This window comes from Schistocerca piceifrons, chromosome 2 (assembly GCF_021461385.2).
Source record: "Schistocerca piceifrons isolate TAMUIC-IGC-003096 chromosome 2, iqSchPice1.1, whole genome shotgun sequence".
Lineage (NCBI taxonomy): Eukaryota > Metazoa > Arthropoda > Insecta > Orthoptera > Acrididae > Schistocerca > Schistocerca piceifrons.
The window spans coordinates 508435465-508507553 of record NC_060139.1 but is presented as its reverse complement, the minus strand read 5'-3'; the positions used below and the strand labels follow the sequence as shown (position 1 = coordinate 508507553).

Here is a 72089-nt window from a genome sequence, read left to right as displayed (position 1 = left end):
TTGCATGTTTTCAGAACGAAGAACCATGACGTAACGTTTTGTCTGACTAGAAAACGGCACCTATCGTTACTGTCGACAACGTACGAAGAGACTTTAAAAATGAAAATTATTTATCACTAGTTGTTCAGTGTGTTCATGCTACGGCTTCAAATAAAACCATGAATATTTCTGTGCTAGTCTATTTTCCTTTCGTGGAGACCTAGAAGAATCTGCAAACTTCGGATAAACAATGAAATGATCGAACTACACTACTGGCCATTAAAATTGCTACACCACGAAGATGACGTGCTACAGACGCGAAATTTAACCGACAGGAAGAAGATGCTGTGATATGCTAATGATTAGCCTTTCAGAGCATTCACACAAGGTTGGCGCCGGTGGCGACACCTACAACGTGCTGACATGAGGAAAGGTTGCAGCCGATTTCTCATACACATACAGCAGTTGACCGGCGTTGCCTGGTGAACCGTTGTTGTGATGCCTCGTGTAAGGAAGAGAAATGCGTACCATCACGTTTCCGACTTTGATAAAGGTCGGATTGCAGCCTTTCGCGATTGCCGTTGATCGTATCTCGACATTGCTGCTCGCGTTGGTAGAAATGCAATGACTGTTAGCAGAATATGGAATCGGTGGGATCAGGAGTGTAATACGGAACGCCGTGCAATATCCCAACGGCCTCGTATCACTAGCAGTCGAGATGACAGGCATCTTATCCGCATGGCTGTAACGGATCCTGGAGCCACGTCTCGATCCCTGAGTCAACAGATGGGGACGTTTGCAAGACAACAACCATCTGCACGAACAGTTCGACGACGTTTGCAGCAGCCTGGACTATCAGCTCGGAGACCATAGCTGCGGTTACCCTCGACGCTGCATCACAGACAGGAGCACCTGCGATGGTGTACTCAACGATGAAACCTGGGTGCACGAATGGCAAAACGTCATTTTTTCGGATGAATCCAGGTTCTGTTTACAGGATCATGATGGTCGCATCCGTGTTTGGCGACATCGCGGTGAACGCACATTGAAAGGGTGTATTTGTCATGGCCATACTGGCGTATCACCCGGCGTGATGGTGTGGGGCGCCATTGGTTACACGTCTCGGTAACCTCTTGTTCTCACTGACGTCACTTTGAACAGTGGACGTTACATTTCAGATGTGTTACGACCCGTGGCTCTACCCTTCATTCGATCCCTGCGAAACCCTACATTTCAGCAGGATAATGCACGACCGCATGTTACAGGTCCTGTACGGGCCTTTCTGGATACAGAAAATGTTCGACTGTTGCCTGGCCAGCAGATTCTCCAGATTTCTCAGCAATTGAAAACGTCTGGTCAACGTCCGTGCAACTGGCTCGTCACAATACGCGTCACTATTCTTGATGAACTATGGTATCGTGTTGAAGCTGCATTGGCAGCTGCACCTGTACACGCCATCCAAGCTGTGTTTGACTCAATGCCCAGGCGTATCAAGGCCAGAGGTGGTTGTTCTGGGTACTGATTTCGCAGGATCTAGGCACCCAAATTGCGTGAAAATGTAATCACATGTCAGTTCTAGTATAATATATTTGTCCAATGAATACCCGTTTATCATCTGCATTTCTTCTTGGTGTAGCAATTTTAATGGCCAGTAGTGTATATTGTTCCGTGTGGCCCAGATACCACGCAAGAGAAGATCTGAATTAGAATCGCAGTCCAGCACCAAATTTTTCAATATCTCAAGTGCAAACAAAATAAGAGGCCTGTGACCCATTGGCTCATTCCATAAAATAAAATTTATAGCGTAAGGAAGCTCACTGGCGACAGAGCTTCTGTTTTCCCCGACTCGCTCTTCTGCTATGGGCCAACCTAAACCGGCTCTGCCCCTATTGGTAGCGGAGGGATATGATGTTTATAAACGAGGATTCTGAACTACGGTGCAATCTTTCTTCACTTGGCGTTACAAGACGAGAAGGAGATCTGTTCCTGTTTGTTTAAAATACAGGTCGGAAGTGGTAATCGAACCCATATCTTGCAAGGATCAATCCACGAGACCACTGAAGCCCACATTTGCTACAGTCATGACTACTTCGTAACGTGTGATGCGCTTAGCTTACAAATTAGACATGGTGAAAAAAATTCGCTTCTCTATTAACTGGGGTTAATTATCGGCAGGCTTCTGACACTAAAATCATGTTACTGTCATGTCAGTGGGATGTAAAGACTCTTTTAGCCATCACAGCCTCGATTCAAAGCCATTTTGAAATTTTCACGATTTCAAGAAATTTCTTAGATCGACACATTTTATTGCAGAGTATGAAGTTACCAAATACTTCGATTATTACTGTCATTATCGCTGTTAACTTCCTCACTCTGGTGCAGCTGCTACACGCGTCCTTGAAGAAAGCATTTAACGCTTCTTGAAATATAGGTAAATATTTCGTTCGCTGCAAATGTTTGCGGCGTGCTGTGGCAAGTGGGCTACAACAAGTAGTTATTTAACTCTTTCCATGTCTAGGGAGTACTTTTCAAGTTAATATCGGACACTTCTAATTATTCGTAGATTTCATTAAAACTAAATTAAATGAAGAAGAAATTGCGTTGCACTACTTCATTTACTTGCGCTTAGCCAGACGATGGTAATGTTTTCTGTTAAATATCACGATCATTCTCTCTAGATGACTTGGTCAGAGTCACCTGTTTCATATAGTACAAGTAAGAAAATATTGCTGAAGATAAATTATTTTCCGTTGCAATAAATTAATTTTGTGTGTTCCAACTTCACATTTTTGCGGAATTACTCTAATTATAGTATCCACTTAAATAATGTAGAATTATTTCAATGTTGCAAAACTGACATCCGACGGAGAGGCCTAACACTTAGTCGCCAACCAGAAATTCAACTATGGGACACCAGTAGTAAACTGATATAGTGAAGACTGTTTACCACTACTGTTTCTCACGGGAAAATCTGCAGTTGACTTATTGGGCTCTAAACTGTCCTGCACCAATAATTTAGTGAGCAAGCAATGCAAGCTAATTGCAGAATTTAACAGTACCGTGGCTTCCAGTTCAGTATATTCTATCTAAACTGCAGCATTCCAGGCCACAGGTAGCGCAAAGTCGTACTGACACCAATAGTCTGCTCGGACTGCCACCTTCATTGTTCGTTTCACTTGATTTTGTAATCACTGAAATAAAAGTCACATGGCTTCCCAAAATGAGAGATTTCAATTCGTTCCTTCTTTCTTTCTAGGAGATTAGTTTCTTGATCTGTCAATTTTCTCCCTTATAACCAGCGAAATGCGGCAATATGCGGCCAATAATCGCTTCACAAACCGCTATTTACTGCTGCTAAGAAGATTTCTTTTAACGCAGTCGCAGGTGAAGGAATCGTAAAACATCGTAAGTAGCAACGTTCACAAATTTACCGAATAAGATATTCTTATTGTTCAGGTAGGAAAAGGTTTCAAAACAAAGTCTGCACAGTCTGGGCCAGTTCGACTTTTTCGTCGGATAGCGCTGCAGTGTAGTTTTCCTAAGATGTATCACACGTTGTGTTCTTGTAGCTCTGCAAATTATTAGTTGTAAGCGAGTTTAAGATCTAAAGGTATGGCACTGATAAGAATAGAAAACGATTAAAAACCGATGGCTGAATTCTCCCTCAAACTGAGGTGTATTTATGACAGGGAAACCAGAGGAGACCGTTTGTCCTCGCCTTCCTCCAACGAGTACTGTAAGCTCAAAATGGTTCAAATGGCTCTAAGCACTATGAGACTTAACATCTGAGTTCATCAGTCCCCTAGACTTAGAACTACTTAAACCTAACTAACCTAAGGACGTCACACACATCCATGCCCGAGGCAGGATTCGAATCTGCGACCGTAGCAGCAGCGCGGTTCCGGGCTGAAACGCCTAGAACCGCTCGGCCACAGCGGCCGGCCATTGGAAGCCACATACACAAATGTCTACAGTACTGCGAGTACTTTGAACATTACAATTGACTTTTGTAACACTATTATCGATATTACCGTAACGATCCTATCTAACTTCTTTGTTTTTTATTTAATGTGACTTCTGTATAACCATGCTCTTTGATGTAACATCGATGTAAATGTTTTATTCATTATTTATGGTAATTTATGTAATTTTAATTAATATATGGACGTAATTTAAAAATTAACGTGATGTAAAATAATGTAAAAGTTAAAACTTTATTTATAATGCTAATTCATGCAAAGGGAAAGTAGGTTTTGTAATCATGTAAAATTTGGGGGGAAGTCCCTCCGCAACGGAACTAGCTAGGAGGGAATGGAAATGGTGCATCTAGCGGTCGAACTGCAAAGTCGGTCTGGCATGAGTCAACCGACGGCTAGGATGCAAAGGGTGCGCATATTGTGAACAAAGAGGCGAGAAGAACTGCAATATCATGTCTTATAGCCTCGGATGCGGAAGTAATTCGGCTTATTACTCATGGCATACTTTGGTTAGCTCTGTACTATGAAAATCCGACACTAAGAAGAGAATTTTCGGAGAATGTTACACGGAAATAGCCATGGAAAATTTTTGTCGCCTATTTTGAATAGCGCAGGAGATCGACGGTGCCACCACTTTCATCCCAAATATCAGTAGAGTACTGTATAATTGCAAGGACCAGTTACGTTATTTCGTTTATAATAAGAAGTTTGTGTTCTGTAGACTTTGTTTTGAGCCACCGTATTTTATCCTTAGTCATTTACCTAGACGAGGTCCTATCCCAAGTGCTACGAAGAAACCGAGTATCCTATTTTACTAAACTGAAAAGCAATCGTCTTCCTTAGCGTAATGTAGTAAACTTTGTGGAGTGGTAAAGTAAATAATTATTTAGTGAGCATAAGTTTTGAAATACTCCACGTAGTTCTCATGAATGGACAGTTATAGTTTCATCAAAGTACAGTTACTAAGAGAAGATTTGAAGTATTCAGTTCAAAGACTTTTCTCATTGAATTAATGGTGTTTACAATTCCATATGTTTTGTAGTTACCAGCGTTTCCCATAATTTGTTGTGACATCAGTGTTTAGCCTCGATCTGAGCCTACCGATAGTCGCCATGCTAACAATTGAGCCAGAATTAAATATCATATTACAATAACAGCATTCAAGAATAAGCAACTGGCTACAAATCTTCAAACTGTTCTAGATCCAGGTATCATTTGCCACTTGAGATAAATAACATAAGGAAGTGAATGTTCCTTGAGGATGAAAATAATAATCAGTACAAAAGATGCAATTACTTCGTAACTATTTCCGTGGTAGTAATTTCCTATGATTAAACTGACGAAATAACCTCTTGCCCATGTCAGTAGTGCTCCGCCATTGGTAATCATTTACTTATAATTATCATTATCTTCCCACTGTAATGTACAGGTAATAAGTATTATTGAGAGCCAGTTGTTGCACGTACTAATACTCCTCCTGTGTAGTTCAAGCCAAATGACTAGTGCATTACTTGCTAAATTGTGTTACTGCCTTGTATCTCATCAGCAGAACAGAAGTTCAGCATCAAGTAAAGTCCACCCCAAATATTTAACTTTCTTTTGGATCGATACCTTACCATTACACATCGCCATGGTTACAAAATTCTTTCACAGAAATAACGTTATTGGCATGTCACTAATTTCCGGTAGTGTGTATACGTTGTCCTCCTAAACTAACAATTCCTTGTTTACAATGAATTAAAATTCGTAGAATTGGCAGAATACGAACCCGAGAATAAGAGATTACAAACACACCTCTTTACCTACTCCACTGTCCTCCCACTTGGATGAAGCGTTGTTACGGATTTCTGTGGTGTAATATGTGAGGTTACACAGTTGAGTCAGATACACTACCTGGAGCAACAGGAGATACATCACAACGTGAATCTAAATTTTACCTTTAATAATAAATGAAAAGCACCAGTTTGCTTTTGTTCTACAATATTATTTTTATTGCTAACCGGTTTTCGGCTTACAAGGCCATCTTCAGGCATTTACTGAGTATTATCACCAAAGAAGTTAAATGTTAGCAGACAACACTGGAAGAGAAGTAACACATCTAGAGTGAAGTAGAAACATACAGTGAGTAACATCTTTGCAATGAAATAGTAAAAACTGAACAGTACATAAATAACAATGGAGTTGACAGGAAAACATTTAGCACAATATAAGAATAACATGCCTACATAACGGTATCTATTGATAAACAAAACTATTGAAATAAGATAAACTTAGTACTAGGCAAGGCTGCATCAAGAGGTATGAAACATGGAGAGTGATACACAACCAATTAAAAAAGAAGAGACAGTTGTCAATGTAAATGCAGAATACACGAAGAACTTAAGCTATATCAATACGATAAACAGAAAATTAATAAATGCAGGAAAATTGAGGTGTTGGAGGGAACCTACAGTTTGAGAGTGTGGTGGGACTGCATTTTAACATTAACTTTATAATCAAAGCAGTGGCTGTATACCAGTTTACATTAAATAAATGAGCAAAGTAAAATATGAACAGTATTTGATGAGACAACTACAAGGGGAGTTAAACATGGACAGTAATAAAAGTACAAGTTAAAAGCAAACCCTTAACTATTGAAACTACAGCATATGTGGAATACAAAGACAACTGCAACAAATCAAACAACTTAATGACTACAGGAAAATGGGAATATGTAGGAAGAGAGGGTGTGGGAAGTAATGAACAACAAAGATGATTATATGAAGTTTAGGAGAGGGGAAGTGTTGAGTTGTGTCTGGTCATTTAGGATGAGATCTGGACTGTGAGCAAGATGTTTGTTAATTTCCAGGGCTTCCAGCAGGTTGAGTTTATGGCCTTTGTTTGCTAAGTGAAGTACATGGGACACTGGCTGGTAGTTGTGACCCTCACTCAGTACATGCTCAGCAAATGCAGAGTCTGAATTCTGCAACCTCCAGCTGCGTTCATGTTCAGCCAGCCTAGTTGATATGTCTCTGCCTGACTGACCTTTAATCTCTGAAGACGGTGCCATTATTATTACTACGTATGATGTTTAGAGACAAAATACATCTACACGTAACTCTAAACAATACTCACAGGAATTAATTTATTAAATCTCTTTTCAAAGCATGTAATCTGGAATGAACTTTACTTCTGAGGCAGAGGAAGCGCTCTCCACATTGTATCGCATTTCGTTTCCTCCTGCTATGTCAATATGCCCTTACTTGAGAAATGTCACAGCTCAAGGAATTTGACGAAGGTCGCATTCTTGTGCTTTGTGTAGATTGATACTGTACCAGCGCCATTTCCTGTGCCCTTGGATACAGAAAACCTAGGATACATCTCTAGGTGAAGAGGATGGCGGGGGAAGGCGACATTAAGCGTCGTTGTTTCCCTGGGTGTGCTACCACGGAGGATCAAAACAATAGCATACTCCACTGCAGCGACAAAAACCCTTTGAGGACTAGTACAGAAATTAGGAACTTCCTCGAGACAAGTGTTAGCAGATCGACCATTCGTCGTCGTCTCAAAGAGAAAGGAAGGTATAGACGAAAATCAGCGGTTAAGCAAATGTTGAAGGAGCAACTTAAGGCTGCCAAATTAAACCGTTTTCGTACTGGGAGCAAGTTTTCTACTGCACCAAATACTTCAGATCACGTATATGGACCAATTGGAGCGAAATTCGACAGCAAATATGTCCATCAGAGGCAAAGAGGTAGCCCACCCGCTGTGACAGTTTCGGGGTGGCAAATGGATCGTCCGTTTTCTAGTCATTACTACAGCGAGATACTGGATAACGTAATGCTTCCTTCTGTTCGTCTGAGATTTCCAGAAGGCAGAATAATCTTCCAATATGACCGTTCTCCTGTCCACACAGCGAACTGTATAAAAAACTTGTTTCAGATGAACGAAGACGTTGAGTTGTTGCAGTGGCCTCCCAAAGGTGCTGGCCGCAGTCCCATGGAGCACTTATGGGCAGAGATGGAGAAAATTATTAGTTGTAGAAGACCAGCACCGACAACCAAGCTAGCGCTGTCCGAAGCGGTTCACGACGCATGGAAAGAGCTGTCACAAAATAACAGATTCATCCAGAAATGTTGCCTCGGTTCCACGGCGGCTCATTGCAGTTCTAGAGGAGGACGAAAACTGGACACGTTACTGAATTATTGTGTTGTTAGGGAGAAAATTTTGTTCATTGCAAATGAATGTTTTTTTCCCTCGCAGAAGACGAAAATTCGTTTGTTTCATCTCTTTACTTTTTTAAGAGGAGCAGATTATGCATAGGAACTAAGCTGGCTATTTCGCTCTTTTCAGTCGTAAAGTGGACTCAAATCACATGGCGCATGACGTCAATGCCAATGAAGGCATCAAAGAGAAAGTATTTTGTTTCTTTAAATAGAGAGAAAGCGTAATATTAATTTGTGTTCTCTTTATTTACATGCGTGCAGGACGCCAACGCCGAAGAAAGAACAAAGAAGATATTATTTTCTTCTAATGCCAAGCAAGAATCGCAATACATAAAGAGAAAAAGTGGTGCAAGACGGGCGGCGTTTGAGTCCACTACATCCTCAGTTATATACTTACGAATTCCTTAAAATTATGAATACTTAATAATTCTCGCGGTCCTCCTAAACTAATAGCTCTTACCATGAACTAAAATTCATGGAAGTGACAGGACTCGAACCCCCTACCTAATAATTGGAACCTAATTGCCTTCTTTCTTGTTTTCTTTGTTCGTTACGGCTCGTTGCATTTGTTCGGGACGAACAACATATAACATCCATTCAAGGTCATCGTTGATCTGTTCACTCAGTTTTTTTATTTATTTTTTATTACGGAGGGCAGCTAACCCTCTGGACGAACACGCTGAGCTAGCGCGGCTGCGTCGCCTTAATCATTACACCACTCTTCGACAAAAATACAGACACTCCATCTGACGCTGAGTTCCATGAACGGAGTTACGGAGAACTAAGCTAGCTGAAAGAGACACAGTAGATATTCTGGTAGGTTTTATCAGATCTGTTTGTTTTGTAGATGCTGTGTTTAGAAGAGTGTGAGGTCCTAATAGCAGCTAACGTAAGTGTCATAAAATGTCGACCAGTAATAACAATTACTCGCGTGGCAATTGCTCATGCAGAAGCATATATTCTGTCACCATGATTGAAATGTATCAGACAATACAGTTGGATGATACTCTTATCATATCTTACGACGGAAGTTGGATGTAAAGAATGGAAACAGTGTATCTCAGTCACAGTAATAAAAATGTATACTTACAAAGAAAATGTATCACTTATGATGTACACACAAAAAATAAAAAAGTGAAAAAGTGTGCAATTTTGCTACTTAATACTTTTTTCACCTCTGGGTTTACCACAGTATTTTCATTTCCTTTAGTATCGTTCGTCTCTTATGATGATTCCCTAGATGACAAGCAACTGACAAATTCTTGAGTATTTTTTGTGAAGTAACTCAGTATTTCCAAAACAGACACTTCTGTTCCCTCCTACAGTCTATTGGATGGAGATTGTGAGATGCCTTACAATGCAAAGCTTGTCTTATGATTTAGTCACTGAATTTCGTTCTAGCAGTTTTCAGGTCGAATAAAGGAAACGAGAGAGAGTCTTTGGAACCGCAGCGTTTCTACAGTGAGACCCGTGCCGACTTGTATATCAACCAACAAACTGGAAATCGAGCATGTTACCGCTGAGCAAACATGACACGGCTGTGGTATATCTTTTTTAATTACGTCCGTGTACTCTGTGTGGGGCGAGTGCTTCTAGGCAAAACATTTCAGAAACAGATTTTTTGTTTCAATAAAGATCGTTCTGGCATGAATAATTTTGCACATTCAGAGAGCCTAGAGAACAGACCTGTTGCGACCATTTAAGAGTAGTGCGACATTTGCTTTCGGTAGGCAATGTTCAGAAGACGGGAGCAGTAGTACTGCATGCTCTAATTTAAAACAAAAAATCAAAGGGTGCTTCTATTAATAATTTTTTCTTGATCGGCAGCAGTTGCCTCACCGAGAATTCTGTTGCAGTGTTCCTATTGCTGAGTAGTTATGATGTCTCTATATTAACTTCTTAAGAAGAATTAATGACTGATCCATAACAAAAGGCAATGTAAATATAATATTTTGTCTCTGGTGGCTCAAAAAGGGTTTTGCGCATTATGGAAACCTCCCAGTGGGAAAGTATACCGCAGCAAGTATTTTTTGCCAACAACTGAGACACGTATCGGTCGCAGTGTAAGAAAAACGACCTACAAAACTTCATCACGTGATGACACTACATGATAATGCACTCTGCCGATTTCACTAATGAAACTATCCAAGCACTTATTCCTCTGATCTTATGCCCTCAAATGTTTACCTTCAAGTTCCTTATCGAAAAACAGTCAATAAAATTCCTCTCTGGACGAAAATGCACTTCAAACCTGGTTCGACAACATCTTTAACGCTGATCCAGTAGGTTTCTGCAGCCGTGGAATCGGTAAACTACCTGAGCGTTGTCAGACTTTTAAGATAAAGTGAGAGATATAATGTTGATTAATTTCTCTGTAACGTTTTTTGTGTTCTATAAAATAATGGACAACGATATTAAAATATGCACTGTCCTAATTCAGATGAAATAGGAATTACCATGATATCCTTACGACGAAAGTATATTTTAATAAAACATGAAGTACCTGTAACAGGAGCGTGCCTAGATCAACGCGAATTAGTAAGATAACACTCGTTATGGACTTCGGAACGGTCTGTTTTTACTTGCCGTTCTGTGTCGTAATGAAGTAGTATGGAAATACGGCATTTCATAAATAAAATTTCCTTGTTGATATTTGATCTGACTTAGTCCGAAACGACTAAAACTCTACCCTCAGCGGGGACTAAAGCAGCCCCCACTTTAAAAGCAACCATGTTACTTCACAGCTAGCATAACACCGCAGCGTACGGCTCTCACTCATTACTCCAGTGCTGGCTAAGATAGATAAACTCGCAACATTAAAGACGGGATTAAGTGCAGTTTCCATGTCGAATGACTTTTATGCTTCAGTGGTTGTTCCTGTCATATTCCCAAATATTGTCCAGACCTCCTGGAACACCCTGTTTATAGTCCACTGAAGAGCGCAGACAGATCACAAAAACCACGTGGGTTCTCAATCAACGTATCATTAAGTGAAATTATAGAAACAGGCCACGAAATTACACGTTTCCGAGATATGTCTTCCAGAAAAATTATAAACCGCTTGTAATGCAGGAGAGAATGATAAGTTTGAATTTATAATGCAATTGATTGGAAAAAATATTTCACAGTATTGTAAATCAGCTTCTATTTCGCGAAAAACGAACACTGTATGAGCCATCATGTCACCACGCGCAAGAAAGAGTAGTTGACTGTGCACTGGGTATGTATGTACCCAGTAGAACAATTCATAATGGGACGGACTCTCAAGGTATACAGACACTGTAAAGAAATTTCTAAAGAAATAGACTACTGCATAATAGTTGTAAAGCAAAGCATAAGGATATAGATAGAGAGATGCTGAGTCAAACGTGTTTGGCTGTCAAGAGAGCAACACGTGAAGCCTTCAATGACAACTGCGGCAAATTATTGTCAAATGATCTTTCACAAAACCCAAAGAAATTCTGCTCGTATACAAAGGCTGTTAGTGGTACCAAAGTTAGTGTCCTGACACTCGGGGAAGAGGCAGGAACTGAAATTGTGGGTATCAAAGCAACAGCAGAAACGCGTAACTCCGTTTTCAAATTTCCTTTATACAGGTAAATTCAATAGTAAAGCCCTGGTTTAATTCTCGTAACACTGAAAAGATGAATAAAATAATCGTTAAAACGGAACAAAGCTCCCGAGCCTGATGGAGTCCCTATTAGATTCTATACTGAATTTGCAGGTGAGGTAACCCCCATTTTAACTACAATCTGTCGTACATCCCCCGAACAAATAAACGTGCCCAGCAGTAGAAAAAAAACACAGGTCATACCGGTTTACAAGAAAAACTACCATCCAGCACCCTTGACATCTATTTGTTGTTGTATCTTAGAACATACACTATGTGATCAAAAGTATCCGGACACCCCAAAAACATACGTTTTTCATATTAGGTGCATTTTGCTGCCACCTACTGCCAGGTACTCCATATCAGCGAACTCAGTAGTCATTAGACATAGAGAGAGAGCAGAATGGGGCACTCCGCGTAACTCACGCACTTCGAACGTGGTCATGTGACTGGGTGTCACTTGTGTTATACGTCTGTACGCGAGATTTCCACACTCCTAAACATCCCTAGTTCCACTGTTTCCGACGTGATTGTGATGTGGAAACGTGAAGAGACACGTACACCACAAAAGTTTACAGGCCGACCTCGTCCGTTGACTGACGGAGGCCGCCGACAGTTGACGAAGGTCATAATATGTAACAGGCACACATCTATCCAGACCATCACACAGGAATTCTAAACAGCACCAGGATCCACTGCAAGTACTACGACAGTTAGGCGGGAGTTGAGAAAACTTGGATTTCATGGTCGAGCGGCTGCTCATGAGGCACACATCACGTCGGTAAATGCCCAACAACGCCTCGCTTGGTGTAAGGAGCGTAAACATTGGACGATTGAACAGCGGAATAACGTTGTGTGGAGTGATGAATCACGGTACACAACGTGGCGATCCGATGACAGGGTGTGGGTATGGCGAATGCCGGGTGAACGTCTTCTGCCAGCATGTGTAGTGCCAACAGTAACATTCGGAGGCGGTGGTGTTATGGTTTGGTCGTGTTATTCATCGAGGCAGCTTGCACCCCTTGTTGTTTTTCACGGAAATATCACAGCACGGGCCTAAATTTATGTTTTAACCACCTTCTTGCTTCCCACTGTTGAAGAGCAATTCGGTGATGGCGATTGCATCTTTCAACACGATCGAGCACCTGTTCATAATGCACGGCCTGTGGCAGAATGGTTACACAACAATAACATCCTGTAATGGACTGGCCTGCACAGAGTCCTGACCTGAATCCTACAGAACACCTTTGGGAAGTTTTGGAACGCCTACTTCGTGCCAGGCCTCACCGACCGACATCGATACCTCTCCTCAGTGCAGCATTCCATTAAGAATGGACTGCCATTCCCCAAGAAACCTTCCAGCAACTGACTGAACGTTTGCCTGCGAGAGTGGAAGCTGTCATCAAGGCTAAGGGTGGGCCAACAACTTATTGAATTCCAGCATTACCGATGGAGGGCGCCACGAACTTGTATGTCATATTCAGCAAGGTGTTCGGATACTTTTGATCTCATAGTGTATACCGACTTCAAACATAATGACATATCTCGAAAAAAATGACCTCCTCCACGCCTACCAGCATGGATTCCGAAAACGTCGATCTAGTGAAACCCATCCCGCACTTTTCTCACATGACATACTAAAAGCTTTGGATCAAGGCAGTCAAGTAGATGCAGTATTTCTTGATTCACGAAAAGCATTTTACTCAATCCCACAATCACACTTTACTGTCAAAAGTACGATCGTTCGGGTTATCTATGGAAATTTTTGATGGATTGCGGGTTTTTTGGTAGGAATGATGCAGCATGTTGTCTTGGATAAACAATCATCAACAGATGTAGAAGTAACTGAGGGCGTCCCCTAGGGAAGCGTGTTGAGACTCTTCCTTCTCATGTTGTATATTAACAACGTTGTGGACAATGTTTGTAGTATCCTCAGACTTTCTGCAGATGATGCAGTTATCTATAATGAAGTACTGTCTGGAAGAATCTCCACAAACATTCACCAGGTCCTGATAAGATTTCAAAATGGTGCAAAGATTGGCAACTTGTTTGAAATGCTCAGAAGTATAAAATTATGCACTTTGTAAAACGAAAAAACATCGTATTCTACGACTGTAATATCAGTGAGTCACAGTTGGAATCAGTTAAGTCATACACATACCTGGGCGTAACACTTTGTAGGGATGTAAACAGGATGATCATATAGGCTCAGTCGTGAAAAGCTGGTGGCAGGCTTCGCTTTATTGGCAAACACTGGAGAAACCTACACAGGAAATTGCTTATGAATCACTCGTGTGACATATCCTAAAATATTACTCAAGGGTGTGGGACCTGTATCAAATAAGGCTAACAGAGGATATTGAACGTATACAGAGGAGGGCTGGAGGAATGGTCAAAGTTTTGTTAGTCCGTGCGAGATTTTCACTGAGATTCTGAAGAAACTGAATTGGCAGGCTCTTGAAGAAAGATGTAAACCAACAATGAAAAGCCTACGTACGAAGTTTCAAGAACGGGCTTCAACTGATGACTCTAGGGATATATTACAACCCCCTGGCATCGTAGGGATCTTGTGGACAAGATTAGATTAATTGCAGCAGACACAGAAGCATTTAAATATTGCTCTCCATACGTGAATGGAGGCGGAAAAACCCTGATAGTAGTTACAACTGGACATACCTTCTGCCATACACTTTACAGTGGTTTGCATAGTATAGATATAAGATGTAGATGGAAAAAATCAGATTATCAAGAAAGAGTTGTGCGACATAAAGTTGGTAGGCGTGTTTCTACTACTGAAAGCTGATGTCTATTCAAATTTCGCGCCTGTCGCGTAAGAGAGGCACTACTAGCGCCCTATGAGGTTTGCTTTAAATAGACGCCGTAAGCTTTAGTTACCTTTGAGGATGGACGTGGTGGCTTGATGTCAGTTAAGAATGTCTTTAATAAGGCGACAGACAACTTTGTCAGTACCTCACTTAGTTTGAACGTGGTCGTGTAATATGGCTACGAGAAGTTGGATGTCCCTTCTGGGATACTGCAGTAAGACTTGGCCGTAGTGTAGCCACTGTGCATGATTGCTGGCAGCAGTGGTCGCGAGAACACATGGCCACAAGATGACCGGGCTCCGGGCGGCCACGTAATACTACCGAGAGGGAAGACCATCGTGTTCGGCGTGTGGCTCTGCCATATCGTATTGAATCTGCAGCAGTAATTCAAGCAGCAGTTACCACCACAGTGACATAACGAACTACACTGCTGGCCATTAAAATTGCTACACCAAGAAGAAATGCAGATGATAAACGGGTATTCATTGGACAAATATATTATACTAGAACTGGCATGTAATTACATTTTCACTCAATTTGGGTGCATAGATCCTGAGAAATCAGTACCCAGAACAACCATCTCTGGCCATAATAACGGCCTTGATACGCCTGGGCATTGAGTCAAACACAGCTTGGATGGCGTGTACAGGTACAGCTGCCCATGCAGCTTCAACACCATACCACAATTCATCAAGAGTAGTGACTGGCGTATTGTGATGAGCCAGTTGCTCGGCCACCATTGACCAAACGTTTTCAATTGGTGAGAGATCTGGAGAATGTGCTGGCCAGGGCACCAGTCGAACATTTTCTATATGCAGAAAGGCCCGTACAGGACCTGCAACATGCGGTCGTGCATTATCCTGCTGAAATGTAGGGTTTCGCAGGGATCGAACGAAGGGTAGAGCCACGGGTCGTAACACATCTGAAATGTAACGTTCACTGTTAAAAGTGCCGTCAATGCGAACAAGAGGTGACCGAGACGTGTAACCAATGGCACCCCATACCATCAAGCCGGGTGATACGCCAGTATGGCGTTGACGAATACACGCATCCAATGAGCGTTCACCGCGATGTCGCCAAACACGGATGCGTTCATCATGATGCTGTAAACAGAACCTGTATTCATCCGAAAAAATGACGTTTTGCCATTCGTGGGCCCAGGTTCGTCGTTGATTTCACCATCGCAGGCGCTCCTGTCTGTGATGTAGCGTCAAGGGTAACCGCAGCCATGGTCTCCGAGCTGATAGTCCATGCTGCTGCAAACGTCGTCGAACTGTTCGTGCAGATGGTTCTCTGTCTATGATGCAGCGTCAAGGGTAACCGCAGCCATGGTCTCCGAGCTGATAGTCCATGCTGCTGCAAACGTCGTCGAACTGTTCGTGTAGATGGTTGTTGTCTTGCAAACGTCCCCATCTGTTGACTCAGGGATCGAGATGTGGCTGCACGATCCGTTACAGCCATGCGGATAATATGCCTGTCATCTCGACTGCTAGTGATACGATACGCATTTCTCCTCCTTACACGAGGCATCACAACAACGTTTCACCAGGTAACGCCGGTGAACTGCTGTTTGTGTATGAGAAATCGGTTGGAAGTTTTCCTCATATCAGCACGTTGTAGGTGTCGCCACCGGCACCAACATTGTGTGAATGCTCTGAAAAGCTAACCATTTGCATATCACAGCATCTTCTTCCTGTCGGTTAAATTTCACGTCTGTTGCACGTCATCTTCGTGGTGTAGCAATTTTAATGGCCAGTAGTGTATTACAAATCTGTTACATCAAGAACAGCTCTGAGCCAGACGCCCGGTAGCGTACATTCCACTGAACCCAAATCACCGCCGGTAGCTGCGGTCGAGCGGTTCAAGGCGCTTCAGTCCGGAACCGCGCGGCTGCTACGGTCGCAGGTTCGAATCCTGCCTCGGGCATGGATGTGTGTGATGTTCTTAGGCCACTTAGGTTTAAGTAGTTCTATGTCTAGGGGACTGATGACCTCACATGTTAAGTACCATAGTGCTTAGAGCTATTTCAACCATTTTGAACCCAAACCACCGCCATTTGCGACTTCAGTGGTGTAAAGCGAGAGCTCATCGAAGGGCAGGATGTAAATCTATCGTATTTTCTGATGAATGGTGGAAGCTGGTTCTGTTTCGGTGCCAGTAATGACCGTGTGTTGGTTAGAAGGAGACTAATTGAGGGCCTGTAATCAACCTGTTAGTGTGCTAGACGCAGTGGACCTATCCCAGTAGTTACGGTCTGGGCTGCGACTTCATATGACATCAGCAGCACTTGCGTGGTTATTCAACTCACTCTGACTGCAAATTTGTACGTCAGTCTGATGGTTCGACCTGTTGTGCTGCCATTGACGAACAGCAGGATAGGGAGCTATTTTCAACAGTACAACGCTCGCCCGCATACCAATGTTGCAACCCTATATACTCTACAGAGTTTCGACATGTTCTCTTGGCCTGGCGATCACCAGATCTGACTCCAACCCTGCACATACGGAGATCATCGGACGACAATTCCAGCCTCTCCCACAAACAGTATGAACCGTCCCTATATTCACCGAGCAAGTGCAACAGTCATGGAACTCCGTCCCACAAACTGACATCGGGCACCTGTCGAACACAATGCATGCACGTTTGCATGCTTGCTTTCAACAGTCTGGTGGTTACACGGGTTATTAATGGACCATAATTTCACATCTGCAATGGTTTATCTCGTACCCATTTGAACACTTGTGATCCTGCAACGTTAATCAATTAAATATGTTACCTAGACAAATGTATTATCAAAATTTGATTACTCTAGACTAATTATATTTTGGTGATGCGATTTTTTTCCGTCAGTGTGTTTCATGTTCTAATTGAGCGCAAGTTCCGTATGCGGAATGATTGCAACATAATTGTTGTAATATTTGACACACGACCGAAATAATCTCCACATCGCGAAGTAGTGACTACCGTCAGTAATTCTAAAGCTCTCATCCAAAATCTTCATCAGTGCAGAACTCCAACTGCAGCACCCCAAAATCATGTCGAGAGGAAAAGCAAATCAGAATGGTGGGTTGGCTGATTCGGGCAAGAGGGCCAAACAGCGAAGTCATCGGTCCCATCGGATTAGGGAAGGATGGGGAATGTAGTCTGACGTGCCCTTTCAAAGGAACCATCCCGGCATTTTCGTAAAGCGCTTTAGGGAAGTTATGGAAAATTTAAATCAGGATGACCGGACGCGGGTTTGATCTGTCGTGCTCCCGAATGCGAGTCCAGCGTGCTATCCACTGCGCCACTTCGCTCGGTAGAACATAATGGCCAGCACCCATTTGAACTACACAGCCTCGCAGCTAGGCACCAGCGACGGTTCAATCCCGCGTCCGGCCATCCTGATTTAGGTTTTCCGTGATTTCCCTAAATCGCTCCAGGGAAATGCTGGGATGGTTCCTTTGAAAGGGCACGGCCGACTTCCATCCACGTCCTACCCTAATCTGATGAGACCGATGACCTCGCTGTTTGGTCTCTCTCCCCAAACAACCCAGCCCCAACCCTCTTCACCCCTCCATAACCATGACCTGGCCATGACCTAGGCAGCTGCAAATGTTTCCCACTGGCTGATGGTTCTAGCATGCTTCAGTGGAGATAGCCTCGTGATGACTGGGTGTTGTGTGATGTCCTTAGGTTAGTTAGGTTTAAGTAGTTCTAAGTTCTAGGGGCTGATGACCATAGATGTTAAGTCCCATAGTGCTCAGAGCCATTTGAACAATTTTTTTCAGTGGAGATATAAACAGATAACGCAAAGAGTTTGCCTCCATTAATCGTAGCTGACAACACAATATACTTGCAAAACTTTGCAAAGATGAACTCGCCATTTTAGAAATCAAAAATATTGCAGGTGAAAAAGTGCTGTTGAACAGCCAACTTCCATAGTCTGCAGTGACGTCACAGCGCCAAGCGGCTTCTCCGCTCCCACCGCCGGCGGCAGTCGTGTGACGCGCTCGCCACTTGCAGCGGCTGCGCCGGCACGTGACTGCCCGGCATACTTACCTGGATGCACCGGTGGCGTTGCGCAACGCGTGAACTAGACCCAGTTGCGCCGCGCAGCCTCCGCGAGCGGCGATAAGCTATCACTTTCACCTTCGCTGCGGCGCGGCGCGCCCCGCCATTCCGCGATGTAAACAGTGTTCGGCGGCCGACGGCAGTGGGAGGGGGCCGCGGTGCGCGTTTAAAAACTGTCGGCTCCGCCAGGCGGGCACAGTGCAGCCAGTGGCTTGCGGCGGCGCGATCATGGCAGCGACACGCCCCACCACGTGCGGACCGACTGCGGCGTCGATCGCTGTACTACTGGTGGCTGCGGCTACCTGCGTGACGGGGGCGTCGGCTGCCCACAACTGTGAGTGATTCTGTCAACCGTTCCCACAGCCATCTGCGTCCTTCACACCTACCGTCCAATCGAACGACCACTGTTTATAGCACGTGTTTCCCCTCCTGTTCCTTAAAAAGGAACGGAACGCCTGGTCTCACACAGTACATGTTTTCAGTGGCGAATGCAACGAATTACTCGTTTGACGGTTTTTTTTTTATCGCGGTTGAACTGTCACTGCGTGTTTTGGCCCAAATCTTGGCGATCGTAACATGTTCGTCGTTCCCAGAATGAGACTTTCACTCTGCAGCGGAGTGTGCGCTGATATGAAACTTCCTGGCAGATTGAAACTGTGTGCCGGACCGAGACTCGAACTCGGGGCCTTTGCCTTTTGCAGGCAAGTGCTCTACCAACTGAGCTACCCAAGCACGACTTACGCGCCGTTCTCACAGCAATACTTCTGCCACTACCTCATCTCCTACCTTCCAAACTTCACAGAAGCTCTCCTGTAATGTTTGGAAGGTAGGAGATGAGGTACTGCCAGAAGTACTGCTGTGAGGAGGGGGCGTGAGTCGTGCTTGTGTTGCTCAGTTGGTAGAGCACTTGCCCGCGAAAGGCAGAGGTCCCGAGTTCGAGTCTCGGTTCCGCTCACAGTTTTAATCTGCTAGGAAGTTTCATATCAGTGCACACTCCGCAGCAGAGTGACAATCTCATTCTGGGAACATCCCCCAGGCTGTGGCGAAGCCATGTCTCCGATGTATCCTTTCTTTCAGGAGTGCTAGTTCCGCTGGTTCGCAGGACAGCTTCTGTAAAGATAGGAGACGAGGTACTGGCAGAAGTATTGCTGTGAGGAGGGGGCGTGAGTCGTGCTTGGGTAGCTCAGTTGATTGAGTTCATGGTCAACAACGAACTAAAACGGGTGTCTTACGACGTCCGCCCCGAGCAGATGTAACGAACAAAACCGAACAAAATGAGATTTTAAAAAAATAAAACAAAAAGTTGGTAGAGCTCTTGCGCGCGAAAGGCAAAGGTCCCGAGTTCGAGTCTCGGTCCGGCACACAGTTTTAACCTGCCAGGAAGTTTCACTCTCGTCGTTATTTATGTTAGTATTCTAGCGGTTTTCCCAAATATTTGATGCTCAAGTGTAATGTTCAGCGAACTTTTTCATCTCGAACTCATGCATTTCACCTTATCGCCATAAACCTGTGGTCTGATTGTAGTACGGTTTCTAGAAACGCTGCTAACATTAATCATCTGACGAAAGCTTGATGCCAAAGTTCGTTGTACTGACGCATCCTTGCCTCATGGCGAGTCAAGGCTGAAGTAATAAATTAGTTAAAAACAATTTTGTGCTTCAGTCACTCTCTGCTTACGTGCACTACCCATGTCGGTGGTCGTGCCACCGTCACCATCGGCTGGACTCCTTTTTTTTTTTTACCCGTGCAGTTTTTTTTCCGAACTTGCAGCATACCGCAGGTGAAAAATAGGTCCACAACTTGTTTTATAATTGAAATAAATGGTAATAAGGTGCATTAAGAGGTATCTTTTTTTCTTGATGGTCACTAGTTTGGGATAGCTACGCCCATTTTCAAACCACCCGTATCGTAAGCGTGAAAATACATGCTAAAGGCTATGGACAAAAAATTGCTTCTGCAGTGACAATTAATGTCTTCTTTTGTGGTCTATCTCCTGTTGTTGTGTCGGCATAGTGCCGCTTTGATGGTCACTTCAGGGGCTTGCACCTGTATTGTCACACGATAAGGATGGTTTGAAAATGTACATAGATATCCGAAACTAATCACCATCAAGAAACAAAAACATACTTCCTACTGGAAATTATGACAGAGCACAACCATTTATTTCTTTTCTTCAAGTACCTGGGTCAAGTTTCATTTCCTTTATAGGCGTTTGGCCATCTCCATCCAGCCATCCATTACGTTTCCTTAGTATCATTCTTACTCTTAAATTATTAAACCCTCGTAAAATTAACTACTGCATCTGGTACTAGTTCGCGGTTCCCGCCAATCTGCATTTGTCAGTATAGGGTATAAAACAGGATATTTTGTATTTATTTTGTATGTGACATACCATTGCAGACCTTAAAAGTGAAATTAACTTCTGCCGAGACTATACATTATGACTTTCTTCAAATAAAATATGGAGTAGTAAAATTTACGATCGTTTAGTAACAATGTAGCATCCTCCCCCCCCCCCCCCCCCTTTAGTGTACTAGAGTTAATAGTTATTCTACAATGCACTTCACTAACTACTGTTTATGAAAAAAAGCATATGAGTAAATGATTGAAACGTAACGCCACTACAACAAGCTTTTGGCAGCCAGCGACGACATATAAAACCAAAAAGTTTGACGAGCCCATGCCAAGAATGGGAACACAAAGAACATATCTATGATATAAATTCAATTCTTGATGTAAAAGTGAACGACGTCTACGTGATGAAGATGGCAAGGCAATCGAAACGCGTGTTAGACGTAAATCACAGATACAAACGTAAGTCGCTGCTTTTTGCATCACCTAATCAGTCGTACTCCTTCAAACCAGTTGTGAGTTGAGCAAACGGTTTGTAATACATTTAATGAAAATATTTACCGCATGGGATCATCTGTTAGACAGTCTATCGCAAGTTTAACACATTTTACTCTGGTTCACGTGAACAGAAAGACACATCTTCCGGCTCGGTCTAGAACTCAGAAATAGGATTCGTCCAGAAAACGGCGTTCAGGCTGACCACAGTGAGGTGCAGCCTTTACCTGGCCAAATGATGCTCTGGCTTCGAACAAACTGAAAGCCGTCTACAGCAGCCTCATCTTAGAATGTAACTACTGCAGAAATAATGTTACGGCCAATTTCAGCAAACAGTATTCGCCCAGCTTTGAGAGAAACTACTGAAACTAAAAAACGGGTCTTTTAGGCTAGTATCGGGGTTCTCGGGATAAGCGGGATCATTCGGGATAAGCGGGGTTCGAAACCCTGTCCGACCCTCCATGTTTGAACTAAATCTTAGTATGATTCCTTTAAAACAAATGCAGCCGATTTACTGCCCATGATTGTCCAGTACCGAGTTTCTGCCCTTCAGTAATAATGCTGCTATCGTTGACCGGAAGTTAATGTCTAGTTCTTTTCCTCTGGTCCTCCGATTAGACCTCGATGCGTACCCCAAGCACGTTGTACAACCCCGTGTGTGCAAATGTTGCATAGCTAACACGCTTCATTTCACGACGTCATTTACCGAAAATCAACTTTTACGGGGCATGTAAGACACCATTGTCACACAAACGTATAAAACGAATTTATAGGTTTCGCTCCTAGCTCAGTCCATGAACGCATTACCAGATGCAGCTTCGTGTGTCGTATTCAAATTACGATGTATGCCTTTCGACTGAATTGCTGAAAGACCCAGATAGCTGCTGCAGTGTGCGTTCGAAATGCTAATCTCCACTGGAAAATCGAGTTTAAGTTACTTCAGTCTTCAAACGACACTTCAAGCGAATATTTATTTGAACCACTGAACGAGGTCATGAAAGTTTACTGGCTCATCCTGTCCAGCTGAGCTACTTGACGTTCCTACCGAACTACGAAAGGAGGAGAAACCGTAAAAGAGCTTGAATTTAGCTGCAAAATACTATTCGCGGTTTACATAAATAGGTGTGGAAACGCTTATCGTGTTTTATCTGTATATAGCAACAAATAGACTGTCTACTGTGACTCGTAGCAAAAATGGTTCAAATGGCTCTGAGCACTATGGGACTCAACTGCTGTGGTCATAAGCCCCCAGAACTTAGAATTACTTAAACCTAACTAACCTAAGGACATCACACACATCCATGCCCGAGGCAGGATTCGAACCTGCGACCGTAGCGGTCGTGCGGTTCCAGACTGTAGCGCCTTTAACCGCTCGGCCACTTCGGCCGGCTGACTCGTAGCACTGAAAACTTAACATCCACACATTGTCCTTCTGCTCATATGCTATTGTACTTTACTCCTTCTGCTCCTATGCTATCGTACATTACCACTCGCGAAGGTGGTTCCGGAAATGAGATTCTGTGTGGAGAAATTAACTGCCGTTCCTTTCAGCTATGTGTCAATTTTACACATAACATGAAAACTCTAAGAGAGGTGTCCCATTCCACTGTGATTGTCCGATATTGGGCGATACGAGATTAATAGCTGTGCCAACTCTGTTATTGTTCGCACCAACGCAGAAGCTAGCCGTCTGCAGTTGAAACGATTTCGGAATACGCAAATGACGGCCACTGTGACCGCGATGTGAGCTCTGCTTTGTTGTGTAAACAAACGGCCGCGTTAGTCGGTCAAGGTTTCGGAACAGGTTGCTCGCGCCAGGCGCCGAGTCCACTCCCGTCTGGTTTTCCGGTTCGAAGAGCAACGCGAGTAGCTGCGTCTGACGCAAAGCGAATTCATAATTCTCCCAAATATTTTTTTTAAAGGTCAGTGCACAGTTATTTCAGAGGTTATTGGTTTTAATGTAAATGTAACACTGGAAATTTACCTTCCGTTTACTTACTAACCAGTAGAAAATTCATTTTATTTTTTACGTTCTTTATTCTGCAGTATTCGTATTTTTTGCGATAAGTATACATTGTTGACCCCTTAGGATGCTCTCTATTCTGGCTTAGATAATCCATCACTGTCTACTTGACATTGTTTTTGTTGAAGTTACTGAAACCGTCACTAATGTGGTTAGTTGTTTACCGTTTGGGCCAAAATAAACATTCCTGTGAAGAGAACATATGCCCATATTTGAAGTTTCGTCCTCGATACGACTGTGCTGTTATTACGATATCTTTTTCCAGCGTATGTTCTGCCCATTGATACTGATAGGCGATGACGCAACAGGCCTAGAAATTTCGTCAGGTCGCTGTGTCTAGTGCCATGGAGCGTGCAATATCCATCGGTCTAAATACCTAACGATGGCAGCAACATCTGTGCTTCAACGGAATTTTTTCTCACGAAACGAGTAGTTGAAGTAACGCAATCGTTAACTAGAAAGTATTTACCAACTCAGGCCCCGGGACCTGTAGGTGCGGCGAATGTGAAAACACTGGCCTGGCAATTACAAATGAGCAGGAAGATAAGGGCAGATACCGATTAAGCAAGCGACTCTGGGGATGTGGGTCGCACCAACTGCGTAGTTAGGTTCTCCGGGCTCCGTCCTGCAGACGCGGTTCGGCGAAGTTGGCCGAATGGGACATCTGTTCTGCCGAGGCTGCTGCCACGGTGAATGGTGCTCAGGTGTACGGGGCGGTCCGCTCTGGAGCGAGGACAGCGTAGCCCGGCCGAAGATAAGGGCTGCGACGGCCGCACGCGCGGCCACGTGGGCTCCGGCCGGCCGGACGCCGTCTGGACGTCGGCAGCCACGTGCAGCGCACGGGCCCGCATCTGGCTGTCACTTGGAGCCGTCGCGCGTGGCCGCGATGCGCAGCGGTGCACGCAGCAATGCAGCCACGTCACCAGGGGGCCGGCGCGGGGGCGGCTCACGCCTCCGCTGGAGCGCGCGCGCTCTGACCACGTGCGAGGCAGCCAGTGGGAGTTAGATCTTCTACGCTATTAACCAAACGCTATGAAGCTCACATATCCTACCTGTATAGGAATTTCAACAGTTACGGAAGAAAGCATACAATCATCATAGAGACACGCACAGACCCGAAAAAGAGTGGGAGCGGATGGCTTGGAGGAGGGTAAATGGGAGGAACTGCCGTCCCGACTGCAGCAAGGGGCCCGTGCGATATATTTCTTGGACATATATGAGCCCTTAAATCGAACCGTATGAAACGACGAGCTGTGATAGCATGCTGCTATAGCATTTAAGGGGAGGACTTCGTCGAGAAGCACGAAAAATGAGTGAAGTTCAGAATTTTTTTCATACAAAAGCACTCTGTCTTCAGGCCACAAGTGGCCCATCGGGACCATCCGACCGCCGTGTCATCCTCATGTTGAGGATGCGGATAGGAGGGGCGTGTGGCCAGCACACCGCTCTCCCAGTTGTTATGATTGTATTCTTGACCGAAGCCGTTGCTATTCGGTCGAGTAGCTACTCAATTGGCATCACGAGGCTGAGTGCATCCCGATAAATGGCAACAGCGCATGGCGGCCTGGATGGTCACCCATACAAGTGCCGACCACGCCCGACAGCGCTTAACTTTGGTGATCTCACGGGAACCGGTGTATCTACTGCGGCAAGGCCGTTGCCATTTTTTCATACAAGAATTGTTTTTATTAAAATGCGGGTTTTGCTACTTTGTATACATATATTCGTGTATGAAAAAAAATTTATCCCATAAAAAATTAAAAACGGTGGCTGCAGCCATTATGTACTCCGCAAAGCATCCTATTTTGCACAAAGCGTTGCACTGACTCGTGGCTGTTTCCGAAACAATTAGAAATAGAAAATTCTTAAATTGGAATAAATTTGGGGAAAACCACGGTAAGATAACAAAAAATATCTCGAAAAAATGGCAGCTATTTGAAAAACATGTCAGTTTCTTGATGTTCTTCTAAATTCAAACATATTAAAAAAATTCAAATACAAAAAAGTTCTCGCTGAAGCCCCCTAAATTGCTTTTGCCAGCCGGAGTGGCCGTGCGGTTCTCGGCGCTACAGTCTGAAACCGAGCGACCGCTACAGTCACAGGTTCGAGTCCTGCCTCGGGCATGGATGTGTGTGATGTCCTTGGGTTGATTAGTTTTAATTAGTTCTAAGTTCTAGCCGACTGATGATCTCAGAAGTTAAGTCGCATAGTGCTCAGAGCCATTTAATTCTTTTACTTCAAAAAACTCAAATGAGTCGGTTATCTGTTGAGCCTACAGAGCGCTTCGAACGCTGAAAAATGTTTCGAGAAAAACGCGTTTGAGTTTGGAGTAATAAAAAACATCGTTTCAAAACTTACGGATGATCTGTGATCCTACGACCATAGCGGCATCCTTCCTCATCCTCAAACATGCTCTGGTTTTGAATCTGGTGCTGTACTTTTTAAATCAGTTCTCTTTTAACACACTAAGCCATTCTTTGCTACGCAGTGGCCACACATTTACTGCCAGATAAGTCAGACAAATTTTTGCTGTTTGTTCATATGACGTTTCTTAACACGTTCATTGTCTTCAAAATAGATGAGTAACCCCCGTTGAACATACCTGCAGCTATATATGTTGCTATTTCAACAATTTTTGCCGGACAATGAAGATACTAGTTTCCAGATGCACGCGTTGAAGCTCTCGTTGTCTTTTTATGTGTTGGCACCGTTGCATCTTTTAAGCAAATCTCATTGGACAGAAACTCACATACTCGACGAGTCTTATCTTGAACCGATAAATCGAGCGCCTAAAGCTGCCTATATTTTGGTCGGCATACGTTTCCATTAAACACGCTGTAACTTCAGAAATACTTTTACAATGAAAAAATCTTTTGTAGGCACGATATTTATACTTTAGGGATGCAAATTTGTAAAAAATTAAATCTCATGACGAGATCATCTCGCAAATGCGCGCTTCTCTATATGAATGCACAGCTAAAAGATGGCTTTTAAATGTACCCTGAAACGGAACAAATCCATGTGTGTCACGTGATAGCTGATCTTAGTAAACAACCAAGGTGATGAAAAGAGTAGTTTGTGACGATAATAACGAGGGCTTGCAGTCGCTTGTTGATAGTGTTTTCGACTGTGATAATGAAGTAAGTGACTTGTATTTCAGTGATTCAAATTCTGAAGAACCACAAGCAATAGTTGAAAGTGCCCTTGAATATCATAACGGAGTAGGTGATTTTGCCCTTTAAGTTCAGATGACTGCTGCCTTTCCTGTCATGCGATGCACAGTGAAGGTGTAGAGAAAGATAGTTTTTATATCACAGATATTTCCAACTCTTCATTGAATATCACAAGATCAGTGGAAAGAACAAAACCTGCTACACCACTTCAGGACGAACGTTGTACAGCAGCTGTTACCGAGTGGACAGCTACCTGAGTATTCTGCTCGCAGGCAAGTACTACACTTATGAGATTTCAGGCAAAAACATGAGTCGATTTCCCGATGCACATACGCCCAACTGAGAAGAAAAGAATTCGCCAAAAAGGTATAGTCTGTGCTTCGTAAGAGGGAAAAGAAATGAAAGTGTGTAGTAGAGTAAAAATTGTTGTGTTGCTCTACATTTAGATAACTTTTAGATAACTGTTTTGAGGGTTGCTATACTCAACAGTTATAGTAGCTGATATATAAGAGGGCTGAATGCCTCCACCTTCATTAATTGAGTTTGGATGGGAATATTTTAATAAATCAAACGCAGAAACAATCCTTAGAATGAGATCTTTAATTACTAATATTCACTTTTCCACATAATCACCAGCCAATTGAGTACATTTCTGCCAAAGATGAACAAGTTTTCTGAAGCCGTCACGGAATAAGTCGACACTCTGTTTCGGCAACCACAGCCTCACAGTTCTCTCAACGTCTTCATCAGAAGCATAATGATGTGCCCGCAGATCGTCTTTCATTATCGCGAACAGATGGAAGTCAGAAAGTGCTAAATCTGAACTGTATGGAGGATGCCGTACGGTGATCAGATTCAGTCTCTGATGTTCTGCTGACGTGGCACGTGAAGTGTGTGTGGTTTGGCACTGTCATGCTGCACGAAAACATTTCCCTTTTCCTTTCGAACCCTTGTCAGCCGTCGTTTCAGAGTTCGCAGTGTTGTGATGTAAGGCTCTGAATTTATTGTTGTTCCACGATTCCACGATCAAATCGAGACACCAGTTTTCTTGTGTTAGTACTGACATTCGGTAGCGATACACAGGCCGTCAGAAACAGTTTGAAAAGCTTGTAAGGATGTTGCAAGGGAAGTTGTGCTGGGAAATTCGATACGTTGCGCAGATTCAGAGTTATTTAGGATTGAAGTTGCCCAGGCAGGTGGCTGCACGAAAAAATTCAAGCACTTGTACACACTAAAATGCGGTAATTCATTGACATTTGTGGGTCAGTGGGTTACCAGTAGTCCAAATGCTCATTAACAGCTAAAATGTGCATTTTTTTGAAAGTGATAATTAAAGCTAAGTGAGTAAAAGCCATTTTGGTTCGGTTTGAGGGAACCAAATAAAGAAAAAGTTTGACGACACTGTCTCTGGCAGGCTGCTTGAATTTGCGTCTGCGATGACCTGACTGGCTAACTTCAAACTAAAATAACTCAGCAATGGCGTAACGTATTGATTTTTTCTCTTAACAATTTTTCAGCATGAACTTCCCTGTAACATCCTTACAATCTTTTCAGACTGACTACACTCTTTGCGTCAAACGTCTAGGGGCGGCAGACCACGTACCGAGGAACCCCTTACGATACAGACAAAATGTCTGTTTACAGTTCCCGGCGACGCTGGGCGTCCTTTTGTATGAGATAAGCCCCTGAGAGACGGCACGGTGTAGGCACTCTCCGGCGTTCGTGCGCATTGTGTGTTGCCTATCATCCAGTCATCTTCTCTGTATGAAAAGGGGTAAGACCAGAAAAATTAAACATCCTGTTAAACTTCTTAAATACCTTTCTCCACTTGGAAACACTCAATCTTACTGCTTTCTTGGTGAAACTCACTCTATCAATTTACTGTGGTAAGTAGTATGCAGTGGGCATGGATAGCAAACGCTACTAGTTCCTGAAATCCCGTGGCCCCATGACTGGAGGACACTGGAGGAGGCCATTGTGAAAGAAGCTGCGCGATTTGGTGCTTTATCATCGCAGACTGCCCATTTTGTCTACAAGGAATGGAGTACTGCTCGTAGCCATATAATATGGTGCAAAAAGGTGCCAGCCAACAGGGACCGGAAACTAGAGTCACACCTTATCAATGACAATCGGTTGTAAAAATGACGAGGACTGCTGGTGTCGGTGAATACAGGTCCATCTTAAACAGTTTCAGAGCGAAAACTGCGAAGGGAACTGTATGCAGTGGACACTTGGAGTAGCGCACGTCGTAAAAGACCATTGCTGACAGCTGTTCGTAAAGCTGCTGGTCATGTACGGGTCAAACAAGACAGACAGACAGAAATAAGTGACTGCGGAAGGTCGTGTGGGCCGAGGAATAGCGATTTTGCCTCTTCAAATGATGCAAGAGGTAGCTTGCACCTGCAGCCCAATGAGTCGTTTTGACCTGCAGTGTTGTGGAGGGTGTAGACTAGGTCAGAGGTGGTTTCGTGACGTTTGGGAGTTTTTCGTACCATGTCTTGTACCAACTCGTTCACGTTACCGTGAACACCAAACAGGATGTTTGTTCCAACATTCCTGTGACCAGTTGTTGCCCTTTATTCATTATCTTCACGATGAGCATGCTGTGAACATTCCAGTCTTCCAAGATGACAGCGGACGTGTTCACAGGGCTGCACGTACACATTCCTGGTAACATATCGCACATCAACTGGCCCGCTAAATCATCCAATCTTAATCAAATAGAGAATGTCTGGGACTATGTGGAATGGCGGGTGAAATGTAGCAATCAAGAAGCCCGCAGCGTCTTAATTTAGATATGGCACACCTGAACAAACATATGGAGGCTAGATACAATATGAGCGTGATGTCTCCTGATAGTGACAAACTTATACGCTGTGCTTGTAATGCGCCTGACAGTGCTAAAAGCACGAGCTGGCACACATTTGACCGATATTGGTAAGAAATAGATGCAAATGTAGGTATAGAGATTAACTGATTAGTTGCCTAAGCTGCACACTTGGTTACACACACATACCAGGATTTCACATGTGTAGGCCTGATCTACCTACCCATTGTCGGCCTCGACGCGTCAGGAACGCTTTGCTTGCCGGGCTGGCCCATTAACATAACAGGTAGCGACCGACACGGATGATGAATGACTGTGGGCCGATAGGCTGACAGGGACCTGGTGGCCGATGCGATCTGCAGCCGCAAAGCAGAACACAAGAGAGCAGAGCGGGTCACACGCCGTGGTTGCAGCACCTGCAACCCCGCGTTACGTATTGTGCTCCCAGCTGCTAGCTTTTCGCATTGGGACATAACGTAATTGGGACGCTTACAGACGTTGCTTAGTCCAAGCAGGAATACTAGACTACTTGTTTGGGAAGTCACACTAGACATGTCCTTCCTCATAATGGATACTACCTTTCTTATAGATTACAAGAGACAGCCGTAAAGTTCTCATTATCACATCATAGAAACAGGTACGTAATTAGTTTTTTTGTGTCTTTCTAGGTACATGTCTGTAATAATAGTACACACTGAAATCTCTATACAACCGTACCGTAGCGCACCGGAAGGTTAGCCAAAACAAAAAGGCAATATCGAGCGATAATTCATTTTCTGCATTTGAAGGGGGACACTACTGCAACAATCCATGCAGAGTGTACGGAAACAGTGCACCATAATATGAAACGTGGCGCAGACGCTTGAAATGCGGACGAAAAGATTGGAGATACCTGATGAAGATGCCGAGATAAGAGTCGAAACATCGTGTTGGGAAGACGTGGACCACCGGCAGTAAACCAGATTCTATGAGTTGGCGTCGAAGCTCGGAGCGCCTGCTGGATTCTTTGACTGCTCGCATACATCCAAAAAGCCCACCGAACCGAGGCAGCAGCGGTCATGTTGCAGCTGTATCACGCCAATGTAGATGGCCTATTCTGCCACCTAATCACCATGGTGAAGTACTGGGCCTATCGCTATAATTTCGAGACAAAGAAGCGAAGCAAACAGCGGAATCATGTGGCTCCACAGAAAAAAAGCGATTTTTATGAATGTTTTTATGGGACTGTCACTGTCTGGGCAAACCGCCACGGGACTGTACTTGTCGAGTTGACGGGAGACGGTCAAAATGAATCGTTGCCGGAAGCTTCCCAAGGCGGTGATTGTTGGTCCACAACGCTCCAGCTCATCATCGACAGGGCACAGCTGTTGCTACTTTGCGCTATCAAATTTTGCGTCACCTGCGGTATACTCCTGACGTGTCAATTAGTGACTTATTTACCTTTCCTCTCGGCAGGCATTTTCAGAATGATGACGAGGCGATTTTCAAGGTGGAGCTTTTCCTAGACAGCCAAAATGCCGACTTCTGCAACCTGGACTGAGACTCGAAAATGGGCACTTGGTTTCCCAGAGAGCTGTCATCTGACCCATGAAACTACTTTCCGCAGATAAATCTATAGCTTAAATCAACTAGATTCTTTATCATACTTTTTAAAAATTTTAAAACTATTTTTCCCTAGGCTGTGACCGAACCACTCTTCGTCAGTCTCATTCTCCGAGTGAGAGTCCAACGAGGGCTACAGGCATCCAGCGATGTAGACTGTAAAGGTGTGTGAGACATACTAGAAGTATCAAGCTTAGAAACAAACCTCTCAGGGGGCATTTCTGCAATATCTGTTACGTCTATCATTATAGGAAGTCTTTGTCTACCACCATAATTTTTCCCTTCTTCCAGTCCACCCAGTTCAAGTTCGTTATTATCAGATGACCATCTTGACATTTTAATATCAGCATCCTGCATATACCACATGTTTACTCCGTCATCTGGTAAGTATTGTTCACAAACTTATTTCCCTTTGTGTTCCTCTCAGTTCCTCTCCAGTTCCTGTTTAATTCTACCTACCTCAACAATTTTTCCCTGTACAAGTCCTTTAATAGTTAATCTAATTAAACTGCATGATGAAAGGAAGTGAAGCACCCAGAAGACATGGTCGGATGACGATGTAACGCCGTACAAGTGCGCACCTTCGCTGGGTATGTAAATGATTAGAGGTGCAATTCTTCGTGACAGGTACATCAGCCACCAGACCGCATTATTGTTCTGTATGTTCAGTGTTGTCACCAGGCCTCGTTGGGTATACAAGGAGGCGTGAACAGCTTCAGATGTTGCGTGGTAACTATGAAGGTCACGGAAATGGCAGGTACTCTTGTGAAAAAACGTTATCCGCATGTAAATTTGGAAGGAGCCTAATTGTAGGTCTCCGTTTGTCCTGCTGGTCGAATCATGCAAAGTCCAGATATGAGGCGTTCGGATGTGACAATGACCAGACGTTGGACTGCATTGGAACGTGAAGGAAGGCATACTCGTCTTCAAGTTTCTAGTCGTCTACATCTGACCGCCACAAGTGAGAATCGTGCATCAAGCACATCGTAATCTCTTCACATCTGCGTCTGCCATCATAGAACAAGTAATGGACTCCTTGTAAGATTCTATGCAAACGAACTAGAGCTAGACGAAAATCTGCAGTGCTTCATGTTCTCGAAACAAAACAGAGGGAGGGGATATGCATACGTACTTTGTTAGTCTGATAATTTCAGTGCATTTGCCAGTTGCTCTCTATACTGAATATAAAAATGTGTGGAACACAACAAGTTTCGTGATTCGCATTACCACCGTCTGTTAAGCTACCATGGCAAGAGGTTATGTTGTGAACGACGCATATACCACTATTTTCGGGACTTTGAAGTAGCTTCTAAAGATAAAAAAACTGAATGAGATGGTTACCCAAGATAACAAAATTGTGGTCATAACTTTTCGCATACAACATTCTAAAAGAAGAGAGTCGAAGTTTTGGAATGCTAAGAGGTAAGGTGGTTCTCCGCAGAATCAGCGAGGAAAGGAAAACAGTAACAAACATCGTTATAAGGAACCACAGAGGGCAAAAATTGAAGACATGGATTCCGACGCATCTAATAAATAACAGATGTTGAATTTAAGAGAAATTTTGAGATTAAGAGTCAGCAATAGCTACAAAATCGTGGCAGGCCACGTCAAGCGGATTAGAATACTGATGACCAAACAAAAAATTTAGCTCTTGCAAGATGCTAGTGGAAAAGCACCATCGAGAAAACGCATACAGATAATTCTGACTAGTCACAAGCTATCAGCGCTGAATGTGATCTGTGAAGGATAGTTTTGTTTCAGAACCGTGAAGTTGCATTGACATCGTATTCTCCCAGTGTGATAGCCCATTAGCATCGTGCGAGAAGCTCCGAAGAATGGTGGCTACGTACGGTATAATCTAGCAGAATACGGTCCGAACATGGTCATGTCTAGACGTCAAACTGATCTCAAAATTTCTTCGTCCTTAATAACCTCTCCTTTGACGATATGACAGTCTTTATTTTAAAAAAGGAAAAAGTCTCTTACTCCATGTAACGGTAACAAGTAAAAAGCTTGTCTGCGAATCACGAAGGGGCCCTAGTTTGCAATGACATTCCTTGTTAATTTGAATAACACTGTCCTCGTTTCACCAGATGGAAGCTCTTAATGTTCCAACTAGAGCGTAATGATAACCCGTTGCAGGAGGCACAGTGCAGAGCACGCTCTGTTTAGCAAACATGTGTTTATCGCTTTCTTAATTTGGGTCAGATACAATGAGGCGTGTCTGTTATGACTACTTTCTTTCAATATCATACTCAAAACATTACACAGAGCAGCCACAATATGTGCGTGTGGGTTTCATTAATGGTGGCACAACCAGGGTAGCGCGACCGACCTAGTATATCATCAGCCTAGACGTTCAGTACAAACGCAAACTTCTGATGACGAAATTCTCTCTGGATATGTGGTATCTGTCCGAAAGAACAGACGCCACGAGTTCATATAATTTATTCGCCCCGATGGGGTACGAATATACAACCTTCAGTGCAGATGCACATTTACGTTCGACCTCCAGCGGGAATCTAAAATTAGTGAGCATGGAGGACATAGACGGGGACTGGGGATAATTGGCGCTAGGTGGGAATGTTCACGCATTTGAGATGAACACTGTGTCCGGATTGCGCAGTGATTAACGCAGTTGCCCAGTAAATAGGAGAGCCCAGGTTCGAGTACCGGCCAGGCACCCATTTTCACTCGTCTGCGCTGATTCCGCCCTAAATTCCTACGCAACTGATATCATTAGTTCATTCCCTTTCCTTTCCTCCCCCCCCCCCTCTCCCTCCACGTTCAATTACATAAAACTCTCTCTTGTTGCAGCTGCGACAAGTGGCTTAAAACCCGCGAGCTTTCAGCTGAGTTTCAATTTGTTGTAATTGACAGTCACTTAGTGTTTGTCTGGGCAGGCGACTCTAATTGAAACGTCTGTAGCTGAGGAGAACTCGACTGAAAGCTCGTAGGTTTCAAACCACTTGACGTGACTAGAAGCTCGAGAGAATTTTATCAGTATACATCCCCGTGATCTCTGGTTTGACAATACAGACGCCCTTCTTTAGCATAGGCGTACAGTAAAAAGAAAAAAAAAGTGATACTTACCTGACTGCAAACACGACTTCAGTACATTATATTCCACAAACAATTTTCCAGTATTGTTCGTTAGTGGTTAAGTGCTATCCTCGTATATGGTGGATGCAAGACGAGGAGTCTTAATTTTATTTTTCAACTCTCAGTATTTCTTAGTCATGGTGGGTTTCCTGGAACTTAACGGGTGGTTCTCTTAAGCCTTCCAGAAATTCCGAACCGGTCTTAGGTCTTTGGCGAGTTAATTCCTAAAATGCGAATATTTATGCACAACTAAGATTTTATTACCCCTTCTGAAGAGCTAAGCCTCTGCCAAAGAAAAGTATCGTGACGCGCAGAAATCCTATAGAATGTTATGCTGGCTTACAAGACGCAGTTAATCGTAGGGACTTGAAAAACCTATGGTACCGTAACACAACAAAAGATTTCTGTGGACAAATCGCTCTTTCTCTCTCTCTCTCTCTCTCTCTCTTTCTCTCTCTATCTCTCTCTATTTCCCTATCTCTCTATCTCTCTGTCTCTCTCTCTTCCCCGATGACATAGTAATAGCAGAACCTGAAAACATTCATTCTACAGAATGGCGTTTGTTGAAATGCTGTATTCAAATTGGTATAGTACCAATGAACGTACACTGAATCAAACAGCGAATTTCACGTATCATTCTCGGAGAACGAACGCAACAGAAACGAACCATGTCCGATAAAATCCAAGTGATGTTTCTCAATCATTCCGGTTCTCATCAGCTGTCCTTCGTCATCATGAGTACGCGATGTGCCGGGCGGAGTGGCGCTACAGTCTGGAACCGAGCGACCGCTACGGTCGCAGGTTCGAATCCTGCCTCGTGCATGGATGTGTGTGATGTCCTTAGGTTAGTTAGGTTTAATTAGTTCTAAGTTCTAGGCGACTGATGATCTCAGAAGTTAAGTCTCATAGTGCTCAGAGCCATTTGAAAAGCTAATTTTACGCTATAATTTCAGTTAGGGTCGCCATCCCAGACAAATAATACGTGACTATGCTGTTTTTCTAGCTACAAGAAATTATTCTACGTCCAGAACCTGCGGAAATTTCTGCACTAATTATCAACTTCCACGATGGCTCCAAAGCAGACAGTGGGAATAAATCCATTGTCAAAATGTAAGTGTGGAAAGGCATACGAGGAACTAACCCAGTTTATTTTTCCAACTGCCGCTCGCAAAATCTAAGATTTGATGTCCAGTAATGATACATTCCTTGCAGGTAAATCATCCATGAAAGGTAATGGACAGTAAGACGACAGTTTAACACCCACAACAGGATTACTGCTGTTTATTTGCTTCTCATGCCACGTCGAAACTTTTAGAGTGAGGATTTGTATACTATTGTTTACAATAATAGACTACATTTAAACTCTTGAACTAAATTTGTAAGAGCAAAGGTATAAACTACCGGGTTAGTTTTATACATGTTCTGGTAGTGTTATTTAACACCAGTTTATTTAAGATAGGAAGACAAGAAGTAATAACATAATCAATAAAAAAATCGTAGAATTTAACGACTGGTCGAAACTGTCTAAAAATAAAAGATTTGAGGAAGAGGTAACATGCTACCGTGGACAAATTGCATTCCACAGGCAGCCACATTGATTCTCTATAGTAAGGCGCTAGTACACACTTTATTGTTCAAAGTACTCGTTTATATCTCTTCCATCGGTACACCAAGACATCGTTACATAAATCGGTAGCACACAGTAACTGCTCCAACGATCAGACGAGGCATGTATCGCTGGATTTCAAATTGGGGGCTATAAAAAGGGTGATACTGTACCTTCAACCCACAGTGTTACGATATTTCGCGCTTCTTTTAAGTTAGACTGCTCGTGTACTTCTTGAATCACGCTCATATTTCGTCTAATCTATGTTAGCAGACAATATGGTTGGTTGGTTCGTTTTGGAGAAGGAGACCAAACAGCGAGGTCATCGGTCTCATCGGATTAGGGAAGGACGGGGAAGGAAGTCGGCCGTGCCCTTTGAAAGGAACCATCCCGGCATTTGCCTGGAGCGATTTAGGGAAATCACGGAAAACCTAACTCAGGATGGCCGGACGCGGGATTGAACCGTCGTCCTCCCGAATGCGAGTCCAGTGTCTAACCACTGCGCCACCTCGCTCGGTAGACAATATGAAAACAATAGTTCTGCTGCCAATGAAATTTGAAGAATTCGATGTACTTAGTGGTTGATACGATACTTCGTTGCAATAGTTACATATCTACCTTCTATTACTAAGACATGGAACCAGTCGTTTCCAGTAAAATACATTTCACAACTGACTATCAGGACTCAAAATAGAAATGACAGTGGCATTGCACTCACCGGTAGGTGAATTAGACACACGCAAGTTCAGGGAGAAGAAAGAAGAACTTGTGCGACTTTCGGGAGACTTTTTAGGTCTGTCAGTAACGGCAAAGGATTTTGAAGATGAGTTGAACGGAATGGACAGCGTCTCGAGAAGAGGTTATAACATGAACACCAACAACAGTAAAAAAAGGTTAAGTGAATGTAGTCGAATTAAATCATGTGACACTGAGGGATTAAGACAAGGAAATACGACACTAATATTCTCATTGTAACTCGATGATTGTCTCTTAGTTTCCGCACTTTTCCACGCCGAGTTTGTCCTGTCACAAGATTAGTACTACTGCGAGAAATGTTGGCGGAGGACTTCTTAGCAATATCCCAAACAATATAGCGTCTCCCTAGTACTGACACTACGCTATCATTCCTTTCAGTGGCTTTACTTCCGTGGTCGGAGAAGCCCTGTGCATAAGAATTTGGAAATTAGGAGTCAACCTTCGAGACGGAATAAGAATTTGGATCAGCGCAGAAAGTGTTCTTGGGAGTCATAATGGTTAAAGTGACAGCTTATGAAATGCTAGAAATGCATCGTCGAGTTTTGGTCCTGGTACTGGTAAAAACACAATTATTCACATTAGATCATAACAGCTAATATATTCAGAGGTACCCCCAAGTGTCCCTGTAAGAGAGTCGTTCCATATAACGGATACAATTAATATAAAGCAGTGACGATTGCTCAACTACTGGCATCCGTTATGTATGTAGATATGCGATTAAGCGTCCGCACGAGTTGTATCACTCCAATATAGCCATGGTCAAGTGGTGAAATGCCTACCGGGCCACGCGCGCGTAAAATGAGGAATGGGGGGAGGGAGAATTCTTGGCGGCTATGCTATCCCCCCCCCCCCCAATAAAGAGAAATATTTTAATACATGTGTTTATATTGTTCCATGCATCAATTTATAAATTTTTAACTAACGTTCGGACAATAACATAACATGAAAACAAGGAGTATTGTAAATGGCAAGGAATTCTACAAACGAAAATCTATATTTAATATCAGATATTTTCATTTGCTTGCTTACGTGGATTGGCTCGTGGCTTAGCCACCTGTAGGGAACATTCCGGCCAGGAAAAGAAGCTCATCCACAAATTCGACATTGTTCGTGAGTACACAGGTAGACTCAGCGATCCATAGGGAACTGATTATAACGAGACCGAAAGGGAAAGACATTCCAATAAGAAAATAATAAGATTGAATTCCCCGAACGTATTTGGACACGACGGAAAGAAACAGCAACCCTCCCATTTACACGCTCACATTGTGGTGAGTGCACAATTCATGTAGATTACAACTTTTCCAAACTTGTGACAGTTTATTGCATGAGACATGCGCTTTTAAAATTTTGGGACGAATCCTTTTCAGATGTGTTACTGCTCTGCATTACAGTTTCTTGGAAGATATGCACAGATGTAAACAAATTATTATTATTATTATTATACTACTAGCTTTTTACGGCAGCTTCGCCCACGTATTTATGTGTCACATACACTGATGAGCCAAATCATTATGACCACTGCTTAATGGCTTGCTTGCCTGATTTTGAACGAAATACATCACTGATTCTGCGGATCAGCTTTTGTGGATTTATGTGCCATTAAATGTCTACGCACAGGTCATGAAATTCGCGTAAAAAATAGGCCGGTGATGGCGCCCGATAGCGACCCAGATGGGTTCCATAGGATTTACGTCAGGCGAATTTGCTCGCCGAGACATAAACGTGAGTTCACTATAATTCTCCTCAAACCACTGTAGCACGGTTCTGGCTCCGCGACACGGACAATTGCACTAATGAAAGACGACATCGAGAATGAAGGGATGCACGTGGTTCGCAGCTGTCAGCGTGTCTTCGATTACTACCGCAGGTCCCATGCAAGCGTAGGAGAATATCTCCCATTGCATAATACAACTCCCATCGGCCTTTGCCCGTGACGCGTTTCACGTTTCGAGCCGCCATTAACCTCGATGAATGTGGTTGTGGATACGACAATGGATCTAGTGTAGTGTGTAGTGTGATTTACCCGAAGAGCCGACACGTTTCCATTGATCGATTGTGGAATCCCGATGGTCTCGTGCACACTGCAATCGTAATTGGCGATGTCTTTGGATCAACACGTAGGGGTGGTCTGCTGCGGAGCTCCATATTCAGTAACGTGCGATGCACCATGTGCTCCGAAACGCTTGTGTGTGCACAAGCATTGTGCTCTGTCAGCAGAGATGCCATTGCTACCTCAATATGTAAGCACCTCAGTGTGTTAGTTGTGTTTAGTCTCCATGTAACAGTCTCCCCACAAACACGTCATAGAGTGTAATTTACAACCTGATGTTTCTACACAGTCGTAACTGTACCACTTAATGGATTACCCCTGGCAGTATAGACTAACCGTTTACCATCCACGTATCCACAATTCCAAGACCTGACTCGCTGCTCAGGGAAAATAAGCATTAATCACTTGCTCTTGCCACATGTACTCGGACGTACTAATCAATCTGAAAACGTACTGCTCCTAATAGCTATTATTTTAGTCTGCCAATAAAGTAAATAGTGATGAAATGTTGTTCAGTACACTGTCCTCAGTCACTAATAGGAACATCTGCACTTATACCATCACCACACCGAAATAAAATCTGATTCTCTGCTTTTTAACACTATACAGCTCCAGAGAGGATGTTAAATTTATCTGTTGTATTCAGTCGTGTGACATGATCTTAGGTCCGGAAACACATTGACAAAATTATTGGCTCCCTGCGGTGTTCACTCTCGCGACATACTTGACACACTGAACAGCATAAATAAGAGAAAATTGCCCTTCATACTTTTGAAAGTGTTCCAAGTCAACTAAATACAGGAAATAAATACCAAGAGGTCGTTCTCGAACATTTTTACGTCACTCCTTATCATCCACACCCCCTCTCCTAGTGGTAGTTCGGGATCTAATTCCCGCAGTATTTTTATAGAAATAATAATTCATGCACATAACAAATTTGATTGAAATTGCTCCAGGTGTTCCTGATTTATGTGTCAGTGTTGCTCTTTTTTCGTTCCCACCCTTTTGGGATGTAGGTGGTTCTTAACCCTACAGTGCTTCTTTCCAGACAGCAAGTAACCAGCAAACCTCCCATTCTTTAAAGAATCGTATTGCCCTGTACAGAACAGCTTCAAACTTCTGATTACAGTACGAATGAAATAAAATGTTAATCGAGAAAAAGTTGAGGTCTGAAATGGCATTTAAAAATTGTTAGAAGTCGCCAGCTGCTCTCATTACCAAACAGCGTATGAGTATAATACGGCTAATTTGCCCATCGTTTTAAGAAAACCTTGTTTTTCACGCATCCCAATGTTCATGGCGTCGTATCTCCCGAACTGTGTCTTACGGTGATATAATTTGCAGGTACGTGTTGACAATTCTACATCTACATCTACATCCATACCCCGCAAGCCACTTGACGGTGTGTGGCGGAGGGTACCTTCAGTACCTCTATCAGTTCTCCCTTCTATTCCAGTCTCGTATTGTTCGTGCAGGGAAGGATTGTCGGTATGCTTCTGTGTGGACTCTAATCTCTCTGATTTTATCCTCATGGTCTCTTCGCGAGATATGCGTAGGAGGGAGCAACATACTGCTTGACTCTTCGGTGAAGGTATGTTCTCGAAACTTTAACAAAAGCCCGTACCGAGCTACTGAGCGCTCTCCTGCAGAGTCCTCCACTGGAGTTTATCTATCATCTCCGTAACGCTTTCGCGATTACTAAATGACCCTGTAACGAAGCGCGCTGCTCTCCGTTGGATCTTCTCTACCTCTTCTATCAACCTTATCTGGTACGGATCCTACACTGCTGAGCAGTATTCAAGCAGTGGGCGAACAAGCGTACTGTAACCTACTTCCTTTGTTTTCGGATTGCATTTCCTTAGGAGTCTTCCAATGAATCTCAGTCTGGCATCTGTTTTACCGACGATCAACTTTATATGATCATTCCATTTTAAATCACTCCTAATTCGTACTCCCAGATAATTTATGGAATTAACTGCTTCCAGTTGCTGACCTGCTACATTGTATCTAAATGACAAGGGATCTATCCTTCTATGTATTCGCAGCACATTACACTTGTCTACATTGAGATTCAGTTGCCATTCCCTGCACCATGCGTCAATTCGCTGCAGATCCTCCTGCATTTCAGTACAACTTTCCATTGTTACAACCTCTCGATATACCACAGCATCATCCGCAAAAAGCCTCAGTGAATTTCCGATGTTATCCACAAGGTAATTTATGTATATTGTGAATAGCAACGGCCCTACGACACTCCCCTGCGGCGCACCTGAAATCACTCTTACTTCGGAAGACTTCTCTCCATTGAGAATGGCATGCTGCGTTCTGTTATCTAGGAACTCTTCAATCCAGTCACACAATTGGTCTGATAGTCCATATGCTCTTACTTTGTTCATTAAACGACTGTGGGGAACTGTATCGAACGCCTTGCGGAAGTCAAGAAACACGGCATCTACCTGTGAACCTGTGTCTATGGCCCTCTGAGTCTCGTGGACGAATAGCGCGAGCTGGGTTTCACACGACCGTCTTTTTCGAAACCCATGCTGATTCCTACAGAGTAGATTCCTAGTCTCCAGAAAAGTCATTATACTCGAACATAATACGTGTTCCAAAATTCTACAACTGACTATTGAACTATATGAAAATTATTGAACTATATGAAAATTATTGAACTATATGAAAATTATTGAACTATATGAAAAAAAACGTAAATTAGTTACAAACTAAGGCGTGCACACACTTTATTCAACATGTAAACGTCACTGCAGATATTTGGATTTAGGTTATGACATGTTAAATATGCTTGCCATCCTTGGCGATGATGTGGAGCAGAAGAATAGCGAAAGTCTGCATGACCCACTGAAGTGTAGGAACATCGATGTTGTCGATGACCTGCTGAATGGCTGTTTTCAGCTCAGCAATGGTTTCAGGGTTCTTGCTATACACCTTGCCTTTAACACAGACCCATCAAAAGGAGTCACACGTGATCATATCCGGAGAATATGGCGGCCAATCGAGGCCCATACCAGTGGTCTCTGGGTACCCCAGAGCCAGAATGCGATACCCAAAGTGGTCCTCCAGGACATCAAACACTCTCCTACTTCGATGGGGTCGAGCTCCGTCTTCCATGAACCACGTCTTGTCGAAATAATGGTCACTAATCGGATGAAATCATCTTCCAAACCCTTTACGTACCGTTCGGTAGTCACCGTGCCATCAAGGAATGTAGCCCCGATTATTCCGTGACTGGACATTGCACACCACACAATTACCCTTTGAGGAGAAGAGACTTCTCGATCGCGAAATGTGGATTCTCAGTCCCCTTATTGACGAACCCATCCAAATGAAAGTGCGCTTCGTCGCTAAACCAAACCATGCATGCGCATGCTAATTCTCATTATGCCCCGCTGCCAACCGTGCAGTTTGAACATCCTAGCGCAAACCATTCAGAAGCTATGACAATTTTATTCCATACATTTCAGTAATTGTTACTGTATACATTCAATGGTATATTTGGATGCTTTCTGTGAAATATGTTGCAAATAGAGTTGGTACTAAAAAAGTCACAAATTAAAACATCGTGCCTGGTGTAGCAGTTCTACTGCATGAACATTTGAAATATAGTATTAGTTGAAAACAGTCTTTGTTGCAATTATAGTTTTTTTATTTATCAACTACGCGTTTCACCTTATTTAGGCATCTTCAGGCTGATCTAAATTTGGTATTTTTTAGGACCATCCTTTAGACAGTGTAGCTAAAGGGCATCGTCGAGTACATAAGGCCAACATTGTCTTCGTTAACCTAGAAAGTATTTTGGCTTGATGTAGTCGACGATTCCCCTTTAGCTACAATGTCTAAAGGATGGCCCTAAGAAATACCAAATTAAGATCAACCTGAAGATGCCTAAATAAGGTGAAACGCTTAGTTGATAAATAAAAAACTGAAATTGCAACCAAGACTGTTTTCAAGTACTACTATTAAACACTGGTTTGCTGCTTCATGCCACAGATGGATTGGGAGAATTTCTATTTGAAATATAGTTAGCAGTAAACTTCTTTTCCTTTCATCATTGTGTGGGAAATGGGGGAGAGAGAGAGAGAGAGGAGTGGTATCAGCGAAAAAAAGTTTCGTAAAGGTCTGAAATTACATGTAAAGTATGTTACAAGTGGCTAAGTGCTCTCATTCCGAAATACTGGATGATTATAGTTTGGGCATCTGCTCGCGGTGCATTACGGTTCTTTTTCACTCACACCTCTCTGAGAGGCAGATGGCTCTACTCCTACAGTGTTTCTTTCCAAATAGCAAGTGATCAAGTGGATCAAGTATGGTTGAGATCGATCCAGTCTTTTAGGAGGAGGATGTGCTGAACAAATATAAACACATTTTTATAACATATAGGTAGATTAAAACGTTTAGAGGGTGAGGGGGCGTTCCGTCAGTAATGCAACACTCTTCTTTTCTGGCAGCAAGTTGGTTTTATACAGGATTCCAAGATATCGTATTATTCCCCACTCTTTTGGCAACAAAGCCATATTTTTCAACAAAATCTCCGTTCAATACGACGCCTTACGCCATTTTACTGGGAGGGCGTGTATGCCCACTTAATACCTTTGTACTGTTTGACTTCTTTGAGCCAGACAGATGCTCTCTATGGTCTTCTGCTAGGCGGTGAGGAAACCAGAGGGAACACACTCTTGAGTACCTCAACTGGTGGACAAGTGTGTCAGCTCTACCTACAGAGACATCCAGTTGAGTAGCGAGGTGTTCGATTGTGATCCGTCAGTCACCTCGAATGAGGAGTCACAGCTGTGTGTGGCAGGCCAGCACGCGGGTGATCGGACAGGTTCGCGCGACGTTGTTGCGGTGATGACAGGCACCTCGCCCACGGCTCCATAGACATTCTGAAAGCGCCTATGAATATCTGCGATGCTTTGGTTTTCCGCCAAAAGAAACAGAAAGACAGCTCTCTGCTTCTACATCTACGTCTACATCCATACTCCGCAAACTGGGAGTGGCGGAGGGTACTTTGAGTACCCCTATGGGTTCTCCCTTCTATTCCAGTCTCGTATTGTTCGTGGAAAGAAAGATTGTCGGTATGCCTCTGAGTGGGCTCTAATCTCTCTGATTTTATCCTCATGGTCTCTTCGCGAGATATACGTAGGAGGGAGCAATATACTTATTGACTCCTCGGTGAAAGTATGTTCTCGAAACCTCAACAAAAGCCCGTACCGAGCTACTGAGCGTCTCTCTTGCAGAGTCTTCCACTGGAGTTTATCTATCATCTCCGTAACGCTTTCGCGATTACTGAATGATCCTGTAACGAAGGGCGCTGCTCTCCGTTGGATCTTCTCTTTCTCTTATGTCAACCCTATCTGGTACGGATCCCACACCTGTGAGCAGTATTAATGCAGTGGGCGAACAAGTGTACTGCAACCTACTTCCTTTGTTTTCGGACTGCATTTCCTTAGGATTCTTCCAATGAATCCTAGTCTGGCATCTGCTTTACCGACGATTAATTTTACATGGTCATTCCATTTTAGATCACTCCTAATTCCTACTCCCAGATAATTTATGGAATTAACTGCTTCCAGTTGCTGACCTGCTATATTGTAGCTAAATGATAAAGGATCTTTCTTTCTATGTATTCGCAGCACATTATACTTGTCTAGATTGAGATCCAGGCAACGGCCTTGCCGCAGTGGATACACCGGTTCCCGTGAGATCACTGAAGTTAAGCGCTGTCGGGCGTGGCCGGCACTTGGATGGGTGACATCCAGCCGCCATGCGCTGCTGCCATTTTTAGGGTTGCACTCAGCCTCGTGATGCCAAATGCGGAGCTTCTCGACCGAATTTTAGCGGCTCCGGTCAAAGAAAACCACCATAACGACCGGGAGAGCGGTGTGCCGACCACACGCCCCTCCTATCCGCATCCTCAACTGCGGATGACACGGCGGTCGGATGGTCCCGGTGCTTTATTACATTGAGTTTCAATTGCCATTCCCTGCACCATGCGTCAATTCGTTGCAGATCCTTCTTGACAGCGCGGCTACACCACGGAACTTGATGAAACTATACGGGCTGAAGCGCGAATAATCCACTATGTCCCACAACAAATTCCGCATTTTTTCAGCCGAAATTTGGCGACAGAAAAATGTGTTGCATTACTTATTGAACACGCTCCTCCCCCTCCTGTATATATTTTATTATTGTTATTAAAACCTAAGCATGTCCGGACCGATAAAACTGGGGTTACGACAAGTTGTATTGGAGAAGTGGGCGGTAACAAATAGCGTTCCCACTTCCCCCTAGAAAGGAACCCTACTAGCCGCGTGGCGCTCGCAAAAAGAGCGCAACTCAGAAGACACGATAGCTTAGAATGAACTCTGAACCCTCACCGTGTGAGTGGAGAAATGTAAATAAATGACGTGAGAAATGAACGGAAACTACTCTAGAAGGTAAGACACTTGCTGACGGGAGGCCGGTGTGTGCGCAGTGTCGGACGTGCAGTGCGGCCGGCAGTGGTCGCCGGGTCGGCGCGGCGCGCGCATCGTGGGCGGCGAGTCGGCCGCCCCCGGGGAGTTCCCCTGGCTGGTGTCCATCACGCGCCAGGGCGGACACTTCTGCGGCGGCACGCTGCTCACGCGCCGCTGGGTCGTCACCGCCGCGCACTGCATGTGCAGGTCGGTAGCGCTCTGCCGCCCGCTGCTCTGTGTAACACCTGCCATTCTGCTGCTGCTTCCGGAATGAGATTTTCACTCTGTAGCGGAGTGTGTGCTGGTATGAAACTCCGTAGCAGATTGAAACTGTGTGCCGGGCCGTAACTCGAACTCGGGACCTTTGCCTTTCGCGGGCAAGTGCTCTACCACCTGAGCTACCCAAGAACGACTCTTGCCCTCGGGGCGAAAGTCGTTCTTAGGTAGCTCAGGTGGTAGAGCACTTGCCCTCGAAAGGCAAAGGTCCCGAGTTCGAGTCTCGGCCTGGCACACAGTTTTAATCTGCTGCTGCTTATTTACAAGTTTATTTGTAAGCTCTTTCAGAAGTTCTGAAGACGACTGCGCCAAAACTACAAGACAGAAAAATGGCACATGTGAGTGAACAGACCATCTCTCCGAGTATCGATTCGTAACAAGCGCCGTGACGTAGTTGCAGTGGGCAGCAGGCGTGTCAGAACATGTAAACAAAACATCTGCTCCACATTTTCGCAAGCATTAGTCTGCACCTGCAGCTAGACAATCCAACGAGCAGTTTCCTGGGCCTGACATTTTCTGGGCAATTTTTGTCAGTGACTTCAATGAGCAGTAGACATGTATTCACGCTTGCCACCTGTAACGTGAGTTAAAATTTTGGGGAGATGCTCTGTCCACTGATATGTGTCTATTTTCTGTATGTCTTGTAGTTTTCGTTCAGTTATCTCCTGAAATTTTGGAAATAACCCCTACCCCCAGTTTATAAAAATGAGTTTTGCACTATTTTGGCTTAATAGGAAATAAGGTGCTTTCCAGCAAGTTCATTTAAAAAAACTGACAGTCTCATAAAACCATGTTCACTTTTATTCCAAAAATATTACTAATAAGTATTTTATCTACTAATAACTTTCTTACTTTTCATTTAATCGTTAATACTGGAGTATTAATTTTTTATATTAAGCTCTATAAATCTACTAAACAGAATATTTGTGAGACAAATACTTCTAAGATGAGAAGAAAATCATATTTCTCTTTAAAAATTCTTATTCTTTGCTGAAACTTTTTTATACCCTGGAAACTCATGGCGATCTTCATGTACAACCTCAAGCACATACTTCTTCTGTTCCCCGTTTCTTTCTAAATTATTTATTGTAGTCTTTCATGAGATTCATACCTCTCTCAGCCGAATCGTATATGTCTTTCAATTCAATAACTCGTTCTAGAGCGTCAAGTACTTCTTTTTCACGATGTTCCAAAGGCTTGGGTTAAGTAACTTCTTATTGAAATCAGATCTACCAAACATCCTCCCATTTTGTTAGAAACGAACTTTTCAATCGCATTACAGATCACTTCCGGTTTGGTCGACAGCTACTTGATTCCTTTTTATATTTTCGTCTGATGGTTCTGCCTCGCGATTCAATGGACTCGTCATTTTCATTTGATTTTTAGAGGACTAAATAGTATCAAAGTTGTCAAATACAACAGAACTGGGAAAATTGGATAAAAGAGTTTTCAGTTTTTGTACAACTGCTAAGAAATGTCGCACGCGACACCCTGATATTAGTAAAATTTTGAAAGATTGCTGAAATTCGGTGCTTTGAATCTAAAAATGGTACACAATTTTGCTTCAACGTACGTAATGATAAGCAAAATCAAATATTTTCTTCTACTAGCAGTCCAAATTCATCACGGAACATAGATATTTTCATCTTTCCTGTTCGATACCACTTCGTCACAAAGAGATATTCCTCGAGATGTTGTTTTGACAAGAGAAGTTGCAGTTAATTCTAAAAATGTAATACAACTCTCTCATGACTGTGTTTCTGCAGCTCTCCCCATCTTCAGAAATACTTGCGAGAATGTGTAAGGTGACCAGCATTGAATGGGTACTAGATTTTTCTTTAATTTCATTATGAAATGCATTAATGTGTGAAATTTATGTTACAGTCACGTAAATATTTATCTTAGTAAATTGTTAAATTTCAGCCTCGTATCCTATTGACTGTCTCTATTGGTTTTAGAAGCTCATCTCTCATCATCAAACATAAGGTGATCATTTCCAAGCGTGGCACACCTTTCAATCATTTTTGATCAAAAGTAGCTACTTTGCTCACTAATAATTATAGTTAAAACATTAGCATGTGCTACGTTCACAAGTTTCAGCTTTGTAACCTTCGTCGAACTCATCGAATATTTTTGTCTTGGAAAAGATGTTAGAAGACGAACTTCTCAAAAGAAGGTTAATTGAGTGTAGTCGTATTAACTCAGACGATGATGAAGGAATCCGATTAGGAAATGAAACCCTAAAAGTAGCTGATAAACTTTGTTATATGGGCAGGAAAATAGATTATGACGGCCTTAGTAGAGACTGTCTGGGAATGTGGGAGTGACAAAAGAAGCTTGGCTGAAAAAAAGAGTATAAATTTAAGTGTTAACAGCCTTTTCCGGTAGCACTTGTCTGAAATGCAACTTTATGTGGAAGGGCAACGGGGATGGTGAACAGTACAGACAAAAGGAAAATAGAAGCCCTGTGGCGTGACAGATGATGAGACGGGTAGTTAAAGTAACTCATGAAAGGAACAGAATCCAACTGGGAGGTAAAAGATGGTGAATAAAATCCTACGCAGTGGCTGTTAAAATACTTTTATTAAAAAGTTTATACAGGTTTGGCATCAATAGAGATGCATCTTCAGGCGATCTGTACGAGAAATTGAAACATTACAGGATTGGAGTGCCTTGAAAAATAGACGTGTACTGCCGTAGGGCACTATGTATCAGTGAGAGCTGAGTACTCACAGGTTTTTTAAGCAGTCATGGCACGGTAAAGTGATTGCTTAGAGCCAAGTTCCATCGTTCATCATCAAGATATAAACAGATAGCACACCTAAGCTGAAATCCATGTTTAAACTGGTTGGGACCGAGGAGCAGTTGTAAGAGCCGGATAAACCTATTTAAATTTCTAACTGCCGTATAATTAAGCAAACTAAATAAAACACCACATTCATATGTCTTACCTTAGACAGATAGGTACTATGCAGCTGGAATGTCTATAATGCCTTAGAAAGCATAGAAGCGTGTACGGAGCCAGAATAAGCTCTACTGATGAGTTGGTCTTGCGGCTTGGGGTTGGCTTCACGGTGCGTCTAACTTACAGAAGTAAAAGAGGTTTATGAAACAACTCATCTAAAGGAAATAGTAGACCGATTGAACCGATTCTGAGGTATCAAGGAGTAGTTAATTTGGTAATGGAGGAAAGTGTGTGTGGAGGGCAAGGAGCGGGATTAAATGTAGCAGAGGTGGAGCATGTCTTGGTTCAGCTCGCAGGTTCAAATGGATGTAGGTTATTATGCAGAGATTTGGATGTTTGCAGTAGCATGTAGAGCTGTATGAAACGCCTTCGGACTGAACACTGTAACAACAACAACAACTACTACTACTACTAATACTATTACTACAACTACAATGATCATTGTGTTGCTTATATTAAAATGTAAGGACGTCGCACATGGGGCTAGTTCATGCAAAAAGTTGGCCAAAATTAGTCTTTGATATTTTCTGTGCTATCAGATCCTTGAGAACATATTTGTAGGATAATAATGTATTTACATACTTCATAACATGAAATCATACAAAATTGTAGTATTTTTATTAGATTCTTTATTCCTTAGCTACAACATTACGTATTAATCAGGTGGTGCCTCCCGGTCTTCTTCGTCTGACTACTTTATTTCTATTGGGGACTCCCCTTCATTATAATTTTCAGCCTGCCTATCCATCCTTCGCTTGGGAACAGTAAATATAATGAATGAAATTTTCACTCTGCAGTGGAGTGTGCGCTGATATGAAACTTCCTGGCAGATTAAAACTGTGAGCCGGACCGAGACTCGAACTCGGGAATTCGAGTCTCGGTCCGGGACACAGTTTTAATCTGCCAGGAAGTTTCAGTAAATATAATGTTTCTTTTCAGAAGATTTTCCTGGTTTTCTTTGGCTCTGGTCTCATTCCTGTTATTAATGGACCAGATATCAGTAGGAGTCTATTTATTATACCCAGAATGCATTCCTCTCATGAGAATTTCCTAGCAAACGTATACGGATGAATGTGCTTGTTGCAGGCGTCTGACACTTCTTCTGATAAACTGCCTATGGGTAAGTTCATTAACAGTAGGAACGTGCACCAAAATCTTGTGTACAGTGGGAGACTTAGAATGTCATGGATATAATTCAACACATAGTATTGCTATTTCAGCATATAAGCAGAACATTTGTCCACGTCTATCCTATGTCCTATGGGAGTAGCTTCTAGGATAACCCAAAATCAATAGATAGGTTGCAGATCCACACCTGTTATTTCTGCTGATGTTTCAGGGTCTGAAAAAAGTCTTCTGCTGGTATTTCTATCATTTTTAGCCTTGCTGGGGAACATCTACAATAATTAATCGCAGTGGATTTCTGAACATTTCTTGTGTTAGTTTTTCCTCTCTTGAATAAGCTTCTTTTCGTCTTCTGAACGGATTTGTCAAGTGCAACAAAACATTTGAAAAATCTAACTCGGGCATGGGTTTTTGGCAAGCCACTGAAGTCTTCTGAGGTGGCCCCGCAAATGTAGCATCTCATTGTCGACGCTGTGTCTGTTGTTGCACTGCACACCCTTGCATCAACCGTAGTCCTCAGTAATGTGTTTTTATAGTTAAATGATCCTCCTTCCTTGAAATTTTTATTTCTTGTAATGTTTCAATTTGTCTGTTGATAAAACCAATTTCTTCATTAGTAACATCAGCTGTTTCATGAACACATCTAATTCTTATTGGTCTGCAATAGTGAGGAGATGATGGTGTAGGATTTTTCCAAACAATTAGATATTTATTCGTGCGACTGATAAGTAGGAGATTCACGAAAGATGACTCAATTATATTCGCGTCAGATTCATGGTTGTTTCCAAATTTTTGTTTAAAGTGAATTAGCTGTGAACCCACACCCCTATTTGCAGATAAAATCTAATGCATTTATGTCATCGTTTGGAATACTCTCTTTCAAATTTTGAAGTTGGCAGGGGTAAAATACAGGGAGCGAAAGGATATTTACAATTTGTACAGAAACCAGATGGCAGTTATAAGAGCTGAAGGGTATGAAAGGGAAGCAGTGGTTGGGAAGGGAGGGAGACAGGGTTGTAGCCTCTCCCCGATGATATTCAATCTATATATTGAGCAAGCAATAAAGGAAACAAAAGAAAAATTTGGAGTAGAAATAAAAACTTTGAGGTTCGCCGATGACATTGTAATTCTGTCAGAGACAGCAAAGGACTTGGAAGAGCAGCTGAACGGAATGGACAGTGTCTTGAAAGGAGGGTATAAGATGAACATCAACAAAAGCAAAACGAGGATAATGGAATGTAGTCAAATTAAATCGGGTGATGCTGAGGGTATTAGATTAGGAAATGAGACACTTAAAGTAGTAAAGGAGTTTTGCTATTTGGGGAGCAAAATAACTGATGATGGTCGAAGTAGAGAGGATATAAAGTGTAGACTGGCAATGGCAAGGAAAGCCTTCCTGAAGAAGAGAAATTTGTTAACATCGAATATAGATTTAAATGTCAGGAAGTCGTTTCTGAAAGCATTTGTACAGGGTGTAGCCATGTATGGAAGCGAAACGTGGACGATAAATAGTTTAGACAAGAAGAGAATAGAGGCTTTCGAAATGTGGTGCTACAGAAGAATGCTGAAGATTAGATGGGTAGATCACATAACTAATGAGGAGGTATTGAATAGAATTGGGGAGAAGAGGAGCTTGTGGCACAACTTGACTAGAAGAAGGGATCGGTTGGTAAGACATGTTCTGAGACATCGAGGGATCACCAATTTAGTATTGGAGGGCAGCGCAGAGGGTAAAAATCGTAGAGGGAGACCAAGAGATGAATACACTAAGCAGATTCAGAAGGTTGTAGGTTGCAGTAGGTACTGGGAGATGAAGAAGCTTGCACAGGATAGAGTAGCACGGAGAGCTGTATCAAACCAGTCTCAGGACTGAATACCACAACAACAACAAGTTCTAGGAGACTGATGACCTTAGAAGTTAAGTCCCATAGTGCTCAGAGCCACTTGAAAAGTGGACTCTGGGCCAGCTTTTAGAGCAAAATACCCTTGTGTGTGCCATGCGGCGACGACAGCGAGTGCTAACGAGGTGCGCGCTTGGTGCAGCGGCAGCGTGGAGCTGCCCATCTCGCAGGTGCGCGTCTCCGTGGGCGCGCACGACCTGTCTGCGGCGCACCGCGGCGGCGGCGGCGGCCCGGCGCTGGCGGTGGAGCGGCTGCTGGTGCACCCCGGCTACCGCTGCCGCAAGTTCGCGCACGACGTGGCGCTGCTGCGGCTCGCCGCGGAGGTGCGCTGGCGGCCCGACTCTGCGTGGCCCGCCTGCCTGCCGGCGCCCTCCGGGTCGCCAGGGTCCTCCAGCTTCTCGGGCCGCGAGGCCACGGCCGCCGGCTGGGGCTGGATGCAGGAGAACCAGGGCGTGCGCGCAGACGTCCTGCAGAAGGTCAGCACTTCCCTCACTATACCTTTTATCTACAGTATTACGACACTTATTGTGGTGTGCGTAATGTAAGATCTTCGGTGCACACACCGTCAGATTATTTGACTTGTCGCTCTAGCGAAGTAGGCGAATGTCAGCAATATGTCTCGTGGTCTTATCTTCGCGTGTTTATCTTCTGCCATTATCAGACTATAGAAATGCCACCCTGTAACAATCCTCGGAAGGATCCAGGCCTGAGGAGGGAGCGTTATGATCTCGGCAATGTTTTCGTTACATTCCCTGTGTCATCTCGTCTTTGTTGAAGGCACAATGGATCAAGAAAAGTATGCCTCTATCCTTGGAACAATGCCCATCCGCCATGCAGTTTGTTTTTCCTCAGAATGACGGCATCTATCAGCAGGACAAAAAAATGGTTCAAATGGCTCTGAGCACTATGGGACTTAACTTCTAAGGTCATCAGTCCCCTAGAACTACTTAAACCTAACTAACCTAAGGACATCACACATATCCATGCCCGAGGCAGGATTCGAACCTGCGACCGTAGCGGACGCGTGGTTCCAGACTGTAGCGCCTAGAACCGCTCGGCCACTCTGGCCGGCATCAGCAGGACAAGACAACGTTTCACGCAGCTCGCAGTGTACGTGCGTGCTTCGGAGAGTGCCAGGATATGTTGATATGTTTACGGTACTTTTCTGACCACCAAACACCGCAGATTTAAAGCCAGTCGAAAATCCGTGGGACCACCTCGATTGGGCTCTGAAATGATCCAAAGTCTTGTGTTATCCTATTCAGTGCTGGTGATGTCAAGACTGGTTCACACATTTAACACGAGTTCAAAGCAAGATGGTTGTTGAAAACGTTTTTTATATTATTTCACCTCTATTCACTTTCTTCTTTTCCTGTTGTCTAAATCTACGCTCTTGACCCTAATAATCACCTAACTGCTGCCTTACGTTTCTTCTAGTTCGGGACTTGGTAATATGTTGAAATTCCTCCAACAGTTGTAGTCATGAAGCTACTTCCTAAATCAAATAGTTTCTAGACTGGCATCACAAAGTTCAGCAGATTTTATATCTAATGCCACCACACCACACAAATTAAGTAGCTGCTTGTGGTCATTTCTGACATCCTTGGCGCAACATTCATGCAGCACTGGCTGCACACCATGTAAGCAGTTATTGAGAAATGTTGCATTTAGAAAGATGACAGGCACCCACCTAAACCGTTAATATTTATTTGCATACCTTACGTAGAATGCTTGAATTGTCTCATGTTCTCGTTGTTCGCCGAAACAGAAAGCATTATATGATATTATTTGGTAGTGATTAGAGCATTTTTCACCATACTTACCTCTGAGTTCCTTTACTATTCCTAGGTCTAAAATTATTCGTATTGCAGTGAACCTGTCTAATAATACATTCCATTATCATTACTTGCTGGTATATTGTGTGTTAAAAACGTATTCCCTACTTTTAGATGTGGTAGCATACACCAAAACAAGACATAAATGTCCAGTAAACATGGGAACCAAAATGCATACCGTAACAGCTATGACCATTTGTTCACGTTCGCTACTGCAAGCTCGTTACTGTGACGAACGACTTACGGAATGCAGCAAACAGACACTGGCACATTCCTCTGCTATTGTCCGTGGATACAGAAAGCAGTAAACATCCGTTTGCATTAATACGTAAGGCGTATTCACGGTTCTGGGTGAATGCAGTGCATACATTAGTCGTAATGGAACCGGTTTGTGTTCTGATAAGTTTGTAAAATGTGAAATGGGCAATGGATTCGTCGGTACGTCCCGCTCGTCGGCCAGCTCGTTCCCCCGATGTTAATCTCTTGGATTTTTGGTTGTGGGGACATTTGTAATCTTTGGTGTATGCAAGCCCCATTAATATGTACAGGGTGTGGCACTTAAGTACCCTGGTGGAGTGGATACGACTGGACGTAAATATATGCACTTAACCACACCCCAACAGGATGGAGCAACTGCCCATACAGTCGGCCGAACCTTGGGGCACATTTTCACAATCTTCACGCCTGACAGAGTTGTTAGCAGGGGTCAGTTCGGTCGCGGCCCTAGCTGGCCATTAAGGTCACCTGATCTGTCAGTGTGCGATTACTTTGTGTGGGGAGCCCTCAAGTCTAACGCGTATCGCAACAACCCTCATAGTCTTCAAGAACTTCAGCAGAACATTTTGGACGATACTGCAGCAATTTCAGCGGCTCATCTTCGATCAGCCTTCAGCAACTTGTTGGCCAAGGCCCAAAAGTGCCAAGAGATGAAGGTGGTCACTTTCGGAATTTTCCAGGATGGCGTGATTCCCTAAGACATCGGACAGAAGCGTGTCTTCTTATGGACACTGTACTGAACAGTGTCTTCTTATGGACACTTTACCGACCACCTCCTTCAGCGAAGGCTCACAAGCTCAGGTTGCATATAATAGTAAACAGACAGATTATAAGACATGCTGTTTCACAGGAAGAGAACAATGTCCATTCATTTGTTTACTGCATCCTTCAGGTCGTTGGTAACAGCAAAGAGATTGCATTAGACGAGATGTTTCATGGTAGTGAATATGACTAAGTACTCAAAGCTCTTAAAGTATGGATGTTGACCCAGGTTTTATGGACATTTTTGTCTTTTATTGGTCCATACTACCACCTCTCAAAGTACAGAACACTTTTTTAACACCCAGTACTTAAAGCTTCGCTTTAGAAGCAATATATAAACTTTGAAATTATTACAGCATATATATTTTTCGTTTGGAATTTTAAAAACAAGATTAGAATAAGAGAGACTCAAAATACTACGCACAACTTTCATTTCTGGGACTGAGGGAGTCACATTGTAATCAATACTTTTAAAGATTTAGCATTTCCTCAAAACTGTTGTACATTTCGACAGCTAGTGTTTTCGAAACTCATTGCCAGAATGTGCTATTTTTATGACATTTAACAACTTTTTCACAAGTAAATGTTCTTGGTAAAATCTTGTCTACATACAGCAAAAAAAGTAATTTATTTCTCGAACGGGGCGTAACAAATCGTTAGCATGAGCATCTCATTCATCATTTATCGTCTTGAGAATAACAAAATTTCCATTTCAGGTGAATGTGCAAGTAGTGGACAACGAGCAGTGCCGTGATTGGTACAAATCTCAAGGCAAGAAGACCAAAATACTGGACTCGCAGATCTGTGCTGGCTTTGAAGTCGGAGGCAAAGACTCCTGCTGGGTGAGTGTGTTCGTAATACCTGGTGCATGAGGCCTACAACACGAACCAATAACCTACAGTTAAAATAGTATTATGTAATATTACTTAACGATGTATACTAGGCTCGCTAAGGCCCACCTCAACCAATATGATGCGGTAACTGAAGATAAATTAACGGATAGTACAATAGCTACATAGAAGAGAGCTAAAAAAAAAAGATCTAAAAACGACTGTTACTTTTACAAACTTCAAAATACACGATGTATTACGTTAGGACTGTGGCTATGAAAAATAAGTCATGGATTATGTTCACAAAATCACTGTATTTACTCAAAATAGTCTCCTACGGAATGAAAACACAACTGAAATCGCTTTAAAAGTGTTTTGAAACAGTACTGTAGTCCTTCTTTGGAGTCGCATTTAGTAGTGCGGTACAATTTTCTGGGATGTTGTTAACTGCATCATAGCGATGTCATTTCATTGCCAACTTCAATTTGGGAAACAACCAGAAGTCGCATGGGATCAAATCCGGCGAAGACAGTGGGTGATCCAGGACTGTGATCCATTTCTGGCCAAAACTCACGCACAGCCTTCGATTTGTAGCTGAGGTGTCGTCGCGGAGGAGCAAACAGGAACCTGCATCTCGGTATTCGGGTCGAATCAATGTTTTGACTTTCTACACAGTTGGTTTTGAAACTTCAAAAATCGTAACGCCACAACTCGCCACGAGATAGCAATGCAGTTTGGAACGTTACACTGGCTATCCTAACGGAACTAGACACTCTGTGTATTCAAGCATTCTGGGCGTCATCAACAAATTCTGAAACAGAGACTCTCTTATTCAGAAATAAACAGAGCTTGCATAGCAAATGCAGCTTTTCCCAGTTGACAGGAAAGTCACGTCTAGTCAATAATAACCTGACAGGAGTTACTGCTTTTAGTGAATGCAGGTCATCTCAATCAGCCTCGGAGGGAACATTGCGAACGGAATTCCGAGCAATCGTCATTTTGAGTAAGGCATCTCCCAAAAGCCTCGCAGTGACACCTAATGCTGCGCGCCTTCAGTGGGCCAAGCAACAGAGAAACTGGGCATTAACTGACTGTAGGCGTGTAGTGGGCTCCGCCGAATCATGATTTTGTCTCTCTTCAAATTACGCAAGGTGTCGAGTGCAGAAACGGCCCAGTTGGGTGTTTAACCCGGTTGCTGGGTGTAGTTTAGGCCGAAGGTGGTTCTGTAATGTTTTGGTGGTGCTTTCCGTTCCATGATTTGTGTCCACCGCAATCTAGTTACCGTGAACATGAAACAGAGTGTTTATTTCATCATTTTTGGTAACCAATTGTTGCCGTTTCTTCCACATCTCCACATGCTGTGAACACTCCCTTTTACCAAGATGACAACTATTTACAAGGGTTGGACGAACGCTCAAGCATTATCGTATCTTGACAGGTCCGTTAAACCATTGGACCACAGAAAATGTCTGTGACTATTTGGGATAGCGATGAAACACAGCAATCAATATCCCCGCATTTTAATTGCTCTGTGGGTTCTAATCGTCACAGATTTGCTTAAGAAAGTGAACAACACTGACAATATTTCTTTCGTACTTGTATTAGTTTTTGAAATGTAGGTTGCAGTGACAGACTGATTTATAGAGTGGCCGGATGTTATTTTAGGTTGGCTGTGTGTCGGCGAAGCCAATGAAAGTGAATACGAAATCTCAGATGCAAACTTCTTAACGACATGTAATGTGGCTCGAGGTCCAGGTTAGGTTGAAAGGTGACTTATCGTCATTTGGCGAAGTGTTATCGAACACTCTAGTTTAACCTGACACAGCATACCTAGAGAAAGTTGGGGACTATTTTCCTCGTCGATGTGAAGACATTATCAAGTTTAGAGGCAGCTTTACACGATATTAGTATTATGTCTCCTAGGAGTGACTAATTTTTTTGTCCGGAGTGCTTGTAAGCTTTATTATGGTGCGTACTGGGTTACAGTAAATCTGTCTTAATCGTACGATAAGCTCGGGTGAACTGGGACAAAAATTTGAAAATTTGAAGTAGTGGTTTTACTGTTAGTAGACAATGTAAAGTTTCTAGTTCATACTTTACTATAATATTTAAGGAACAATTTAGCCTATTTCTTTTGTAATTTATTACATAGATAATGTATTAAAGATAACGGTTACGTACCAGATGTCCATATTTACCATTGCCAGTGAGAATGAAGCGGGGCAGTTACTTAGGTGAGTCGGGACAGTGTTAAAACAACGTTTCTTCTTCTTTTAACTGACACATACTGTACATGTTTATTAATGAAGTATGCTGTTTGTCTCATGACAACGTCCGTAGTTCTGAATGTCATTTTTAAATACACATCTAGCACAAACAAACTTCTTCTTTCCCTTAACCCTTACACAATTTTCACGGTACTATCCCTTTATCCTTCCTTGACATTGAATCTGGAGTCCCAATTTTGTTGATACGTGCAAGCAAGAATGTTAACGAGTTCATCCCTCACTCTGAGAGTAGATAGCTTTGGAATCTTTCGCTGCAAAAATTTTCTCGTTTGGTTTATTATTCACTTGACAGGAAGATTCATCACAGTTATACAATCGTGGCTCACCAAACAAGTTAAGTACATCCATAGTTCTACCCAATAAAGTAAAATATTGCTCAACGTCATTCTTACTAAGGCCATTGCAACAATATGAAAGAGGCCTTCAGCCTTCCTGAATGTTATTTCAGGGCTGCAATTAACGAGAAACAGTAAGCAAATTAATTCCTATCATTTCATGTTGTTTCGCTTTTGTTACGACGTTAGAATCCACTCCGAAACTACGAGCCGACAACCTAAGCATCCGTTCTAACTGCTTTCCTTTTTCGACGGTAAGCGTAATTTGGCAACCTTTCTTCTTCAGCTGTACATCATTAGCACTTTGTAGATGATGGTGAAGATATGACCGAGGTACCCAAATAGTTCTTCAGCATGGCGTATCTCCTCTCTTGGCGGAATGCGCTAATAGTTTTGCGCATATCATCTTCAGACCAACCACCTTAATCATTACTCATCTGCGAGAGAATAGTGAAACATAAATCATAAAGATGTGTCGTCCCTATTCAGCCTTAATATAACGTCCCTATTCACCAAAAAAGTAGTGTTTGAGTCTACAGAGGTTGGTACCACTGAAACCATTTTCCATGAACAGATGTACCATAATTTCATTTCAGATCTTCTATTTAAAATGTAGCACAAACGAGTACATAATAAGGGTAACGGTTAAATAAGTATATTAAATTTAAAGAACAAAATATTGGACATCAAAAGTTTCTGTTCGTGTCACCTTCAACACCTGATATTTGTTGTGAAAAATTAAGATTCAAATGGTTCAAATGACTCCAAGCACAATGGGACTTAACACCTGAGGTCATCAGTCCCCTAGACTTGGAACTACTTAAACCTAACTAACCTAAGGACATCACACACATCCATACCCGAGCCAGGATTCGAACCTGCGACCGTAGCACAAGCGCAGTTCCGGACTGAAGCTCCTAGAACGATCGGCCACAACGGCCGGCAGAAATTAAGAACATGACACTAGACTGACACTTGTCAAGCAGTTTTCTGTTGCATCAAGGACAGACAAGAATCTGGGAATGGCAACAACTTCTTACACTGAGGTGACAAAGGTTCTCGGCTATTTCCTAATAACGTGGTGGACCTCCTCTAGCCCGGCGTATTGCATAAACTCGACGTGGCGTGGTCTCAACAAGTCGCTGGAACTCCACTGCAGAAATACAGAGCCATGCTGCATCTACAGCCGTCCATAATTGCGGAAGTGTTACCGGTGTAGGATTTTGTGCACGAGGTGACCTCTCGATTACGTGCCATTAATGTTCGATTGGATTCATAACGGACTATCTGGTTGGCCAAATCATTATATCGAATTGTTCGCCCTTCAGACCAATCGTATACAATTGCGGCAAGGTGACATGGAATTTTTATGGATGACAGCGTGTCGTTGTTGTATGGCTGCAAATAGTGTCAAAGCAGCCGAACATAATCATTTCCAGTCAATCAGTTCAGTTGTACCAGAGGACTCAGTGCTTTTCATGTGATCACAGACCACATCGCTATGGAGCCATCACCAACTTGCACAGGGCGTAGTTGACAACCCGGGTCCATGGTTTCGTGGGGCCTGCGGAACACTTGAAACCTATTCCCTGGAACTCACTCCCTGATGTCTTAAGAGATATCCTCTCATCTTGTCTCTCCTCCTTGACAGTACTTTTCACATATTCGTTTCCTCTCCGATTCTGCGTTGAATCTCCTCTTACCAGCCGAAATCGGGACTCACCTGAGCAGGCCACGGTCTAGGGTGCAACCGATATGGGCCCAGGAGAGGCGCTGCAGACGATGTCGCGCTGTTAGCAAAGGCACTCGCGTCGGTCGTCTGCTGTCATAGCCCATTAGAACCAGATTTCGCTGGACTGTCGTAGCAGATACGTTCGTAGGTGACCCTACATTGATCTCTGCGGTTATTTCACGCAGTGTTGTTTGTGTGTTAGCACTGACGAATGTAATCAAAACGCGTAGTCCACGGTAATAGGTGATGCCTGAAATGTGGTGTTCTCCGCGCACCCTTGACACCGTGGATCTCGTAATACTGAATTCCCTAACGACTTTCGATGTGGAATGTTCCATGCGTCTAACTCCAAATATCACACTGCGTTCAATGTCTGTTAGTTCCTGTCGGAAGCCTTTTCATGTGGATCACCTGAGTACAAATGACAGCTCCGCCAACGCAAAGCCCCCTTTATACCTTGTGTACGCGATACCACCGCCATCTCTGTGTGTTCGTATCGCTGTCCCATGACTTTTGTCAGCTAAGTGTAGTTTCAGTCCATTTCTACCGGTAAATAGACATTCAAAAATTGTCCCTATTCAGCCGATGTCCCGATTCACTCAAGCTTAGCCTACACGCCCAGCATTGTGAAGACGTCCACGGTCAAAGCAGACGAGCAGTATCGTCAGATCAGTATTTCCGGAGAAATACGCTACTGGCCATTAAAATTGCTACACCAAGAAGAAATGCAGATGATAAACGGGTATTCATTGGACAAATATATTATACTAGAACTGACATGTGATTACATTTTCACGCAATTTGGATGCATAGATCCTAAGAAATCAGTACCCAGAACAACCATCTCTGGCTGTAATGACGGCCTTGATACGTCTGGGCATTGAGTCAAACAGAGCTTGGATGACGTGTACAGGTACAGCTGCCCATGCAGCTTCAACGCGATACCGCAATTCATCAAGAGTAGTGACTGGCGCATTGTGACGAGCCAGTTGCTCGGCCACCATTGACCAGACGTTTTCAATTGCTGAGAGATCTGGAGAATGTGCTGGCCAGGGCACCAGTCGAACATTTTCTGTATCCACAAAGGCCCGTACAGGACCTGCAACATGTGGTTGTGCATTATCCTGCTGAAATGTAGGATTTCGCAGGGATCGAATGAAGGGTAGAGCTACGGGTCGTAACACATCTCAGATGTAACGTCCACTGCTCAAAGTGCCGTCAATGCCAACAAGAGGTGACCGAGACGTGTAACCAATGGCACCGCATACCATCACGCCGGTTGATACGCCAGTATGGCGATGACAAATACACGCTTCCAATGTGCGTTCACCGCGATGTCGCCAAACACGGATGCGACGATCATGATGCTGTATACATAACCTGGATTCATGCGAAAAAATGACGTTTTGCCATTCGTGCACCCAGGTTCGTCGTTGAGTGCACCATCGCAGGCGCTCCTGTCTGTGATGCAGGGTGAAGGGTAACCGCAGCCATGGTCTCCGAGCTGATAGTCCGTGCTGCTGCAAACATCGTCGAACTGTTCGTGCAGACGGTTGTTATCTTGCAAAAGTCCCCATCTGTTGACTCAGGGATCGAGACGTGGCTGCACGATCCGTTACAGGCATGCGGATAAGATGCCTGTCATCTCAACTGCTAGTGATACGAGACCGTTGGGATCCAGCACGGCGTTCCGTATTACCCTCCTGAACCCCCCGATTCCATATTCTGCTAATAGTCATTGGATCTCGACCAATGCGAGCAGCAATGTTGCGATACGATAAACCACAATCGCGATAGGATACAGTCCGACCTTTATCAAATTCGGTAACGTGATGGTACGCATTTCTCCCCCTTACACGAAGCATCACAACAACGTTTCACCAGGCAACGCCGGTCAACTGCTGTTTGTGTACGAGAAATCGGTTGGAAACTTTCCTCATGTGAGCACGTTGTAGGTGTCGCCACCGGCGCCAACCTTGTGTGAATGCTCTGAAAAGCTAATCATTTGCATATCATAGCATCTTGTCCCTGTCGGTTAAATTTCGCGTCTGTAGCACGGCATCTTCGTGGTGTAACAATTTCAATGGCCAGTGGTGTATGTAATAGTATGAGATGCATGTTGCAGTGAATTTGTGTTGCACGTGTCCAGCATTACGGAGCGACAAGGCTCTCTGGCTGGTAAGGGCTTTGAGAGGACCGTTGCGTTGCAGGCGGACAGCGGCGGCCCGCTGATGGTGGCGGACGGCGAGCTGACTACGGTGGTGGGCATCGTGTCGACGGGCATCGGGTGCGCGCGGCCGCGCCTGCCCGGCCTCTACACGCGCCTCTCCGACTACGTGCTCTGGATACAGGAGCACGTGCGCGAGCCCTAGCCCCCGCCGCTCGCCACCAGCCGGGACCCTCTGCCAGGAGACGGACCACCGAGGACTCGACTGCGCCGCGAATCTGCTGCGGCGGCACGACCGTCGCGCAGCGAACTTCATTTCTTCTGCGTCATCTTAAAGGACAATCAGGCACATCAGCTCGATAGAGAACCCCTTCTAACGAAATAGTCTCCATTCTTCGGAAGTAGATTACGTCATTATTCTGCACAGTTATTCCCTCTTACGCCCAGCCCACTGTAGCCCGATTTAAAGTAGTTGGCATTTGACAACTAGCGTGCTAGTCTGCTACCTCTAGCAATACACTAGTGGCAGCAGTCCTGGCATTATGGGCACACGCTGTGTTGCCACTTCCTCTGCGTAAAGTATAATGCTTGTCAGTTCTCAAGTAGAGAACTTACCCGGATACGAAAATGAGCCTATTCCACGAAAAAAAAAACTCCGTCCCTAATTAAAATGAAAAAAATATTTTTGGCACCCTTAGAGTCACTATAGGTATTTATACCACACAGGAATTACAGATCTTTTAGCGACTTAAAACTTCATATCTGTTACACGTTAAAAACTAACATAATCGCAAGAAAACGCCGTTTCCCAAAGCTTGTACGTACCAAAGAAATACCGTAGGTAACTTTGGAAAAAACGGTCTTTTCGTAATCAACAACAACAAAATAGTGTTTCATTGAGTTAATAGTTCACGAGATGTGACGGAATAAATTTAAAGTTGATTCCCAGACGGGAAACTGTTACCGGATTTAAAAAAATTAACGTCATTGTGGATAAAAACTTCTCGGTTTACAAACAGCATAACTTCAAATAAAACACTCCAGCTTTCGACGACTGTGCCCGCCACCATCATCAGGAGTAAAAGCCACTGATCGCAGGAGCCGGCACACTTATACAGGCATCACAGAGCCATCTGGAACCCTCCGGATAGGGCCGAAGTCACGCTTGCGCGTAAAACGAGTTTGGCAGCTCATAGCAGCTGCGGTCCGCCCAACACTAACTGAACATTTCTAGGTGGTGCTGGTCCACCGCGGGACCAGCAACGTCAGGTGGTGCAACGCGGGGCCCCAGAGAAATACCGGGTCTTCATCGAATTCGTGACGTCATACTACTCGGATTGTCCGCCACACTTCGTGATCGCTTGGCCCACTGCAAATCAATATGTAATTATTGAAAAGGTACCCCCTACAGGTCATAACTTTGTCGTGTGTTATAGAGAGCTTGCATGCATTTAAACGCGCGGTCAAGCGTTATTAAACTTCTCTGAAACAGTTACTCGCTCCCCGCCGGAGACTACGGAGACCACTGGCACTCGTGCTGTGACGTACGCGATATGGCCTGTCTTTTTCGTGGGCCTCTGTGCGACAAGCCGGCGCCAGGTCTGCAGCTGTTGCTCTCGCCTACCTACAAGCGTCAAGCGTCCATCTTTGCTTTCGTTCAATATCCAGTTGTCCGCCTCCAACATATTTCTAGCTTTAAGAATAAAATTTAGACTTGCTTAGAGACTACAGTGGCCTATACCATATGCGAATTTCCTTACGCGAGTGTAATAGATTAAAGCGATTTTCTATCACCGCTTGAAGTGGAGTGTTGTGGTGCCTACCTAGTGACAATATTTGTCGGGACAACGTCGCAACTTTGGTACTTTAAAAGTCAGATGCCAACCAATTTAAATCAAACTGTAATGAGCTCTATCTCGACGAGATGCCAGACTCTCTCTCGCTTACTCTCTCATTCAACTCCCCCCCCCCCCCCTCTCTCTCTCCCTCTCTCTCTCTCTCTCTCTCTCTCTCTCTCTCTCTCTCTCTCTCACACACACACACACACACACACACACACACACACACACACACACAACCTCAATTTCGTACCACCTCTTAACAAGTGCCAGAGCTCTCTCCTATTGCATATCTGAAATTTTCGACCTCCGACCAAGATGTTGGTCTTTCCTGACACAGCTGTTTCCGACGGCATTTCAAATACGTAAAACCGCACAAGCTTCCAGAGTTCATTAAAATTCCCTAAAGATTGCCTCAAAAATAAAAGGCCTCCAACAGTACATGGTAATGATATTCCTTCTTAGGCATGTTTTTGGTGAGGTCTGCAGGAAAGCGTTCTTTTGCTACGAGATGTGTCTCCCTGACCTGATAGCCTCTCTTAACTTCTTTCGAATATGTAACACAGCACTACTTCGTCCTCTCTGTTTCAGCAACATTTGTTTCTTTTTATGTTGTTGTGTCGCAGTGAATCTGTCTTAGTCATGCATTTCATTATCATTATTTATTGGTATTTATTAATTAAAGCTACGTTTTAGGAGCAAAATATATTTATAAGCTTTAAGATAAGAAATTTTCTTTGTTTTCGTGGGTGAAAGTTCCATTTAGAGCTTTGGAAACAAGATTAGAATATGAGTGGGCCCAAATACTCTATTAGTATTTTTATGTCTGGGACTTGGAAAACGATCACTGAAATTTTTTCGGGCACACAGGGTAATATTATAAGACTTCAGGTAATTAGTATATTATAATACGAAAAACTATCTCAATATTTTAACGTACTGATGTCTTCCATACAAATAACGCTACTGATTCTTATAAACAGATCTCTTATTGACCACTGAAATGTCAAAGATAGGACAAACGGTCTGTTCTTAAACTAACATAAGGGCAGTATTTTGTTGAAACTATATAGTTCGACCCAAAATTGTAGGCTTCTGCGAAGTGAACATCATTCGGTGCTTTTTGGAATCTAAGAGGAGAATATTTTTGTAAAGCTACATTTTTATGTTTAAAACTATTATCTATGCTACATTGTACCTGAATATTACTTACCACTTCCTGATGAAACAGAAAAGACGTAAGACTGTATTGAAACCTATAGTTATCGCTATCCTAAAATATCTGAGTTTACTGGTACTTATGTTGTGTCAAAAACGTTTTTTTTTTTTTTTTATTAAATACCAACACTCAGTTATTACGCGTCACTGCGTTTCTAGTCATTAGAGTGCCAAGATATCATCAATGAATTCTGAGTAACATGGATTCTGCAACAGGAAATGCATAACATTACACTGAGTGTCAGAGTCGAAAGCTTTTTCCCAGATGTCTGTATTCTTTTTTAGAACTGTCCTTATCATTACTTTCAACAGCACCGTCGTGACGATGAAAGATTTCAAAGAAAAATATTATTAGCAAAGTGAAGCAGCAACTGACCAAGTAAATTACATTTTCGTATATTAAGCACAAAACATAAATATAAAAGTTCAGATGATTTGTTTCGGGTTTCTGCTGCATAATCCATGTTACTTCTGAATTTTACACGGGTAGCATCTTATACGTGTCTCTTGTATTTCAATCATATTTTAAAACGAAATTATTGCAAGATGAAATATTATTCGGAAACCTCTGTTAACGAAAATTGTATTCCTTGTCGTTCTTCAAATGAATAAAAAATGTTTATGATTATAAATCTAACTTTTCTGATGGTTTTCCAAAATGTGTCTTTCCCTTTGGCGTCATCCAAACAGCTAATAAAATCAGTATTCGATAATACAAATTTGTAGCACTACACAATTCTTTGCTTGATTAATAGAGACAACAAATGTAATAATTACGCGAACCCAGTTTGTGTCACAAATACGCCATTCACGCCTCTGATACCACTGATAGACGGGACACTTTGCATTCGTGATACAGGAAACGCATTCTCTGTAGTGAGCTGTCTAACGTAAATATGGAAGCCGGTATATCAGGCAGAATCGTATGAGCAGGAGCCGAACCCAGGGCCTCCCGCCAACTGGGTCGCTGCGGGCTCCGCTTATCGCTGGCCTAGTTTCGGCAACTATAGCAGGGCCGCAGTGGCGGACTGTGGAACTAGTGGCGCTGCCGGCGGTCGCTAGCAGAAGGCCTCGAAGGAGTGGATGGCGACGCTAAACACGGGTATGTACTGTGTAAACAGTACTGCAGGCCTCTAGTTACAGACACCAGAAACAAGAGGAAACTATTTGATGTAGGAATGAATGAGAAGTGGGAGGCAACAGCAGGCTCACTCTACCACGATTTGCTATTTAACATTAGTAACAGTGCTACTACACCATAGGAATTACTTCTTCATGTATACTTAAACAGTCGTTCTCACTAAATTCAAGTTCCTTGTACTTTAATTAAAAGTCAAGGTGGAACTTTCTCCGCCTGGCATAGAGATGACTTTGCTATCAAAACTGTCTTTTGTTATATTGGCACCTGTCATATGTCTTCGATGAGATGCAAATTTGATCAACAGAAAACTTTCTGTGGCCTGGGTTTTTAAAATAGTCATAGTGTGTGTTTCGTTCAAATGATTGAATTGAAAACCTTGACATCATGGACAGCGGGTCGCCAAATTAAATTAATCGAAAGGTGATCTGCTCATTCATTTTAAATACTTCAGAAACAGGAAGAGGATTTCAAGGTGGCCATATTTCTCTTCAAGAAAATCACCTGAAGGACATCTTAAAACTATAAACACTAATGAATACATTGGTAAACGTACGATATGGGCAATAACGTGTAATAAATTTCAAAAGAAAGACTGTGGTAAATGTAATATGAAGAAGTAGTTCTGCATCTACATACATATTTCGCAAGCCACGGTATTTCTCACCAATATTTCCTATCTTATTCCACTTACTTATTGAGGGAGAGAAAAATGACTATCTACATGTCCCATTTTTTTATACATTTATTGTTGATTCATCTGGTTTCTGATTAACTTGATGCGTTCCGTCACGAATTCCTCTCCTGTGCCAAGCTTTTCACCTCAGAGCAGCACTTCCAACCTACGTCTTCAATTATTTGCTGAATGTATTCCATTCTCTGTCTTCCTCTACAGTTTATACCCTCTACAGCTCCCTCTAGTATCATGGGAGTTATTCCCTAATGTCTTAACAAATGTCCTGTCATCCTGTCCCTTCTTTTTGTCAGTGTTCCTTTCTCGCCGATTCAGCAGAAAACCTCGTCATTCCTTACCTTAACAGTATACCTGATTAAAACATTCGTCTGTAGCAGTACATTTCGAATACTTCGATTCTCTTCTGTTCTGGTTTTCCGACAGTCCATGTTTCACTACCATACAATGCTGCACTCCAGACGTACATTTTCACAAATTTCTTCCTCAAATTAAGACCTATGTTTGATACCAGTAGACTTCTCTTGGCCAGGACTGTCCTTTTTGCTATTGCTAGTGTGCATTTGATGTCGTCCTTGCACCACCCGTCACGGGTTATATTGCTCTCTAAGTAGCAGAATTCCTTAACTTCTACTTCGTGATCACCAATCCTGGTATTAAGTTTCTCGCTGCTCTCATTTCTGCTATTTCTCGTTGCGTTCGGCTTTCTTCGATGTACTCTCAATCCAAATTCTGTACTCATTAGGCTTGTAACGGTACCACCGACCACCTTAAACGGCAATCGATGTTAACGTTACTGCCATGCGGATAAGATGCCTGTCATTTCGACTGCTAGTGATACGAGGCCTTTGGGATCCAGCAAGGCGTTCCATATTACCCTTCTGAACCCACCGATTCCGTATTATGCTGGCAGTCATTGGATCTCGACCAACGCGAGCAACAATGTCGCGATACGATAAACCGCAATCGCGATAGGTTACAATCCGACCCTTGTCAGATTCGGAAACGTACGCATTTCTCCCCCTTACACGAGGCATCACAACAACGTTTCACCAGGCAACGTCGTTCAACTGCTATTTGTATATGAGAAATCGATTGGAAACTTTCCTCATGTGAGCACGTTGTAGGTGTCGCCACCGGCACCAACCTTGTGTGAATGCTCTGAAAAGCCAATCATTTGCATATCACAGCATCTTCTTCGTGTCGGTTAAATTTCGCGTCTGTAGCACGTCATCTTCGTGGTGTAGCAATTTTAATGGCCAGTAGTGTAGTTACAGGTCTTTTAATGACTGACTTTTGAGCTGTGCAACTTAACCCTGTCTCTCAGTCCAAAGTGACGCTTGCGACGTGTATTTACACTGATTGCACACGTGTGGCAGTGCAGTTATCCGCGTCCGCCAATAAATGTTCCCAGTTAAATCCGCGGAGAAGTGCATGCGTCTATCCATATTTGTGTTGCTGCAGTGTGCCTTCCAGAATGACGAAATCACCCAGGGACTGCTACGAAAACATTCCCTGAGTCAACAGATGGGGACGTTTGCAAGACAACAACCATCTGCACGAACAGTTCGACGACGTTTGCAGCAGCATGGACTATCAGCTCGGAGACCATGGCTGCGGTTACCCTTGACGCTGCATCACAGACAGGAGCGCCTGCGATGGGGTACTCAACGACGAACCTGGGTGCACGAATGGCAAAACGTCATTTTTTCGGATGAATCCAGTTTCTGTTTACAGAATCATGATCGTCGCATCCCTGTTTGGCGACATCGCGGTGAACGCACATTGGAAGCGTGTATTCGTCATCGCCTTACTGGCGTAACACTCGGCGTGGTGGTATGGGGTGCCATTGCTTACACGTCTCGGTCACCTCTTGTTCGCATTGACGGCACTTTGAACAGTGGATGTTACATTTCAGATGTGTTACGACGCGTGGCTCTACCCTTCATTCGATCCCTGCGAAACCCTACATTTCAGCAGGATAATGCACAACCGCATGTTGCAGGTCCTGTATGGGCCTTTCTGGATACAGAAAATGTTCAACTGCTGCCCTGACCAGCACATTCTCCAGATCTCTCAGCAATTGAAAACGTCTGGTCAACGGTGGCCGAGCAACTGGCTCGTCACAATACGCCAGTCACTACTCCTGATGGTATCTTGTTGAAGCTTCATGGGCAGCTGTACCTGTACACGCCGTCCAAGCTCTGTTCGGCTCAATGTCCAGGCGTATCAAGGCCGTTATTACGGTCAGAGGTGGTTGTTCTGGGTACTGATTTCTCAGGATCTATCCACCGAAATTGCGTGAAAATGTAATCACATGTCAGTTCTAGTATAATATATTTGTCCAACGGATTCCCGTTTATCATCTGCATTTCTTCTTGGTGTAGCAATTTTAATGGCAAGTAGTGTATCAAACTACTCTCCGGAAAGGTTCCGAGATTCGACCACTGGTCTGGAATGGGCTTACTGCTAACAGTTCGGTACGCCACCTTCAACTGCCTGTTAGTAACTGCCGCCAGTAATTCCACCAACAGAACAGAAATACAGCTACGTCAACGAGGAAGGAAAACACTCACAAATTTGCAGGGAAAGAAATGATGCGTATTGGTAAGCTGTCCAATAAACTTAGCCAAATCCGTCACTTTCATTTGAACCGATGTTTGGTGGATGGGGATGGGAATGAGGGGGTCGGGCGTAGGTATTTTATAAACTGCCGAGATTTATCTGAAAATCATTTATTAAAGAACATGCTTGCGGCAGTACTCTCGGAGGATACAATGGAGATTCTGCCGTGACTGCGGCACCACCAGCTAGGGAGGCGTCGTCAGGCACCAACGATCCGCCAGTAATGGCCACCCACGCCTCCCTGTAACAGAGGTCAGTTTATGAACCGCGACCCGCTTACAATGTTATCAGTTTATCACCCTTCAAATACAAAAGACACGTTAGATTTGAGATGTAAACCATAAGATTAGAGAGTCCCTTATATTCTGAAGGTACTCTGACGGAATTTTACATTTAAAATTTCTTAAATTCAGTATTAAATTATATAGGTTTGAAGGAAATTTGGTGGCCAATATCGCATTCAGTACTATTTGTTCCTGATGACGGATTTCAACAGTTAAGACTGTCACATTCGGATATTTAAAAAGGTTGTTGTTAGTCGTCCGGTTCCATAATCACACGTGCCATGTTGATATAGTGGATATTATGTAGCAAATTTCACACAGGTTTGTAAAAAATAAAAACCGGTTTGTCAGCAATAGTAACAATACACTTTAAAATTCACCTTGATTAAATATGGATGTCAACACACACAACGGTCCACTGATACTTGTTAGACGGCGAATTGCGTAACAGTGCGCGTTTGTGCACGTGTTCACGTTCACATGGCACGTCATGTAACTCCAGTTTCATTCAATCTGTTTTACCCCACATGATACATTTACATCATATACAACAGTTAATGAACCTCTGGTCACCAATCATCACAGGACAACACAACACGCAATTACCAGCGCCCACTGGACCACCTTAACAGTATAGCGTTACGCGCTATGCTCCCTATATAACGCTCCAGCCCAAACTAGTTATTTTTCGCGCAGCAGAACTTAAATAGTTAAGCGCGCTAACTACGTGGGTGCGATGCGGCTCGAGCACCCGGAGTACCCACAAAACTTTTAGTTTGATAAAAACAAAGTAAAATAAATATTTCTCATTGTCTTTACCAAAAAGTAATGAGCTATAAGACACTGAGATAGAAGTTAAAATTTTTGACCTCTAAAACGTATCTCGTTTCAGGTGTGTTTGTGCATAGGCAACCAAGCAACACACTCTCCCGTTCCTTGCCTTTCTCTGGCCAAGTCGAAGGCACTTCCCAGAATAAGAGTCGCACTGTATTGTGAACGGAATCCCGTCTTTTCGGCTTGCTTTCATGTTTCCTTACAAATGATAAGCTACAATGCACCCACTCCTATCGTCAATAATTGTTCTGAAGCAAATGCTTGCCAGTATTGAGCAATAGTAAAGAATAATACGAGATACGAGGAAGCCGATAGTTACTAATTACCTCATTAGTTATTTGTTTATCATAACAGCGCTGTGTTGTAACATTTCAGTGAAATCGCTTTCACGTAATTCTGGCTGTTATCCTTCTGTTTGTTGAGACAATGGCTTTGATGGACTCGGGAACTTACATTGCAGCCTGTAGGGGTGTTACCGCATTAACAGCTAGCGCAAAGGAGTGGGTCTACTGACGGGGTGCGTGAAGCAAAAGCTCTTCGCCGAGTAAATTTTCGCAATTTTCAAACGTTGCGCGATTGCTGGACGCGACTGGAAAGCTGAAACACGATACTGAGTATTGCTTCTATACATACTTCAGAATTCGAAGAGTTTCCTAGTCGCTATCAATAAATTCGTCATACATTTGTCTTCATCATCACAGATGGATATTACTAACACCGAGAACGCGAAAGCCAAGCTCAGCCAAAAAATATGGAACCCGATAATGTGTCTTCTGCCAGTTCCTGTGGTACACCAGCAGGAAGTGTCAAGAAACCGTCAGTTACATCACACCACGAAGGACGGAAAACACATTTCCTTGTATTATTACGACAAAGAATTGGACGAAGTGTTCTGTAGCGTTCCAGATTAATGCACAACATTTTACCTGTTTTTAACTATTCCTGTTGCTGTTTCTTCGACTCAACGCTTATTTTTTAAGATCATACCCATAAAAAAAACTGTCTTTGGAATTCTATGACCCAAGACAGAGTCAGTGAACTCATCCTCCACAGTATCCAAAGTGATCTACTGATGCCAGTGAAATAATCAATATCTTCCATGACAGAAAGCACGCCTCATGGTCCAGTTTCACTAGATATCAAGGTCAGTACAGTGAAGTTTTATAAGTACAAATCAATCAAACAACGGATGGACCGACAGGCCTACGCTTGTTGATACTGACTGTCAATCACTATGATGTGTTTAATTTTAAAAACATTTATCGCTATTACTTATTTTTAATACTCTGAATGTATTAAACGAATGATATCTTTGTTTGTGTTACACGGAATTTTACAACAACTCCATTAAATTTTTATTTCTACCTGCTGCAATGAAATTTACGTTAATTAATGATAGGTTATAAATTTTATGTTAGGAGCCAGGATTTTTACTTTTGTAGGCGGACCCATATCGCTTACGTTAGCTTACGTTACGCTTCTGGGGCTGTAGGTTCGTCCAAATGCATTTGACTCCAGTCTGATCTTACTTCTGTTGCTTTTAAGTTAGCTGTACTACCGACTGAGCTAGGGCGGTCTCAACGTACCCTTATAGTACCGGTATGTTTTACTTTATTACATCATAAATCTTTATGACACAGTGGCCATAAAAGATTATAAATTAAAAGTAATCATTTTAAAAAACATCGAGGCTCTCCAAAAACATACACTGTACTACATTCTGCCGTTGAATTGCACCCACACCCACAGAGATTCTGGAAAGTCGGCGCCCTTGTTCTGAAGTAGGCCAGCTTAACACTGCTAGATTTGCAGAGCTGTCACTTATGTTGGATAACTAACCAGTGCAGTAGCCTAAGGG

At 43.3% G+C, this 72089-nt stretch overlaps 1 protein-coding gene across 1 annotated transcript; it reads left to right on the top strand.

Moving 5' to 3' along the window:
• Positions 1-18861: 18861 nt before the first annotated feature.
• On the top strand, positions 18862-63615 carry LOC124777094 (transmembrane protease serine 9). The gene is made up of 5 exons (XM_047252375.1): positions 18862-18983; positions 45132-45318; positions 51521-51854; positions 54968-55093; positions 61647-63615. Exons 1-5 carry the CDS (start codon positions 18878-18880, stop codon positions 61806-61808), a joined length of 915 nt encoding a protein of 304 aa, XP_047108331.1. The 5' UTR covers positions 18862-18877; the 3' UTR covers positions 61809-63615.
• The last annotated feature ends 8474 nt before the right edge of the window (positions 63616-72089 follow it).

What these genes read in the sequence shown, in the direction of transcription:
- LOC124777094 (XM_047252375.1), top strand. Translation starts at nt 18,878, where the DNA reads ATGGCAGCGACACGCCCCACCACGTGCGGACCGACTGCGGCGTCGATC. An exon ending in GGCGTCGGCTGCCCACAACT is followed by an intron (nt 18,984 to 45,131) that starts GTGAGTGATTCT and finishes GTGTGTGCGCAG; the next exon opens with TGTCGGACGTGCAGTGCGGC. An exon ending in GCCGCGCACTGCATGTGCAG is followed by an intron (nt 45,319 to 51,520) that starts GTCGGTAGCGCT and finishes CGCTTGGTGCAG; the next exon opens with CGGCAGCGTGGAGCTGCCCA.